This window comes from Mesocricetus auratus, unplaced genomic scaffold (genome assembly GCF_017639785.1).
Source record: "Mesocricetus auratus isolate SY011 unplaced genomic scaffold, BCM_Maur_2.0 Super-Scaffold_100676, whole genome shotgun sequence".
In the NCBI taxonomy this organism is placed as follows: domain Eukaryota; kingdom Metazoa; phylum Chordata; class Mammalia; order Rodentia; family Cricetidae; genus Mesocricetus; species Mesocricetus auratus.
The window spans coordinates 15,403,941-15,474,744 of record NW_024429266.1 but is presented as its reverse complement, the minus strand read 5'-3'; the positions used below and the strand labels follow the sequence as shown (position 1 = coordinate 15,474,744).

Here is a 70,804-nt window from a genome sequence, read left to right as displayed (position 1 = left end):
GGCAAGCCTGGGCTGCATTTTCTTAATTGATGGGGGAGGGCCTAGCCCACTGTGGGTGGTGCCATCCCTGGGCTGGTGGTCCTAGGTTCTATAAGAAAGCAGGCTGAGCAAGTCATGAAGAACAGGCCGGTAAGCAGCATCCCTCCGTGGTCTCTGCATCAGCTTCTGACTCCAGGATCCTGCCCTGTTTGAGTTCCTGCCCTGGCTTCCTTCAGTGATAGACTGTGATGCGGAAGTGTGAGCCTCCCCAAGTTGTTTGGTCACTGTGTTTCATCACAGCAATAGTAACGCTAACTAAGACATCATGTGACATTTTAATGTCCCCCAGAGGGTCATCATGCAGAAAGCACTTAGCCAGTATCAGGATCAGAGGTGAGTAGGATCATTCCGGAAGATGTGACTCCCCTCCCTCCCCCCTCTCTCTACCTTCTATGGGGAGAGGGCTGGGGACACAGCCAGGTGACAGAGGCTTACCTCGAATGCACAAGGCCCTAGGTTTGATCCTCAGCATTGCAAAAAGTTTTAATTTCAAATTACATGTGTATGATGATGGTGATGATGTAATGTGCTAGTGATTGCAGATACCCATGAGGTCCGAAAGAGGGCACCAGCTTCTCTGGCTGGAGTAACAGCAGGTTGTGAATCAGTGGGAACTGACCTCAGGTCCTCTGCAAGAGCAGTACCTGCTCTTAACCGCTGAGCCATTTCACAAGCCCGAAATGTTTTTAAGGTATTAATGAGAGTAAGTAAACCATCTTCAGCCTTCCATGGACATTCCATGCTTTCTTTCCTTGTCTCAAAAGAAGTAATCATTTCCCTGGGCTTTAGTTTCCCAGCAACCATGTTCCATTGAGTCTCCAGTGTTTTGACAATTCTTTGATGTGTGAGTCATATTAACAGTGTATTGCAAAAAAACTTCCTGTAGAGAAATGCAGCTTTGGAACGAATCTTGGTGTCTTGCTTAACTTTCTTTGGCAGTCTGGTGTTGTCTATGGTTCTATTTGTTTTTGGACAGGCTTGCCTGATAATTGCCAGGCTCCTGGGCTCAAGTGACCCTCCTGCTCCAGGCTCCTAAATAGCTGGACCGACAACTATGCATCACCACACCAGCTGTGGACCTCTGCTAGGAACAAAGCTTTTGTAGTTTTGGCTGTGAACCTGGTCTTTGAAGGGCTGAGCCATCTCTCCAGGACAGAGCAATGGCCTCTATATGCATTAAAAACAAATAAAACAAGGGGCTGGAGAGGTGACTCAGTGGTTAAGAACACTAGCTGCTCTCTCAGAGGTCCCGGGTTCAATCCCTAGCACCTACATGGCATCTCACAACTGTCTGTAACTCCAGTTCCAGGGGATCCAACACCATCACACAGACAGATCTGCAGGCAAAACACCAATATTTACAAAATAAAAATAAAAAATTATTAAAAATAAAATAAAATGCAGGGCTCTATAAGCAGCTCAGTGGTAGGCCACAGGAAACTCCAGTTCTGTCCCAGCACTGGGGGAAGAAATACCTAGCATCATAAAGGAAACAAGTCATATCAAATATCATGAATATTTTGTTCTATTTTATTATTTTGAAGATCTATTTTAAGCTGGGTGTAGTGGCACATGCCTTTAATCCCAGCACTCAGGAGGCAAGAGGCAGGCATATCTCTATAGGTTTGAGGCCAGCCTGGTCTATAGAATGAGTTCCAGGACAGCCAGAACTACATAGTGAGACCACGTCTTCAAAACAAAACAAAAACGATTTATTTTAAATTATATGTATATGTGTGCATCTCTGTGTGGGGTTGAGCATGTGTCTGCGGTGCCCGTGGAAGGCAGAGGCACAGAACAAGTGGTTGTGAGCCACTGGACTGGGTGCTGGGAACCAGCTGCTAAGCTCAAAGATATCTCTCTAGCCCATAGTTCTTAAATTATGCACATGCTGTGTGGTGTTAAGTGCACACGACTGCGATTGTTCTTGGAGGCCAGACAAGGCACTGGATCCCTGGAGCTGGAGTTACAGGTGGCTGTGAGTCACCTGTGTCCATGCTGGGAACTGAACTCAGGTCCTCTGCAAGAGCAATATGTCTTCTTGGCCACGGCATCACCCATCCAGGCCTCAAATATGTTTAGATATATGATTGATTCCCATTCAATAACAGGGAGTGATGGGGGAGCGTGAGGGACACAGAGATAGCTGTGGTGGGGCTGGTACCATAGCTCTATGAGCTGCCGTGCAAGCATGAGGACCTGGGTTCAAGACCCAAACATGCCATGGTGGTGCACTTTGTAGGCACAAAGCTGGGGAGACAGAGGAAAGTTAGGGGCTTGCTGGCCAACCAAGTAGCCTGCTTGTTGAACTCCAGGGTCAACAGTCCCTGTCTCAGCCGGGCGTTGGTGGCGCACGCCTTTAATCCCAGCACTTGGGAGGCAGAGGCAGGTGGATCTCTGTGAGTTCGAGACGGGCCTGGTCTATAAAGTGAGTTCGAGGCCAGAACTCCAAAGCCACAGAGAAACCCTGTCTTGAAAAACCAAAAAAAAAAAAAAAAAGAAAAGAAAAGAAAAGAAAATGGCCACCCATACCCTTGCACATGTGCAGATAGCTGACTGGCATCTCTTGATGACAAAAATCACAGGATCTAACCTTGCCACTGTGGTGTGTTGCCTGGCTTTACAGCCGAAAGATGCTCGGGTTTAGTTAGAGGTTTGTAAATTCCTATCAAAACTTGGTGGCGCACACTGGCAGGATTTGCTGAGCCAGGATAACACAGCAAGGTCATGTTCGTGGCGCCCCCCACAGTCTAAGCTGAAGGGGAGAACCGTGTAACCTCTTGGCCTCATTTCATCTACTTTTGAAAGAATTACTATTAGTGAGGCGCTGGTAAGGGTTGCAAGTTGTGCGTCATAGCTCATGGATCATACCAACACATCCAAAGGCTCGTGTGGGAGAAGCTGAGTTATCTTCCTTTTCTTGCCTGTGTGAGCCTGTGTGCATCCCGCCCGCGCGCACGCGCACGTGTGTGTGTGCTACAAAACACATGGGTTTGCCGCCGCAGTGAACTTTAGCACTTCAGTTTTGTTTATCTTTCTGGGAGTCTGGTGCAGGAAGGCTACCTGCTTTACGTCATTTAGGGTCTCCCATTGAGGACATAATTAATTCACTCTCCCCTTTCTGTTACCTCTGCAGTGCTGAAGCAGTGCTGTGCTTGAGAGCTTTCCAGTTTACGAAGATGCTTCGTAAACATCTTCTGTGACCGTTTTGGAAACTTGATAGAAATAATTCTTATTTCTACAGACCGGTGACCTAAACCCCAGAGAGGTGACCTCCCAGGAGCTAACATTTCTTTATACCAAGTAGGCTACTTTCGTCATCACTATAACAAAACACCTGAAGAAAACAGGGAGGAAGAGTTGACTTTGGTGGCAGTTTAAGGGTACAGTCCACCATAGCAGAGGGCTTTGGTGAGCACACTGCATTTACAGCAAGGCACTCAGCTTACCTGTCTCCTCTTTATTTTGTCTGGGACCCCAGACTGTGGGATGACACTACCTACTTTTCTGGTGGGGGGGTGAGACAGAGTTTCTCCGTGTAGCCCTGGCTGTCCTGGAACTCACTCTGTAAACCAGGCTGGCCTCAAACTCAGAGATCTGCCTGCCTCTGCCTCCCGAGTGCTGAGATTAAAGTCGTTCACCACCAACGCCCGGCCGCATGTGTGCATATTATAAGGCCAGCCTGGTCTACAGAACGAGTTCCAGGACAGCCTCTAAAACAATACAGAGAGACCCTGTCAAAAAAAAAACAAACAAAAATATGCACACATGTATGCACACATGCACGAACACACTGCCTGCCTTGGAACAAATTACCTGCCTCTCTTCTCCTACCTGCATGTTGTAGTACTAAACAAATTCCCAGGAAACCAAGTTTGGTCACCAGGCAGAGTCCTTCTGTAATCGCACTGCCAGCACTGGTGTGGATTCAAGATTGCACTTTTGCATCAAGGGTGCAGTATTCCCTCTGTAGACCCATCCTGGAGTAGGTCTCTGGTCTCTCCTGCATGTCCTCAATGCTGGTCTCTGGTCTCTCCTGCATGTCCTCAATGCTCCTGTGGACCACTGGGCCTGGATCCAACTAGAATGATGCTCACTGGAGGCCCCACAGAAATTAAGGGCTCAAATCAGCCTTCCAGGCTCTGCCAAGGCTGCTTGGCTTCCGTAGCTGGAGATCCTAAGGATGCTCCTTAAGCCCATGACATTCAGCATCCATCCCAGAGCCCAGAGCACGGCACTCACAGTCAAAACTCATTTGGCCCTTGACCCTAAATTGTCCTGTAGACCTGTTCACACAAGATTGCTTTTTAATCTCCACAGAAGACTAGCAGAACCTGTTTGCCCCTCTATCTCAGGACTCTCTTCTGAACTAAACTCACACTCTTTTTTTTTTTTTGGTTTTTATGAGACAGGGTTTCTCTGTATTGTTTTGGAGGCTATCGGTCCTGCCCGGCCTCAAACACACAGAGATCCGCCTGCCTCTGCCTCCCGAGTGCTGGAATTAAAGGTGTGCGACACCACCGCCCGGCTAAACCCACACTCTTTAGTAATTCACAGACATTGTCTAAGAGGGCTTAATTTTTGTTTGTTTGTTTGTTTGAGACAGTGTCTCACTGTGTAGTCCTGCCTGGCTTGGAACTCTATATGTAGTAGATCAACCTGACCTTAATTGAACTCATGGTGATCCTCCTGTCTCTTCCTTAGTCTTGGGATTAAAGGATTATGCCACTATACTTGGCCTTGAAATATCAAATCGATAACATTTGAAAATCACGATGGAGGCCGGGCGTTGTGGCACATGCCTTTAATCCAAGCACTTGGGAGGCAGAGGCAGGCGGATCTCTGTGAGTTCGAGGCCAGCCTAGTCTACAGAGCGAGTTCCAGGATAGCCTCCAAAACAATACAGAGAAACCTTGTCTCAAAAAACCAAAAAAAAAAAAAAAAAAAAAAAAAAAGAAAGAAAGAAAGAAAGAAAGAAAATCACGATGGAGCCTCTGGCAGAAGGATGGTGGTAGAGAAAACTGCACATCTTCCTGGTTCATTAAGTGGACCCCACACGGCAGCTGGCAGCGTCCCCGCCCTGGGTTCTTGTTTCATCGGTTTACCTAGGTCTCCCTTGTCACCTGGCTAATGGTTTTTATTTATCTTCCTTTTAATTTTCATTAGAGTCTCTGAGCTATTTTGGGGTGCATGGTATAACTAAATACCAGTTTTTTTATTTGTTTGCTTTTAAGAAACTAAATTTGTAGCATTTAGTAAATCAGAATTCACCAATGGAAGATGCATGGGTAAGTGTGCTGTGGCGACACCTGGTGGCGAAATAGTCAAAACTGCTGCACCTCCAGTAATAAGTGACTTCCAGGTCTTTTTTTTTAAACAGGAATGAAGTTTAAATAAAAGTTAAATAATATAAAGAGTAGAGGAGGGAATGGAGTGAGCAAATAAAATCTAAGGATGAATGAAAAGTTCTTGTGCACCTGGGAAGCAGAGGCAGGCAGGCAGATTTCTAGGAGTTTGAGGGCAGCCAGGGTTACATATCACACATATCAAAACAAAACATACATATCAAAACAAAAATAAAACAAGACCATAACAATGAACTCCAAGGGAAAGCCCTATGGAATCCTGCTACTTTGTAAACTGATTTAATTGGGTTGGGTGGTAGCTCGCGCCTTTAATCCCAGCACTCGGGAGCAGAGGCAGGTGGATCTCTGTGAGTTCGAGGTCAGCCTGGTCTACAAAGCTACACAGAGAAACCATGTCCCTGTCTGGAAAAACCAAAAAAAAAAAAAACTGCCACAAATGATATAGCAAAACAGTGCCACCTCCCCAAACATTGCCACCGACCAGGGACCAAGTGCTTATAGGTGTCTTGGGCTGTGGGAACACCAGACCTTGTTCAGAGACCCACTTCCCCATCAGCCTGGGAGTAGGCAGCTGTAAGACAATGTTTACTAAAACCAATACAAAGCGCGGGGCAATAAGTTCCTGAAAAGGGCGTGCCCACGGGAACCGCCCTGTCCTCGACCTTTTCCAAAGACTCACCCATCCCCACCTTTGGTGTCAGGGTATATAATAACCAGCCAGAGTAGGAATAAAGGAGAGCCTTCTTGAGGAGCCTTCGGGTCTATGTGTTGTCAATCCCCGACATCCTCCGCACAGGCTGCGCAGCGGGTGCAGCATTGGGCAAACCACCACACACTCAGAATCTTTAGCATGACCTTATCATTTAAGTTGAGGTGGACAAAGTTGGGGCATCTTCTGGGTAAGGCCGAGGCATCTGAATTCTGGCTATGCTTTCAGTGGCCACTGAGACCCAGCCGGGAGGTGGTCCTTAAGACATGTGGAGCAGTCGTGTGCAGGTGCTCTGCCAGGGGCACCACCGGTGAGGCTCAGCCCATCCAGTCCGAAGCAGCTGCTTCTCCGACCTTCAAGGCGAATCCAGGGTTAGCAGCATGACACTGCCACTCTGTGCCGGGTTACTGACAGAGGTATCTGAAAACTGCAGCTCCCCCAGGCTTTAGACACTTCTGCTACTTGGAAAACTAAGATAATGCCGTGAAGAGTTGGCACGTGTACAAGCCAGTTCCTTCCGGGCATGGAAAGACCTGAAAGGCTTAGCCAAGGCAAGCAGTCTTATCTGGGTGAGGTCTAAGGTCTGCCAGAGAGACTCATCAAACTCCCAGGCTCTCAGAAGCCTGGAGAGGACCAGGCAGGAGAAATACCCCAAGGAACAGCTCTTCCCAAAGTCCCCACAATACTCAAAAGTTCTCTCCATGGACCTTAACCCTGTGGGTGATCACCAAGTCTGTCATTCCCAGCCATTTCCTTGGTGTTTCTGGAGTTGGCCGAGTTTTGGCAGCAGTTTGTAAGGGATGTATGTTCTCACTACCCTCCTCCTCTTCCACACCCAAATCCCCAGGCCCTGTACCTGACAGCAGTTCAGAAGTCTTGCTAGAGTCCCACTGTCACAAAGCCATCTAGTCTTGAGTCTCTGGAAGGAGCTTACAGTACATGGTGTCCATTGGTTCAGGGGTTTGGAGAACATCTGTTAATGACATAGCTGCCTACCCGCGCTTGGATGGGGCACATGTCTTCCTAGAGGTTAGCAAATTGCATTTCTTGGCCCAGGTGGTAATTTTAAGGGTTTTTACTTCAGGAGGATCCATTAATATATATATTTGGTTTTGTGCAATTATCTGCACCTGTGTTTTAAAACAAAAGAAAAACATACTTGACAAAATTTTTGCAAGTCTGGGGTCAGTGGGCTATTTAAGTGGGTAAACAAACTGGCAGCCAAGCCTGACAACCTGAGTTCTATCCTTGGGATCCACGAGGAGGAAGGAGAGAAGTCTCTTAAATTTTCCTGATTGTGCTGGAGAGATGGCTCAAAGGTTAAGAGCACTCGCTGTTCTTCCAGAGGTAATGAGTTCGATTCCCAGCAACCACATAGTAGCTCACAACCATCTGTAATGAGATCCGGTGCCCTCTTCTGACCTACAGAAATACATGCAGGCAGAACATTGTATACATAATAAATAAATCCTTAAAAATTTTTTCTGACCTTCAGCTTAGCATCCTGGCACTCGAACATACACTCCCTCTCCCTCCCTCTCTCTCTCTCACACACACACACACTGTAAAAACACTTAATTGTAAAATCTTTTGGTAACAAAATACTCAGTGGAGTTTTTGTAACTGCCTTTGCATTTTTCCCAATTAACAGTGTAATAAAAGCATTGGCCACTGGGGTGCGTGTATGCCTACACTGTAAGTGCTCATAGCACTTGTGGATCCCTTCATGCTAATCAGAAAAGAGCAAAATTATGTATGACCCTTGGATAATAGTCTACAACGTCAGTGCAGATACTGGCAACTCTTCTCTGGAAAGAGGGACCCAATATGTAAACACAGCAAAGGAACGAAAATCCGGTCACTTTTCCTCCTCTAAGCTTCAGGGTCTGTGGTTGTAGCTGATAGCATGTGATCAGCCCTGGGTTTGATCCTCTGCATAAGATAAAATGGATTGTTATTTGTTTTTTGAGAAAGAGTGTCATGTAGTCCACTCTGGCTTTGAACTCACTATGTAGCTGAGGAGGATAACCTTGGATTTCTGAATCCCTGGTCTCCACTCTCAAGTGCTGGGATTTAGGGCAGGAGATGGAGATGGAACCAAAGAGAGAGAGAGAGAGAGAGAGAGAGGGAGGAGAGGAGAGAGGGGAGAGGGGAGAGAGAGGGGAGAGAGGGAGGAGAGGAGAGAGGGGAGAGGGGAGAGCGGAGAGGAGAAAGAGAGAGAGGAGGGGGGGAGAGAGGGGAGAGAGGAGAGGGGAGAGAGGAGAGGAGAGAGAAGCCCATGACATCTCTCTGGAGGAGCCCCACCAACCCGGTTAGACCTGATCGAGAGAGACGAGAGACGCCTCAGCAATGTGGCCTCTCAGGAGTAAGGGAGGTGGGGGTGCAACTTAGAGCCAGCCTGCCCCAACAGAGAGGAAATGGTACTGGAAAATTACCTGCTTGCCTCCCTCTTCAAATAAATGGTCAGTGGCAAATGGCAAGGGGAGTGACAAAATGTCCTCAAAGAGTGAGACCAAATGGTTAGAGCAAGTAATGGTTGGTTCAGAGGTCAATTAAGTGCAAATGCAAACTGGTCCGGCTGATAGTATTGGAATAATCAGTTGAAGCCACTTTTGTAATGCTTCTACTGTCTCACAAGAGCTGGGCATGGTGACCCACACATATAACCCCAGGACTTAGAAGGCTGAGGCAGGAGGATAGCTGTGAGTCTCAGGACAGTCTGGGCTATATACTGAGCTCCAAGCTAGCCTAAGCTACCGAGTGAGACCCTGTCTCAGTAACAAGAATAAAGAAAAATATTTTAGTAAAAACTAAATGGGGAACTGGGACGATGACTTGTTATACAACATAAGGACCCACATAACCCACACGAATGCCAGGTGGACGTGTGGTTGGTCCACCTGTAATTCCAGGACTCGGAAGGTAGAGATGGGATCCGCAGAGCGAGCTGCCTGGACAAGGAGCCAGCCCTATCAGCACGCTGTAGATTCAGTGAGTGTTGTGCGACACCATTCCCAGAGATGTGAGCAATGTCCAGTCACCCCAGAGAGGGAGCTGAAGACAGACGAGTGATGACCCCTCCAAGTTCAGTTTGGTGAACCAATGACTTTCCTGGAGGTATTACAGGAACACGGATGACCGCATCATTGAAAGCCCACCCCAACATGGGGACAACTCATGACATGGAACCCTGGAGTTTTGCATGCTGTACAGGCAGATTGACAGGTAGAGGCTTCCTCTGCTCAGGGCTCCTTACTGCTTATGTAACCCCAGGAAGGGAGGAGCCTTGTCAAATCAGGTTAGCTTAGGGGACTTCCAGACACTTGTGAGTCGGTTATTTCCCAAGTCTTAAGGCAGGTTCCAGAATGGGATGTCTTGATCCAGAGAAAACTGCTCCACAACTGCTCAGTGAGTAAGGTGGAGAGCCATCAATGAAGACCCCATGCAGACCTTAGGCCTCCATAAGTGCACATGTGAGACACACTGAGGTCTTCGTGCTCACAGATAAGCACCAGGGAAATCAGGAATGTTAAACACTCAGGGTTGTTCCTTCAAGGGAAGGATGCATAACCTGTTACCTGCCCAGAAGGCTGGGAGTGGGTGTCTTTAATGGCCTGGATGGCCTGGTGACCTCTGTGCTATCTGGGTGGCAGAGATCACACTGGCTCCTTCCCCAGACCCTTATTGGTTTTTGTTTTTGTTTTTTTTTTGATACAGGATTTCTCTGTGTAAAAGCCCTAGCAGGCCTGGAACTGGCCCTGTGAACCATGCTGGCCCCACCTCTCTGCCCCTGGAGTGCTGGGATTAAAGGCCTTCTCCAAACTCTTGTTTTTCCCAATCTGTGGAACCCATCTTTATGGAAGGTGTCACATGTACTTTACAAGTTCAAATGTACTCACATCCAATCTTTACTTGGCTTACTTTGGGCTTTATTGTGAGCACAGGATTGGGCTAATTATCAACAGCCGACTTTTCACCAAACTTTGTTCTGTTTAAATATACCTAAAATACTCAGGGTCAGCCCCAAGGTTGAACCAACAACTGACTGCTTAGTGTTGTTGAACCAAACTCCCTCAGATCCATACTCTGCTAGCCATGGTGGTCACAGACACCCTATACCCACACATCTTTTTCACATATACATGAGAGAAAGAAAAAAAGACAGATGTTGATGGACAAAATAAAATAGGCCCAAGGCTGATGGCTGCAGCTAGATGGAGGACAGCATTAGATTATTCTGTCAACTTGAAGCTTACATGACTTTTCTGAAAGACTTCAGAATTAAAATGTCATTCATTTCAGCTAGTGGAAATGGAGGCTAGTCTATCTTTTGGAATTGATCTACTTACTTATTTACTGCTTATTTACTTTATTCATCTGCTTATTTTATTTATTTATTTATTATTAAAATGTCATTCATTTCAGCTAGTGGAAATAGAGGCTAGTCTATCTTTTGGAATTGATCTACTTACTTATTTACTGCTTATTTACTTTATTCATCTGCTTATTTTGGTTCTGGAATCCAGTCCAGGGCATTACCTGTGTTACATCCTGCACTCTACCCCCAAGTCATACCCCTGTACACACACACACACACACACACACACACAGTTCCTGTTTCTAATTTTGGAATTATCTTATTTCATTCTAACAGACTATATTATTGTACTTTTGCACAGGTCTTGGATTAGGACATTTTTTAAATGATTTGCAAGTAAAATCCCTATTAGTAATATCCTGACTTTTGTTTGCTTGTGGCAGGATCATACTATGTAGCCCAAGCTGGTCTCAAATGCATGGTGACCTTCCTGCAGGCTGCTGAGTGCTGGGATTGCAGACATCAACTCCATGCCTGGCTTGCGTTCAGATCTTAAAGTAACACTGCTTTCATGGTCCCTCACAGCTAATGCTCCTCACAGCTAGTACTTTGTAGGTCCAGCAGTTACGAACAGCTACCAAGGAACTATAGTCTTTTCAGACACTAGCTCACCAGGCCATCTCAGGGAACCACGTATGAGACCACCATGGCATTAAGGGGTATGGGAAAGGAAAACAGCCCCTTATCCCAGAACCTAGTTTAAGTTGTGCCTGCAGAGAGCCAAGAATTTCTATATAGCTAACAAACGTTGCTATGAAGATGACTGCATAGACATTTTCTCAGCATTCCTTTCTGAGAGATATTTCAAATAAGAATAATGAAGGATGCTTAAGGTGGAGAGTATGGCCATCTGTCCCTCCCATCTGTGAGTGCTTTTCTGAGAATCTCACAAGCAAGATTACAAACCTTGTGACCCTGGACACAGTAGGACTCCTTTGACTCCCTTTGACAAGGTTTGATCTTGCCAACCTGTAAATCTATACAGTGCACACTTCATAAACAACTTAATGGTCTCATTTACTAAAGAAAAGTTTCTGAGATAAATTTAAGTGTACTAAAATATTTTGCTCAATCTGTTAAGTGATATGGACAATGTAACTTCAAAAGTCACCAGAATCACATACAGCTATTGTTAAGGTTGTTAAATATTATGTTCCCAAGCACTGTCTCTGCTCAAACCTATTTGAGTGTGTGTAACTACCGTTTTCCTAACAACCATGCCCCTCCAAACTTCCGCACTTAAATCTACATTAAAACCTTTTATTTCCATCATCTTCTCTTCTTTTGAAGACAAACTCCCTGTACAGCCCAGGTAGGCCTACACCTACCTCATCCTCAGCCCAGCGTCAATCTCAGTAACACTCCTGCCTCCATCTCCTGAGTGTTGGTATTACCTAAGCTACACAGACATATGCTAACACAGACATACACAGAACAGAACAGAGGATCCAGAAATAAACCCACACAGCTACAGTCCTCTGATTGTTACTTTTATTTAAGACATCTGACCTTTATTTTTATTTATGAGTTAGTGGAGACCAGAAGAGGGTGTCAGAGAACAACACAAGCTCTTAACTGCTGAGTCATCTCCCCGGCCCCGGTGACCTCATTTTTACATTGGAGGTAAGACAGCCTCTTCAACAAAAGGTACTGGGAACACAGGATGGTTCTGTGGTGGTATACACCTTTAAATCCATGGTCTCTATTAGCTCAAGGCCAGTCTGATCTACAAAACTACAGACTGAAAACTGTGTCCAAAAAAAACAGTAAGTAGGCAGTTGATCTGAACAGACAGTAAACACAGTGGGAAGCATCATCCATAGGCCCAACAAAGCAGAAAGAATATGAAAAGAACAAAACATTTTATCAACAGATAAAATATTGCATTCAATAGTCTGGGCTATGATCAAGAAAACAAACAAAAGCCCGGCAGTGGTGGAGCACACTTTCAACCCCAGCGTGTGTGAGGCGAAGGCAGGAGGGTCTCTGAGTCCCAGACACTGAGTTTGTGACACTGAAGATGAACCCAAGACTTCACTCATGTTAGCCACACGCTCTACCCTGAGCTGCAGCCAATTCTGTGAGTGCACAACAGCTTTGAAAAGTTGATTCTTGGGAGAGGAGTAGGTAGGAATTGGTAAGACAGTGAGGCAGCTTGTTGCCTCGCTTGAAGACCCGAGTTCCATTCCCACTACCCACATGGCAGAAGTGTAGGAGGCTACTGAACTACAGTTACGCCATCTCATCAGAAAATCCCTAAAATACTTTTTGTAGGCAGAGTTTCTTTGTAGCTTTGGAGGCTGTCCTGGAACTCGATCTGTAGACCAGGCTGATCTCTAATTAATAGAGATCCACCTGCCTCTGCCTTCTGAGTGCTGGGATTAAAGGTGTGCGCTACCAACGCCCGGCCTAAAAATACTTTTAAGTGCTAAAACTATACTGGGTAAACTGGTCTCTGGACCTGCCCCAAATTCCTGAACAATGACCCTGAGCTAAAAGTTAATTGCCTGACCATTTAGCTGTTCTCTCTCTGCTTCTGTAAACAGTTGCTTTCGGCATCCGGCACAATTGCATTCATTACATGAAAAACTTTCAGAATGACCGAAGGTAGACAGGGCAGACTCACAAAGACCATACAGAGATGAACATAAAGATGCATACACTAGACTGGAGGCTTTACTTTTTACCCTATATATTCTGGCTGGTTAGGGCGGGTTATAAAATGTATGTGTGTGTTAACAATCCTGGGTATAGGTCTAGTGGAGGTGCATATTTTTAATCCCACCATTTAGGAGGCAGAGGTAGTCAGATCTCTGTGAATTCCAGGTCACCCTGGCCTACAGAGCTAGTTCCAGGACAGCCAGGGCTGTTAGAAAGAAACTGTCTGGGAAAAAAAAAAAAAAAGCCCTAGGCATCAAACTCAAAACATGGCCTTCCTTGGGTATGCTCAGCAAATACTCACCCACTGAGCTATACTTTCAAAGCCTCCAGTGACTTACTTATCAATTTGTTTCTGAAGACAGTCTGGCTCTGTAGCTGGCAATGAAATCACAATCAGAAATCATTCTATCAACCTGAGTGATGGGATTACAGGTGAAAGCCAACATACCTGCATCCAATGTTATTTTAAAGAACTGAAAAGTTTAGCTGGGCGTAGGTGGCGCATGCCTTTAATCCCAGCACTCGGGAGGCAGAGGCAGGTGGATCTCTGTGAGTTCGAGACCAGCCTGGACTACCAAGTGAGTTCCAGGACAGCCTCCAAAGCCACAGAGAAACCCTGTCTCGAAAAACAAAAACAAAAACAAAAAAAAAAAAAGGAAAAGAATTTGGAAAAACACAACAAACTGCTCTTTTCCTGTAGTTCCCAAGGGACAAAAAGCTACACACCCACATTCACCTACCTCCCGAGTTAAAAATTCTACAAGGCCGATTGATTCAACTATGATAATAGACTGGAGTGTTGCAGCCTGGAGCCAAATTATCGTAGGTTACCCTTAGCCTCCTAATAGCCATTCATCCCCACTTCTGTGTTTAGCCTAACGTCTATCTTGTGACTATCCTTTCGGAATGTACAGACAGAACACCAGTTTCCACCAATTCCAAAGACTAAGAATGTCATCATATACAATCGAAAGCCTATAGCTAGATATCCATCAATGCATTTGAAAAATGTCGTATAAACTTCATAAAACTGTTACAATGTTGATTGTGGTTTGAATCCATGTTCTTGGGCCACAGACGCATATTTGGCTCCAGAATAAGTTCTATTCCCTCGGGAGGCAGAGGCAGGCGGATCTCTGTGAGTTCGAGACCAGCCTGGACTACCAAGCGAGTTCCAGGACAGCCTCCAAAGCCACAAAGAAACCCTGTCTCGAAAAAAAAAAAAAAAAGTTCTATTCCCTCTGAGGTGAAATTGTTTTTGTGGGTTTTTTTTTTTTTTTTTTGCACATCTTAGGAAGGAGAGGAATTACTGGCAGCTGAGCACGTTACTTTTCACTATCAATTGTTAAAGAAAACTGGAACTTAGGCCATTTTGATAAATTAAGAACCTTTAATATAGCGAATCCATAAACATTTTTAAAACACAAGATTACCCTAGCAACTTCTCAGTGACATATAAATGGCAGTGTTCCTCGGTACTTTTCCAGTTACGTCCTTTATACCGCAATTAGGAATTCAAAAGAATTCCTCTCTCCTTTATGGAATATTACTACCTTAAATATTTCCTTCCAGACAAGAATTCAAAGCCTGGCTAGCCAAGAATTTCAGTAGAGCATCCCAAACTGTCAATATAGCAGTTCCTTTTCTATTCCGTAGTAATAATAGAGCCTTTTACACTTTATAGCTGTTCCGTTTCTTTGAGAAAAACAAAACACAACGTCTACCACGCACTAACACAGAGCTGTAAACCACGTTTGCATCCCGGGGCTGTGGGAAGGCGGCTAACCAACACGGGAAAGGCAGTCAGTGCAGCCCGCCGGGCAGTGACGACGGCAGGGAGCCCAGCGGCACCGTCCGGGCTCACGCCGCGTTCAGGGAGGGCGACTGCACCGGGACGGGCTGGACATCGTCCGGGGAGGGCCGTTTGGGACGGAAGGGGCCATTCGGGAACTAGAGGTAAACAAAGAAAGGCTTAGGCTGGGGCCAAGACAGAACCCCAAAACGAGTCGCCGCCGCCCCCCCCCCCCCGTCCTCTCCTCGCCGGCGGGAGACGCGCGCCCGAGCTGGCGGCCGCCTCCATTTTGTCCTGGGTCTCCTCCAGGCGCGCGGCGCCGCTATTTTTAACCGTCCTCAGCTGAAGGCGGGAGGGGAGGGGCGTGAAGGCTCACGGAGGCCGCGCGAGGGGCTGAGGCCGGGGACGCGGGCGGCTGCCAAGGTCACCAAAGCCGGGACAAAGGACACGTAGGGGACGAGGCCTACGGAAACAGGGCTAGGCGACTTCCGGCAGTGCGCGGGCCTCACGGCCCGGACTCCCGCCCTCTCGGAGGACAAAGCGGCGCCGGACGGACGCGCGGCCCCGGCCCCGCCCTTGGCGCGCGCCCGGCGCCCCACACGGACACGCGCACAACGGTTGGAAATGGCGGTTAAGGCGGAGGAGGGGCCGGGGGGAAGCGAACTTTCTCGTTGCTCTGTCTCGAGACACCCGGCTTGCGAAACCGGAGCCGATGGCGCTTCTCTAGGTCGTCTCCTTTGTCTCGTTCCATCCCTGACGGCCAGTTACGGGGTCGAAAAAAGACTGTGGCCGGTCCCACGAAACAAAGGAGGGGCACGGCGGGCTCGGGCCAGCCACAGGAACGCTCCCTAAGATGGCCGCCGCACGGAAGGGTGGGCGGAGCCCTGCTGCTTCCGTCGCGGGCCTGGGCGGGGCGATGAGTGGCACCCATGGCGGCGGCGCGGGAGCCCCACGAGCCGGAGAAGAAGGTAAAGCACGCGGGGGAGGGCGCGCAGGGCGATCGGCTTTCTGGTCCTGTCCCCCAGACCACGAGCCATTCTAGCGGTCTACTCGCAGTTGATTCAAACTGGCAAGAGCAGACCCGCAGGATCGGAATAAAAACGGCGGCTGACCTAGCACTGCACCGTACTTAGTAGAGGGGTCGTGACTTTTATCCCGAGAGCTGGGCGAGGTGACACGTGCCAGTAATCTCAGCATTTAGGCTGCGGCAGGGGCAGCTTGAGATCTAGGCCAGCCTGGGCTAGCTATGTGTCAGTTTCTGCTTGCGTAACACACGAGCACACAGGTAATGTAATTTGCTAATTCTGAGTGTTGCATGTACTGGGCTCTATTACAAACGGACATCCTTTGCACTTTATGAGGCCTACATCCTACTTTGGCAATTAGAATGTGGAAGTTCGTTTACTAAGCCAGACCCGAGGAAACTGCCATGTTAGGCAGTGAACAGACAGACTTCATAGAATGGCTACGGGTAGGTAGGTGTGCAAGTGGAAAGTGGGATGCATTCAACAGTAAGTCTTGAGCCACAAGGAGCACAAGGAAGATAAGTCCATATGAAAGGGCAGACAGATCTGCGACTCATTGCTGAGATTTTTTTTTTGGTTTTTCGAGACAGGGTTTCTCTTGGTAGTCCAGGCTGGTCTCGAACTCACAGAGATCCACCTGCCTCTGCCTCCCGAGTGCTGGGATTAAAGGCGTGCGCCACCAACGCCCGGCGTTGAGATGAATTCTAACTGTATCTTTGGCCTGACAGTGTAACTACCCTGCCAAGCAGGGATTCAATAAAAGGAAAATCAGGTGGAGGGTTACCTAGGAGTCTTGCCATCTGACACCCCTTCAGGGGGGCAGGACTGATAAATGGAAAAGGGGGCTTAGAATACAGGTGGGGAACTTGCCTAGCAGCCACATGTGACCCTTTGTTGGTGACACCACGTGTTCTACATTAAAGGGCAAACCTCTAAAAAGGTTTCATCTGTGTTTTTGCGTGTATGCTGCACATACCCAACAGTGATAAGGCCACCATGCAGGTGCTAGGGGTGACCTGTAGCTAAAACAGTCAGTGTTCTTTGCACTGAGAACTTTGATGGTTTATTTTGTCTCAGCTGTCCAAGCTAAGAACACTGACCTGTAAATTAGTGTTTTATAACTATAGGAAGGAATCCAATTGAGGTGGTCTGGATTTGTTAAGGATAGGTGGTACATTTGTGGCCAACTTAGAGATCCCACTTATATAGCCTTGTAGTCCATTCTATCTGGATGCAAATGAGTGCTGTAACTGTCCCACTATCCGATCATTTTTCTGCTACAGCAAGCCATTTCCAGGGTGGCAGTGTGCAGTATTCCCCCACTAGACCATAGCTCTTTTTGATGTGAGCTGATGGTGATTGCAATTCCCAAGAAGCCTGCAGCCTGTGTTCATGAAGCAGCCCAAAAGTTCGGCATGATACAAGCAAAAAACTATAGAAAGCCAAATGAGAAAGCAAAACTTTACTTTTAATGAGAATCAAGTCACATTTTATCTTCAAGCAGATCCTTGAGCCAAAGGAGTAATAAGACACGGTGATGTACGTTCAGCTCTCCCCCATCTTTAAAGGGTCTGAATCGCCTTTACTTTGTTCTTTTCCCCACCCTCATCACTTCCATCTAGGTGCCACTTCTTATGCAATGTTCTAGCTGCATTGAATGGCACTGAAGACGACCTTCATTTTATCCAGACATGCTTTTGGGATCCAATACAGGGTAGCTTCTTTTCACACATGCTATAATTTTCACACAGGCTGCAATTTGCTTGAGTGTTTTAATCTTGGAGCTCAGACCAATTTTCAATTCACACCAGCCTTTTTACTGCAAGCTGCCTGGCTAAGTCTGATCCCAATCCCATAGCCAGTGTGAACAGATAGTTCCTTGGAAAATATAGAATATAAAACTAGTTTTATTTGACTAGAGGTCAAATACAAAAGTGCAACCTCAGAAATAATTTCTTCTTCCAAAGTAGCACTATGTTCAAACATATCAACTCTTTTTCATTTTCTTCCTAGCCCTTTAAGCTCCTAGGAATTTTAGATGTTGAGAACACTCCCTGTGCTCGAGAATCTATACTATATGGCTCATTAGGATCTGTTGTGGCTGGACTTGGACATTTCTTGGTGACCAGTGAGTACTTCTCCTGAATATTATTTGTGATGAAACATTGTCTACATAGAGCATGATCACTGACCACGCTTGTTCTTGACAGGTAGAATTAGAAGATCATGTGATGTTGGAGTAGGAGGATTTATCCTGGTGACTTTAGGATGCTGGTACGTTTGCTGTTTGTTCCAAGGTTTACTGTATCCATGCTCTCCTAGAACTAGGTTAGTCTTAAACTCAGATCTGCTCCCCACCCCAAATGCTAGGATTAAAGGTGTGCAGCATCACCGACACTTTGGGATGGGGTAATTTCCTCTGTGGTCCTGGCTGACCATCATTATGTAGACCAGGCTCCTCCCCCACTTAGTGTTGCTGGGATTAAAGGTGTGAGCCATTAAGGTTCAGCTAAGAAAAAATTTAAGATCAAAATATACCCTATGCTATGGCAATTCACAAACACCCACTATCTTCATGGAGCCCAACCCAGAGATATTCATGTCCCAACAGATAATTAATCTAAGGTGACAAAAAACTTAAAGCATTTATAGTCTGACAGGTAGCCATTTTGGAAATTTGTATGGGATTAATTAAAAATCCCTTAGGGTAGTCATGTAGAAACTAGAAATTAACTCATCTTCTTTCTTACAAGGTTCCACTGTAGGTATAATTTTGCTAAGCAAAGAATCCAGGAAAGAATTGCCAGAGAAGGAATTAAAAATAAGATTTTATATGAAAGCACCCACCTTGATCCTGAGAGAAAAATTGAGAGCAGTAACAGCAACTGAGCAACCTTGAACATAGAAAACCCAGAGAGAACTACTCCTTCGGATCAACTTCAAATGTATACTGTGTACAATAAAAAGGCTCTGAAGTGAGTTGTATTGTCACTTGCATGAACATCTTTTCTGGTCTGGGAAGCCAGCACAGTATGCCTTAGCTGTTGAATGCACCTGAACATCAATCCTTCAACATGAAGATTGTTTTTCTTTGTATCACCATGAAGGCCAGGGTGCATACTTGGGTAGCTACCAGCCAATGATGGCTTATACACATGTACTAAGTTTTCAGCTGGTAGCCACCTCAGAACTTACTTAGCCATTGATAAGTTTGCAATATGTTAATGGTTAAGTGGTCAATCTAGTACTCTAACAAGATTATGGACAGTGTTCTTTTATGCGCTCAGATTTAATTTACTAAGAGCTCCATCTTTATCATACCGCAATTATATCTTACCGTGAAGAGAAACCTCTCTTGGCTGGTAACATTTTCAGTGTCTTCTGCTACTTACAAAGTTCAGTTTCACAGGAGCACAACTGGATAAAAAGAGCCACAAAGTATTTAGTTTCCTTGACTTGCCTGAACATGAATTATACATACTTCCATGAGCACTGTTTTCAACCTTGTACTTTTACAATCTCACTGCAAGTATTGGTATTACAGGTATGAGTTACTATTGCAGCTTAATTCAACCTGTCACCCATCCAAACAATGACAGATGAGCCTCTTGCAAACCAGAATCTCCATGCTTGCCAGAAACCTTTGCAGACTTTATTTTCCTTAGAAGCTGGGTGTGCATCTGCTGTAGGGGATTTTAAAACACCACACTTAGGTTTCCCAAAAGGTCAGGCACAATTGAGCCTCATTGCTATTTATTCACTAGGTAAGTAAGGTCCATGTGTACATCCCACCCGAAACTTTTACATTGCCAATTTTAAAGTCAACCTACCTTCAATGCCCTCTGTGCACAGCTTCCTTCATTGTTCCGACAATCCCGGAATTTCATGCTAGGTGATATAGCAGTAGGTACCAGCTAAATAGCTGATTAAAATAGAATGTAGTGTTAGTAGTTTTGAAGTCTTTTGGTAGTTTATCTACCAATCCTAGGCTGTGTCCCTTTGCCCCCTCCCTCAACCCCAACCTCTGATTCCTTGCTTTTCCATCTTAGTAAAAGGACCTCAGGAGATTTAGCAGCTTTTTTCTGGACTTGTGACTTATTGACTGAATTTGGAAACAATAACTCTCAACTATGCTAAAACCAGTATTTGATTTGCAAGCATCTTTTGAGTCTACGTACCTCTAACTCCATCGGTGGTTTCCCTTTGCTTCGATTATATAATGCGGAGGTCTATATAATAAATTCAGGATTCCTGTTTATGCACTTTTCAGCAAAGAGCTAAGGATCAAATAGGGTTTGAATCCTTCTATTCCTAGATAAAAATCTGTGACAGGTGTCAAAGCACCCCTTTAAAAGTCATGTTAAATATGCACTATTCTTTGGGTACGCAGACCTTAGTAAATAGGAAATTAAACAGTTTCTATTAATTCTGACGGTCCTCTAGAATTTTGAAGCACCTTAATGGTCTAGTAATTGTATCAGATCAATAAAATAGCCAGTATCTACTACCACCCGAATACTGGTACTTTTATACATCTTAATTTTTAGATATTTTCGACTTTGAGAAAATGAAGCTGTTGCAACAAGAAAAAATTAGGAAATTCAAGTGTGATACAGTTAAAAGCACCACTAAACAGATAATTCTGTCTCAGTCTCCCCAACTACTGGCTAAGCACATGTGGCTTCAAGTGTGTGTTTCAACTGTTTCATCATAGTCTTCCAGTTGCTAATGAGGAAGATATTGGCAGACCTTAAGGCTAGTATCTGGTTAGGTGTTTCTACTGTTCACTTAAGTGAACAATGTTACTAGGTAACACTTGCTTGGGATGCAGCACTGGAAAACTAGTCTGCGTGCACTACCAGTGTCCCTAGCGAAGGCTTCTACACCATGTGGAAACATGCACTGCCAATAAAATCAAAGCCTATTTGCTTTTCTGCGCCTTTCCCCTCAGATGAGCAATGGTAGTAGCCTACTCATTCAAAGTCACGAAGTTGCCTTGAGGGTATGGCTATTTTTACTGCATAAAACCCCTATCAAAACTGAAACCAAATCCCCTCATTGATTTCACCCAGACATTACTGTAGTAAATGCCCCAGGGGAGACACAACCAAAGTTTATACCGAGTTTCCCACTAACTTTAGCGTCTTGTAATGTATCATCATCACTTCATTACTCCAAAAAGACCAGTCTATTTCCCCAAAATGTCTGAAGCTGGCATTAGTGCCAACATAGAATATGGTAAACAAGGGCAGAAAGTACCCTAAAGGTCATTGTTTTGCAACAAATAGGCCCCTGAAGGTAATGTGTTAGGACTTGGTTCAAGTCTTTTAAATGTATTCCTGTAAACCTACACAAAAATTATCATTGTCTGACATTCACTTCCGATATAAAAGGCAAAATTAGGAAAAGCTTAAGAGATGTGGCCTGTCCACTTGATTGCCAATAACTTTGTGTAAGGTGATCCTGGAAACCTAGCATAACTGATAAACATACAAGCAGCAATTAATTTGAATACCTATTAGAATCACTGGAACACATTTAGTTGGGCCCCTTTTACTCTTCACACAGCACAGTCACATGGACAGACTAAGAAAAAGGAAATGAAATTTAAATCAACACATTGCTTTTATTACTAAGCTTCAAGAAAATGCTGGAACCCTTGATTCTTTTATTTGTCCATGATTCTCCCACCCCATCTAGCTTAGGTACTTAAACTATTTTTATCTAGGTAAGTATGCTTTTAATACTTGATTTCACACGTTTTGGTCTATGACTTCAATTTTTGGTCACTATCAAACTTTTAGTTGTCTAAGTGTAGGATCTTTTTAGTGGGTGAACCATTTTCTGTCTCACCCAAGGGGATGATTATAGGAAAGTGTTCAGAACAAGAATTCAGTATTCAGCTGCTAGCTTACTCAAGCCCAAGTAAATCCCATGGAATTTGAACATGGCATCATTTCGCTACTATACAAGGTATCCAGTTGTTCAAGAAATGCCTGGAGCCTTTCTAGTTTTCCAGAATACAAAGTACTCTAAACTGCCATTAATGATGCTGAGTATAGCAAGCTCCCCCATATGCTGGTTCAGCTTTGTCCCGGTTTTGCTACAAGTATATAATTTTGGCATATAAAACTGTACTTAGGTAGATAGGTGACTAAACTAATTTCCTGGTAACAGAACATTGGCTTATCACTTATCCTTCTACACCTGTTAGCCTACTGGCATTGAGCTTGCAATTAAGATGTTAATCTTAACCTTCTGAATCCCACCTTACAAAGTATGTAAGATTCTATGGCATCTTAATATTCAACCACATGTCCTTTTAACTCAACAGGTAAAGATGAAAACTCATTCCCACCCAAGTTCTAGATTCCAATCTGATGTTTGTTATGAGTCTGATCCGTGTGTCTACAAATAAACTAGCATATACTTAGTGAGACACTTGAAGATCCCTGGTACTAAGTTCCTTGAATACCTGTCTCTAACAAGTATGTACACCCACAACAAGAAAAAATAATACCAGACTAAAAACTCAAAAAAACTGGCTAGGCTTTATATTTACTAGTTGAAGCAAAAGTTGCACCTACGTCTCTGCTCAAATCATATATGGAAAAGGTTCCCCAGGGAAAGCAATTGAGTTGTAGACAAGCCACAAAGCTAGATATTCCAAGATTTGTGACTTATACTAAGCCCTTTCAAGTGGCCATGGTCTAACTATACCCACCCTCAATGGGTAGGTGTCACTAAACACATAAGGTTAAGGTTTTGGCTTAATTACTATTAAACTTACAATTTAGTAGTTTCCAAACATTACTTCCAATACACAGGCACCACAATGTTTAGTATAGAAAAAAAATTATACTCAAATCATCTTACTAATTTTGCTCCCAAACAGTTTTTAGGTAAATTGCTTTTTTTGGTCACCTTTCTTGGGAAAACAACTGAATGAATACTTGAGTATAATCTGCTACAAATTGTTCACTTTAATAAAAATATATTACATTTTTGTAAAAAAGAATTTACGAGCTTTAAACTTTAAGAAAAAAATCAAATATATTCATTCATACTGATGTACATACAACTGCATACTACCTATATCAAAGTCTTTTTTGTGCAGTATAGTCAGTCCATCTAGACTTGATTTAATCAACAAGCTTATAGAAAAGCCATTGATTCTCATTAACAGGGAATCTTAAAGTCAAACTAAAATCTAACCACAAAGGCAAAAATACTGGGTTTTCTAGAATAAATCCAGAAATTGATTTATCTTCTTAGTCACAACCAAGATCTTCAGTATCTACTTTGTTGGGTCCTATCAGAAACTTGAGAGACTACCATTTGGCCTATATACTTCTATTCTTTGTTATTAACCTACAATATTTTCCTAAGTACCAGTGCTGACCAAAAGATGTTGCCCTTAAGCATTGTTAAGCAAGTACTCTATCAGTGATCTAAAACTGTGGCCCTGTTCCTCAGCAGGCATCGGGAGGACCTTTAAAGGGCCCCACTATGAAACACATGCAGCCCAGGTCTGTGGTGATTTCTCTGCCTCTGTGTAGACTACAGGTCTTTTGCACAACCTGACTAAAAGCATTCATGAACCAAAAGCATCCTGTCTTTTTTCTTCTTCTGGTCAACATGTTATTTCAGACCAATGTTTCAATTTTGCTTATCACTGGGCATGTTTTAAGTCAATTCTTTCCTTCGGGTCTGACTTCATCAGTATTTTAAAAAATAACAAGTCATTTCTCTCCCCTTTGTATGCATTCACTGTAAATTACTAAAGAGAATGTGCAAACATAGACGTAACTATTAGTGTAGTGTTTTCCACCATAAAAGCATTTTACTTTTATCAAGTCCTGCTTTTAGCTGATCCCTTTTCTCCTGTTTTTAAGTCTCTAGTGCTAGGTCTATACAAGATTTTTGAAAGGCACAAACTAAAATATCACAAACAACACTGATTAATCAAAATTAAGTTTGACCCGTCCCCCAGGCTAGGAATATAGTCTTAATGTATATGCAGCAGTCACTCATACCAGTGATTGCTAATAGTAAGCTTACTTTTAAGCCAAATGCCAAGACACTACCTTTTAGTGTTATTTCTATGTCAACCTGTTTTATCTAAAACTAGCTTGTAACAATTTCCAGGAGTATACTATAATAAACTCACATTAAAAAAAATTTGATCTAAAATTTCTCAACAAAATCCTACAGCAATCAATATAGGAAACCTGAACTTACCAGAAGCAGGCTAAAAACATTGGCACACTAGACTAAATGCTAATTTTAGTTCTACACTTTGACTCCTGATTCCTCACTTCACAGTGAGGCTCCTTTAGATTTAAGTGTTCTGTGCAAACCCAATAAAATTACAATTAGGGGATCCAATGTTATCACATAGCTAGTTAAGTTAGCAGCATTGTGTAGTAGTGAAATCAACGACTGGCTTGCATGATGGCTTCTAAAAGCATCTATTCCCAAAGTTTCATGTAATATATATGTATATAATCAGGTGAGGACAGCCATTCACATTTTGTAAGCATGATCAACTGAGCATTAACTTCTCCCAGCCAGTACCTTTGCCCCTCATGTTAAAAGCCGTCTGGGGGGGAGGGGAAGGGAAGAATTCAGCTTTATATTATAAATCTATATAAATCAATTGTGAATATACATTTAAGTTTTTAAAACCTAAATGTTCTAAGTACAGAGTAAAATAAGCTGTCCAGAAAGCACACACTTAAAATTTCTCCTCTTGGGAGATGTAGTATAAAGGGATTTGAACCTTGATGGCGAGAATCCCAAAACGAGAGTAAAATGAATTCTTTTTATTGCAAACAAACGTCTAAATTAATTTCTCCACCCACTTTTTTTTAGAAAGAAAAAGAAATCAGCAGGCTAAGGAGATACCCATTCAAGAACTGACATGATTAAAAGATATAAATGGGTGACTCACAATTTCATTAGCTTACAAAGATGGTGGAGTTAACTACTACAAGCACACTAGTTATACAGTATTTTGTGGGAGAAGGGCATACAGACATAGCTAACTTCATATAGATCCCATTAGACAACTGGATTTACAACAAGTTTTTTTTAATAAGAAATGGGCAAAGCCAGCTTTCTTTTCAGAATCAAAATGCAGAACAAATGGAAAAATGTATGGTATTTAACCTTCACAAGTTTGAGCCTCCACATATAATGCAACCACGTTTACATTTTTAACAGCCCTTCTACATACACTCCATCTTCTCAATCTTGGTTCTAAATTTTATCTTCATTCCCAATTGTTCCAATTCCATTGTTAAAACAGAAAAAAAATAGCCTTCCCGGTTTATCAGAAATTTCCCTTCCACTATTACCCACCAGTTTACAGAGAGGATGGAGTGTATTATGAGCAATACAGAATCTTAGGCAATTCATGAGGACCACTTAGTCCTTCCATGAATCTGGTTGCTAACATTGCTATTTTATTGTGACAATGACTCCCGACTGTTATTCTCTGTGAGAAACGGGGGAGTAAATGCTTAATAAAAGACACCAGGTACAAAGCAACATTTTACTTTTTGTTGTGATAAAAAAAAAGTCACATTTTACAGATAAAATGTAGAACCCTGAAATACTGACACATTCTCTTATCGTGCACAATGCTGAGGTTCTCTTACGATTCACTTTAAAACTGCAATTAAAAATGTACAAAAAAGAAAAGAAAAAAAATCAACCCACAAAGCTTCTAAAAAAGGAACCCGCAGGCACTTCCTCTTGTGGAATGTTTAAAAAGTTAGCCTACTAAAGAAAACAGTCGACTTCTTGTGAAGGTTTTGGAGAAATATGTATCAGTTCGTTTTATTTGGGTATTCAATAATATCCTTGGTGATAATGCTGACTCCATGGCTTCTGACCCCAGAATTGCTGTAAGAGAAAATTTTGTTTTTAAAGAAAAAAAAACATCAATAAGCCACTCAAATTGTTTTTAGGAAATGACAATGATCTAATTCAGAGTAAATGCTGGAAACAAATTTATACTTGTCAAAATTTCTACATCAGACCAGAGACTTAGTTTTAATTTATCAATTACCCATATTATTTACCAATACACATTACAAAAAGAAACACAAGACTTGGGTTAGTTTATGTAATTAAAACTATTAAAAGGAACCATAATAAAAACACCATATGTAGTAAATATTACTTCATCTAAAAATCTGTTAAAACTCCAGCCTATCCATGGTTATAATTTATAACACAGTATTAGACTATAATATACATTAAGCACCTCAATCCCTAGATAATAGCTTCCATCTGATTTTTGTAAACATAAAAACTACCATTTATGTAATCACTTAAGAAAACTACTTACACCCTGCTGCCACTGGTTGTAGCCCTGAGATTGATTTTTGTAGCCACGATTGTTTCCTCGTCCTCTGAAGTTCTATGAAAGGAAAAAGAAAACCTGTAAATAGAGTTCTCAAGCAAAGGTTGGACATTTTTAAGGGGCATGCCGAAACCCTCTATATCCCTGGTCATTGTTGTTGTTACTGTTAGTTTATCTGAAAAGCAAAGATCAATAAACTAAATTATTTCACAACTATCTATGTCAATGCCACCTACAACTTTCTAGGTCAAATTATAGATGTTAGCACCCCTTGGAGCCATTACCTGGTTATAGTTCCCTCTGTTGGGCATTCCACCTCTGTTGTAATTTCCTCTGTTTGAGTAACCACCTCGGCCAGGAAAAACAGGGCCACGGGGGTATGGATAGCCAATTCCACCACTTCCACCACCGCCACCTCTCTGTGGCATATTGCCTCTCCTATTATATCCACCACGATTACCAGGAGCTAAACACAAGAAAAGTTTATTTAGTCTTACCATACACAAAGAGTTCATTCACTCCAGTTACATTAGTGAAAAACAAGTAATGCTACATACGGTTTAACTACTACTATATACCTAGCATGAATTGTAAATTATATACTAATTAGACATGGCAGCATCGAAACAGCTAAGAAATTAACCTCTTTAGTTACTTGATACCTGAAACTGAAAGATCCTCAGCTCATTTTTAAACTTCAATTACGTAGAATATTAAAGTTCACTTGCCAGCTAGGCAGTGCTAGCGCACGCCTTTAACCCCAGCACTTGGGAGGCAGAGGCAGGGTTAGGCGGATCTCTGTGAGTTTGAGACCAGCCTGGTCTACCAGAGCTAGTTCAGGACAGCCTCCAAAGCCACAGAGAAACCCTGCCTCGAAAAGTGAAAAGTGTTAAAAATTCACTTGCCTCCGCCTCTGAAATTGCCACCTCGCATATTGAATCCTCCACGTCCTCTATGGCCACCACCTCTGTTGAACTGGTTCTTGCCACTCTTATTTTTATTGCTCTTCTTTGAGCCAGTGTTTTGCTTCTTTTCTGGTGGGAGTGCCTTTTTGCTTTCTTCCTTGTATTGCTCCAAAAGCTTTTGGGCTTCTTCCTTCTGAAGTTCAACATAGGTTATTTCATCAAAGCATTCAGCCACCTCTGGCAGGGTGAAGTTTCCTATTAAGAAATATAAAGTCAGAGTAAACTTATAAATAAAGCCATATAAATTCTGTAACTTTTAACTATCTTTGAGTTATTTTTAATTCTTTCAACCTATTAGAGTATCTGCATTTATAAACACATTTCTATTTGCCAAATTAATATAATCCCTAACAGTGCTGGTGGTTTTTTTATTATATCATTTTTATTTTAATTTTAATTAGCTTGTTTTACATGTCAATCCCAGTTCCCTCCCCCTCCCCTCCCCCCCCAGCCTCCCACCCTATTGCCAATTCCTTCCACATAGGGGATATCTAGAGTCTGTCATTTCACTCTGGGTAGGGTCCAGGCACTCCCCTAAGAGCCCAGGCTGAGAGAGCATCCCTCTTTGTGCTATGGGCACACGATGACTGTTTGTATTCCAGGGATAGACACTGATCCACTAGTGCTGGTGGTTTTAAGAATACACTTTGAGAGATAAACCACAGAAACAGACTTAAGACAATAATAGTATGTAAATTCCATGCCTTTCATTTTAAGGACAGCATGTTCTGGTAGGTCTTTCCCCTCTACTTCTGCTTTCTTCTGTGTCCTCTGCTTATAGTCTTCATCTTTTGGGCAAACTACAACAGCTTTTCGCTGGAAGCCTGCAAACAGGCACATTTTTCTCCTCTGGGCAGCAGCAGACACATTTGTCTTAAAGGGAAAAAAAGTGAAGAGTTACAGACATTAATATTACGCCCCATCGAGTAACTTTTTTTTAAAACTTCAAAGATATTGCCTACCTGATCTAGAATAAAATTCCGCTTCTTGCGGGCAGCAATCTCAATGAACTTTCCAAGACACTGTGGAGCTCTCTGCAACAGCGTGTTCAGTTTTCCAGTATCTGCCATTTGCTTCTTAAAACCTGCCACCTATCAAAATTGTTTCTTTTACTTTGTATATTTTAAAAGCTTTGAACTGCACATAAGACACCAGGTTCAATTTTTACAAATTCAATTGAATCCTTTCATTTCACTACTACAAAAAGAGTAGCTTTTATGACCTTGCTTTCTAAATTGCTGTTGAAGGTTAATTTATAGGGAAGCAACCATTAGTTTATTACAGATAGATAGATACCCCATTTTGTTTTAGCCAAGTTTTCTTTTCTCTAAGATATTAAAAGAAACACAAGCCTAGGTATGATAACTTCTGACCCCATTTTCTATAATGTTAAGATTAATGCCAGGGTACATATAGTGTGTACTAGGCAAGTAAATGCCCTTCCTCAGAGATATCTCCCACTATTCTAGACACTTTAATTTCAATTTTACTTACCATCATTTTGTCCATAATGGTGTTTGTTCCAAGAATGTTATATTTCCCAGGGTTTTCAGCTGCATGCTTAGTAACCCAGGTAGTTTTTCCAGCTCCTGGCAAGCCAATCATCATTACTACCTACAGTGGGGGATGGGAGATGGACTTATTATTCATCCAGCTATTAACAATAATCTATCCATAATTTAGCCTTGCTCAAAGTCTGTTATAAACAATCTACGAAGACCACACTAAAACAACTCACTTCACAATCCTTCTTTTCTTCAGGTCCCTTTGGTCCTCTAACTCGGTCCTCTAAGGGGACATTTTGGATAAAAGTATAGTCTTCAGGTATTGGAAAGTATGGCTTTTCCTTTTGACCAAAATTAAATTCAACTGCACAGTTATGGCAGAGAACGTGCGGGAACAGTGGCCGGTCAGCAAGAACTTCCTTACTGATCTTGAAGGCAACACCAAGATCTTGTCCATTCTTCGCATAGGAGAGTTCAACTTCATCAGTTTCAAAATTCTGTTAACAGAAGTTTTTAAAATCAGCTTGAAACTAGAGCTTTCTAAACTTGACAAGAAACAGGAGTACACTCACCATATAGTTAATGCGTTTAAGCTAAATGCTAACAAGTAATGGCTATTAACAAAACACGATTCATGACTTAAAGGATGTTTCCCAGGCCATTATTTTGTTTCTGTCAAAATATTTAAATGATCCTTGAAATGTGTCTTTCCCCCCATTTCAACTGCTTTTGTTTGTGTGGCCAGGGTTCCATGTAGGGTATATTCCTGTCACTAAAACTAGAGCCGGAGGCTTCAGCTATACTGGCTGTTTCTTTTCCACTCCCACCCAAACTCAAGTCTGCTCCTGTCTGATTTTACATGGGTGCAAGGTATCCAAACTTACCCAGCAGAACTTACCCACTGAGCCTCCTTCCCCAAGTCCCTCCTATCTTTAACCCAGAACTAGTACATAAATTTAATCATACCGGTAAAATTTCTTTATGCTGACATTTACAGTAAGTTTAACTTACAGCAAAACATGTAATCACATCATTTTCATCAAACTTCTCTCCATAATCTTCTGTCTCGCAGTTGCATGTTTTTATTCCTTTCAGAGAATACCCGTAAGAAAATTCTTCTTCACCTAAAGGGGAAAAAATTATTAGGGCTTAAGCAGTTCAAAGACCCACTAAAGCATTTAAAAACATGATTAAAAAATCCCTGGGAAGGGACTCGATCTTGCATCAACTCTGATATGCCAGGCTTAGTTTAGTTGACTCCAAGGGAGGAATCACCCTCTGAGGAATGGAATCGGGAATGGGGGACAGGACACATGACCACAAAGACATGGATAACTGTGGTTGGCATGTAAAATGAATAAAAAGTTTTAACAAGTCAGTGAGCAACAATCTGACAGATCTGCCTCTATCCCAAATGCTTAAGTGACTTACAGTCTGGTAGGATACACACATTAAATTAACAGTTTACATGTTAAAAGTAGTCTATTTCAACCATCTTTACAACTTGTCTATACATTCTAAAAAAGTAACACTAAATGGATAAAAATCTATTCTAATTCTACTGAAGTCAGACCCTAAACATTTATGCTTCCACATTACTCAAATGTAAACTTTACCAAGCAACATTCCACTTGTAGTTAGTGACCAGCCAATCCGAACTTCATGTATATCAATATCTTTTGTGTACAAATGCCTTACTGGGATCTTCTCTGTTACCTAAAAATCAAAATTACATTTAAGCTATGAAAAACAAAACAATCCCTTAAACCCTAACTTATTTTGTTTGAGCTATGGGTTCAATTTCTTCCCTGATACGAATATAGAGAAAAACATTCAATGCTTAGTCAATCACGTATCCCCAACCCCCAACTAACAAGTTGATGCACAGCACCAACAAAGGTCAGAATAGATTTAAAGAAATACTCTATTATAACTGAGCTAGCTCTCTTATATTCTGGTATCAAAAAATTCTAATGATAAACAAAGTCTCCTAAGGCCTTCTTCATAGAAAACTTAGCAGGTTCCTGTGACCAGTACCAATCAATAAAGTTCACAAGAAGCCACAAAATTCCATTTACCTTCATCTCAAAACAGACTTTGCCTTTTGACACACCGTAAGATGCTCTTCCTCCAGCCCAAAGAAAAGCAAAACTCTCCATAGTAAGGGAAGAAGCACTGAGGCGGTCTCTTGATATTTTAAAATGCAGATCACAGTTATCTGAAATTATATCAAATGCCAAATTATTCTTGACATCCAACGTATTACAGCCATGTAGAGATAATTTAGATGTTTTTATTGTATTAATTACTGCTGAGAATTATCTTTGTATCATGCGCTTGTTCCTACTTAACTCTCATTGAGCCCCCACTCCCACCAAGGTAGTCTTAATCAATGAATGGGAACGTCTCAGGTTATATTTAGGTATGTAAAATGATTAAGACAATGCAGTAAATACATACCTGCTCTGCTCTTTACCTTGATTTAGAGGCAAGCAGTAGAGGACAGCAGGAAACCAAAGTGAAGCATGCCAGAACCAGGTAGAATTTACCAGTGACAACTAAAGAAAGTCACCACCAAGTATTTTGAGAGCTGCCGATCCTGTACTTAGTAAACTAACACCAGGGTTCCAGAACCTCAACACACTTCTGAAAACTTGTAAGCCAGCTCAACCCACAAGCCTGACAGTCTCAAGTGTTAATGTGCAGCCTTTCAGGTCTGTTTTACCACCCTGGTAAGGTTATCACCAACTAGGAATTAACCACTGTCTGGATTATAAATATACGGTCTTTAACCTAGCTATCTTTGGGTCACTAGAGCTCATTATGCAGCCTCTCAGAATTCACTTGGCAAATAATATTAAATTAGAACACTGTTGGTTTTCATTGAATGCATCTGCAGTTTGGAATTTAAGCTCTATTGACTGCTGACAAAATTAAAATTTGTGTTAAAAAAATCCTGGCCAATTGGATCTAAAACTATTTTTCTTAAGTAGCACTGTTAACCAACCATTCTCTTCAATCATGGCTAAAACACCTAGTGATTTCCAAATATTTTTATACTTCAGTGAAAAAAAAAAACTAACAAGTCAGCTGTTTTATCCTTTCTCTTTCAAGACCTAACTGACTGTACAAGGTATGCAGTTAGAAAGCAGTCAAGGTTTATGCATTTAACTCAGGACTCTGAACAATTTGTATAAGCAAACACGGGGACCCAAGTTTTTTTTACCCCCCTCCACCATGTGAAACCCTTTAACTCTTTATTCAAGCACTTATTTTTTGTTCTGCTCATACCAAACATTATACATCCTTATCAAATACTAAACTAACAAACTTCTTGAAAGGATCAAAATACCAATCTGACAGCTAAAGCCCATTTCATGGTTTGCAATACTTCCTCATACTCAATTGCAACCCAACTGGGTAAAGTAGCATATTTACAGCGCTGCCAATGATACCATTCGCTGCTGAAGAAAGCTAGTGGCTCAGATAGCCCACTGCTGCTGCCCCAGGTCTTTGGAAGAAATCAACTTATGTTAAAGCAGCAGCTACTGAACTGGAATTGAGAACAAAAGAGCAGTTATTGAAAAGGTAATATTACAATCCTTAGAATAGGGAATGTACTTGTGTGCTAATGGGAAAACCATTAGTAAGTATTCAACTAGTCCAAACAGCTCACTTAATATAGCTCCACAGAAAAAAATTATTACCTATCTAAGGACAAGTTACAGGCAGATTTTTTAAAACAAGTTTCTGAAAGCTGAACAGAAATCAGTATTAGTTTTACATCCCTAAGTACTGGGAACTTCCGTGTCATAAAATTATCAATTAGTAGAGCTTGTAAAAAACAGCAATACAAATGAAGTGGTGCTAAATATAAAACTACTGTAACCTGAACATGAGCTATTATCTTCCTGATTTAAAAAATCTCTAACGGGTTTCTCCACTTTAAGATACACACTTTTCCTAACAGTTAAAACCAAAATAGCACTGCACTTAAATATTTGAGAAAGAGCGGGAAAGTTCGCTTCACTTACAAGTATCAAGGCAAACCACTGTGTCATCAAAGTGTTCGTCTTCTTCTTCAACAGGTGGCTGAGGAGACTTGGCTCTGAAAGACAGAATCGTCTCCTGATAAAGCTTTCCCAACCATGCATGGGGTGACAAATAAAACTAGGTTAGGATGCTCTACCTGCTGTACTTGTTTTCTTCAATGTACTCAAAATATCCTCGGCCATGATCTTCTCGAGGTCTTTTAACACCTCTCTTTTTATCTCCTCCTTTCTGTTCTGTTTTGCCGTCTCCTATAACGACACAGAACACTGCCTTAAGTCATCAGGCCACAAACTCAATCATGGAGAAAAGCAACCTTTTCTGTTCCGAGCCTCAAGTGCTGTTATTTTTTCCCCTATTCTGGTTCTGACTGTGTTTGTTAAAAGTTTATTTTCGAAACAGTTTTTGCGTAGCTTTGGAGCCTGTTCTGGAACTCGCTCTGCAGACCAGGCTGGCCTCGAACTCAGAGATCCGCCAGCCTCTGCCTCCCGAGTGTTGGGATTAAAGGCGTGCACCACCAACGCCCGGCTGGTTCTGTGACTTTTTAACCCTCGAAACGAATACGAATCTAGAAAATTATATACATCGGCCTGGAAATGGCCTGGAGACAGTGACGCAGTATAAAGACGCTACTAATTTTGCCAGCCTAAGGTAAGCCTCCAGAATGCACTTAAGGAATAAAGCCGCCTTCCGGGCCCACGTGCGCCGCGCGGTGCGCGGGGAAGGGGAGGTGTAGCGTGGAGCCCGCCTCCCCTCCCCCATCCGAGCCCGCGTGCCCCGCCGCCGCATTGTACTGAGCTTCCGCCCCACTCCCCGCGCCCGGCGCCTCCCGCCGGAAGTGACGTCACACCGAGCCCCTGCGCTCCTTGCACAATACCGCGGCGCTGAGCCGCCAAAGCCCGCCCGCCCCGGGACCTTCCCCCTCCCCCCCAGACATGTGCCCGAACCGCGCGCACGCAGCGCTCCAGCGGCCGGCGCTCCCGCCCGCCCGCCCCGGCTCCTCCCCCCCACCGCGGCAGCTGCAGCTCCCCCCGGCGCCCGACATACATAATGGAGGCGCCGCCGGCATGGCGAGCCGATCCTCTCGGCGGCCCCCGGTCCCCCCGCCTCCCCTCCCGCGGCGCTCGCCCCCGGGGGCCCCGGCAGGCCTGGGGCACGGTCCCCACGCGGGCCTAGAGCCGCGCGCACCCACAACGCAGCACTCACCCGCCGCCTTCCGCCTTCTTACCTCCCGCCTGTGGTTGGCCCTGCCTCGCCCCGGGCGGCGCCACCGTCACCGCGAAGAGCGAGGTGGGGCCGCTGCTCTTCCCCGCGGCCTCCTTGCCGGCCCCGCGCTGCTGGGCGGTCTGCTGGGCCGCCGCCGCCGGCGGTTGGGACTGCTGCTCCCCGTGGCCGTTCTCGTCGCCCGCGACCTCCTCCTCGTCGCCGAGCTCGTCCTCCCCCTCCTGGAAGCCCTGGTCGTCGCCGTTCTCGTCTTCCGACGCCGCCTCCTCCTCCTCCATGGCTCCCGCGTCAGCCGCCCCCGCCGCCCCGTTCTCCTCGCCCAGCTCCATCTGGTCGCCGTCCAGGGCGGCGATGCCCTCCTCCTCCTCGTCGTCTTCGGCGCCGGTCGCGGCCTCCTGCTCGAGGCCTGCTCCCGAGCGCCCGGCCGCATCGCCACCCAGGTCGAGGCTGCCGTTCCCGGGCTCCATGGCGGGGCGGCCGCCTGCTTCGTTGTCCAGCGCGGCCTGGAGTCGATCCATGAGATCGGCCTTGAGGCCCTTGTCGGAGAGGCGCCGCTTCTTGAGCTCCTCCTTCAGCTCCGACACCTTCAGCTTCTTGACATTAACAGGCGAAGAACTCATGGTGAGGGCCCCGGTTCACCGCAGACTGCTGGCTCCCTCGGCCTGTGGCGGCGGCTGCTGGTCGGCCCGGGCGGCGGCTGCGGCTGGAGATGGCTGAGTGCTGCAGAGCGGACCCGCCTGGTGTCGAACGGCGCCAATTCCTTTCACCGAGTTCGCGAGGCAAGACGCGGAGACTCGCCTGGCGCGAGCGAGCACGCAACGTCCTCTCGCAGGGGCGGCGCCGCGCACGTAATATAGGCGCCCCGCCCCCTGCCCAGGCGAGGCTCGCTAGGGCGGCTGCGCGCGCAGGCCCCGCCCTGCCCCGCCCCGCCCCCACGGTGCGACCTCGGCGCTGGGCCCAGGCGCGCAAATGGAGGCTCAGGAAGCCACCTTTCGGTTAAACCGACTGGCCGCAGTGGCCACCGGCCTTTCCGGCTTCTCGGTGGCCGCGCTCCACTGGCGCTCTGCCTCTGTGGCCCGGAGGAGGCTCTCCTCCACCCGCCTTCGGTCCTCACCTGGCATTTCCCCCTGGAGGACACCCTCCTTTCTTCCATCTTAGTTTGTCTTTTTTTGTCTGTCCCTCCGGCTCTTGCTTTAAAACTCCTTCAAGTTTCCGCTGCTGCTCTGTAGAGCACAAATAAGCGGTTGTTAGACAGGGGTAGTTTTCCGTGGTTTTTTTTCCTCTATTTAATTACGATTTAATTTTTACAAGTCCTGCGTTGTCAATCCGACTTTTAAGTTCCGCAAGGGCGAGGCCAGAGCGTTTCTTTTGTCTCTTCCATATCCAGTGGTGTAAGGGCTTGCTCTGCTGCTCGGTGCTGCACAGCATACAGAGTGGGCCTTGTGCATTTCTCGCTGTCTTTACTAGTGACCCCTTAGAATGGCGTGGAAGTTTCCCCTAGAGTTACAGGAAGGACTTGAGTCTGTCCCGCGTCAGATCTGGTCCTTTAACTTGGAGATCCCTTAGTTAACCATAAGAGCAACATCCAGCTAAGTTATGCACTTTGATTCTCTCTCTGCCTTTTCATACACACACTGAATTGTCTACACACTTGTAGTCCTACACTTGTTAGACTGAGGCAGAAGTATCAAGAGTTGAAAGCCAGCCAGGGCTACATAGTAAAGTCCAGGCCACTTTGGGCTTCATAGTCAAACAGACCCCATCTCAAAAAAAAGTTGCTATTTAGGTAGAAATAGAATTTATTTTCTACACAGGGGCCATCCTGTATAAATTGTGCCTAAACTGAGTCTGATGATACATCACAACACTTGGGAGATGCAGGCAAGATGATCAAGAATTCAATCAGTCGGGGTGGTGGTGGCACACGCCTTTAATCCCAGCACTCAGGAGGCAGAGGCAGGCAGATCTCTGAGTTCAAAACCAGCCTGGTCTACTAGAGCTAGCTCCAGGACAGCCTTCAAAGCCACAGAGAAACCCTGTCTGGAAAAACCAAAAGGGGGGGGGGTGAATTTAGGCAGTGGTAGCCCATGCCTTTAATCCTAGCACTCAGGAGGCAGAGGCAAGCAGATCTCTGAGTTCCAGACCAGCCTGGTGTACGGAGCTATTTCCAGGACAGTCAAGGCTAAATAAAGATACTGTGTCTCAAAAAAAACCAAAAAGGAAAAAGTGTGTGTGTGTGTGTCATCTTTGGCTACATAGAGTTCAAAGCCAATCTGGGCTACCTGAGACCCTGTCTCTACAAAACCAAGGACATGGTTCAGTGCTCTGGCAGTAAAGCTATGGTTGGCTCTGTCTTCTTTTTGTGCATCTGAAACTTGGAGGTATAGAAATGAAGTTTATCCTATTTAGCTAATATAATTTAACCTGTTAATAAAATGATTTATTTGGTTGATTGTTTTTGTTTGTTTTGTTTTTTGAGACAGAGTCTCTAATTAACCCTGGCTATCCTGGAGCTCAATTTATAGTCCAGGCTAGCTGAGATCCTCCTGCCTCTTCCTCCTGAGTACTGGGATTAAAGGCATTCACCACCACACTCTGATGAAATCATTTTTAAAAAGCATTTTGTCTTACTCTGGAGTCATGAGTAAGTAGGAAGTATCAGAATCTGTGAAATGATTTGAGTTGAAATCAATGAACTAGTACAGTCTGGTAGTTCTCAAGTTAGATGAGGTGGTGGGGCAGCCCTCAAAATTAAGGTTTCTTAAGCTTATAAATAAACACAAACTAGAATTTTAAACTCTTGTTCAAAAATGGAAGATAACTATAGAGAGTACAAGTTCATAAACTGAATTATTAGTCCCTTAATTAGACAGTATACAATTTTATTAATGTGGTTTTATGTGCTCTCAGATATTTGCTTTTTTTTTCTTTAAGACAGGGTTTCTCTGTGGCTTTGGAGCCTGCCCTGGCACTCTGTAGACCAGGCTGGCCTTGAACTCACAGAGATCCATCTGCCTCTGCTTCCCGAGTGCTGGGATCAAAGGCATGAGCCATCACCACCAGGCAGATATTTACATTTTTTAAATATCAATGACATGTAAAGGATCTCCATCTAACTCGTGAAAAATTAAACTGCAGCTGGATGTGGTCTTGGACACATTTAATCCCAGTACTCAGGAGGCAGAGGCCAACAGATCTCAGTAAGTTTGAAGCCATCCAGGGTCACATTGCTATAAAACCCTGCTAAACTAAGAAAGTTTCTATAGCCAATAGGACCACATTTATTTATTATTAACAACCATTCTTAGAATAGTGTTGATTTCAGTAATGAGTGTGAAATATAATTTTAGATGTGCAGCAGAAGGATCCACAGATTCATATGCAAGGGGTTTGCAGACGTGTAGTGTTCAGTGGGGCAGTGGACCCTCTCCACCCGTTCCCCGTGGTCCAGGAAGCTGAGGTCTTCATAGCCTCAGCAGCACTGCTCTCGTCCTTTGTGCTGCCCTGGAAAGGGAAACAGTTTTTCTCAGTGCTCAGAGAACTGTTCATCTTTTAAACATAGCTGCCACTCCACATTTTATTTTACCTCCTGAAAACTCTAAATAGTGACTGTTTTACTGGACTTGTGTGTATGTAGTTACACACATGAGTAACTTATATACACATGTTTAAATTGATGTGTAGAAGTGAGAGAGCAAACCTAGGGCCTCACACCTTTCCCCTGAACTGTATCCTTATATATGTGTGTGTATTCATATATATGTTTTCTTGTTTGCTTGCTTTTCAGACAGGATCTCAATGTAGCTGGTCCAGAACTAGCTATGTAGACCAGTTTGGTCTCAGACTCATATTCACCTGTCTCTGGCTCCCAAGTACTAAATAAAGAACTTAGAAAGTGGGTGCTGAAGGGTTAGCTTGGTGAAGATAGCTCATTGGTTAAAAGCAATTATTGTTCTTCCAAAAGGACCCAAGTTCAATTCCCAGTACCCACATTGGGCAGCTCACAGCTGCTTATAACTCCAAAGGATCTGAAATCCTCTACAGGCACACCTCACATACATGGTATACACTCACATACATGCACATAAATGAAAATAAATCTTTCAAGAAGGTTTATCCTTTCAAAAGGTGATTTAAGACTACCAGGGAAGCCTTGCAACTATAAACAGCATTAGAAAGGATTGTCTGTCATCTACTAGATGATTGTGGTATAGAAAAGCACAAAAGATGGCCAACATGAGAGACTATAGAACCATCTAGAATTCCAGCCCTTGGAGGGGGAGGGGTAGAAACAGGAGGAGCAAAACTTCAAGGCAGCCTCAGACACATAGTGAGTTTAAGCTAGTGTGACCTACAAGAGATCTTCTCTCACCATTCCTCTGCAAGAGACTGTAAGCTAGAGTTGGCCAATACAATAGCCACTAGTCACTTGTGGCTATTTAAATCAATTAATTTTTAAAAAATCTAAAATTCATTCTGCAGTCACTCAGCCCTTTTCAGTGTCCTCCATAGCCAGTGGCCTTGTACTGCATAATACAGAATAGAATATTTCCATCCTAGACTGCCTTGGGACAGCAGTTAGACCAAGGATCCAGCAAAACGGCTGAGCAGCAATTAGATGTGACTCAATTGACAGGCTACTTGGAAAACTGGCCCCAAGAATGGGGAGAAAAGTGAGTCACATACACAGACAAATACACATCTGAAGAGCAGCATATGTCTCCACAGTTTCCAATTTATCTATGTAACAAATATTTACTGAATATTTGCTGTGTCCAATTCTGTACGGTATGCAGTCAAACAGATGTGAGCAACGCAGTGCCAGCTTGTAGTTTGGAGAGAGGCATGCTGTAACCAAGATGTCATGAGACCTGAGGCCAGCCGCACAGGAGCCAGGCATCTGCATGGTTCCATGGTGTAGGTTCGTACACACGCTTGTCCCACACCAATGTCCCCACACTCAAAACCAAAACCCAATCAAATCTGACACACACCGCAGGAAGCCAGCTGTATGCAGTAATTAGCCAAGATCATATCGTATATTCATTATATGTGGAGTTCTGCTAGCTGGTCATTAAGTAAGAGCCTCATCAAAAGCTGGGGGAGAAGGACTAGTGGTGTTGCTCAGTGGGCGAGTGTGCTGAGTTCAGTCACACACAGAAAAGCTGCCTGGGGTCTAGGGGTAAAATTGAACTCTGTCCTAATTTCCAAGACGCTGTGTACGCTCCATCGAGGCACACCAACCAAATTCTATATAAATGATTTTAAGTGCTTTGCCCTAGTTAATTTGTGATTATTACCTGGTAAAATTGAGTACCTGCTGTGTACCAGCCCACCGTGCCAGGAATCTTATACAACATAGCTCTGATTTGCATGGCAATCTCTCAAGGTAGGAAATATTAACCTCAATCTACATAAATGGAAACAAGGGTGTTTAAAATACTGGCCCAAGGTTATTAAGTGATAAAGCTAAGATTACCTAACTCTTCTCCTCAAATTCTATTTCCTATATCAAAAAGTTCAACTTGGGGGTTCTGGAGAGATGGGTCAGAAATTAAGAGCACTGACTGCTCTTCCAGAAGACCCAGGTTCAATTCCCAGCACCCACATGGCAGCTAAAAACTAACTCCAAGATTTGACACCCTCACTCAGACATACATGCAGACAAAACACCAATGTATACAAAAATAAGAATAAATAAATTTTAAAAAGAAAGAAAGCCAGGCAGTGGTGACACATGCCTTTAAAAAAAGAAAGAAAGAAAGAAAAACAAAAAGCCCAACTCATGGACTGGAGTTGTAGCTCAATTGGTACAGTGCTTTGGCTCAAACGCCTGAAGACTTAAATTTAATCCCAGCACCCAATAAACTGGGCATGATGGTAAGCACCTGTAGTCCCAGCCCTTGACCACCCAGCCCAACAGTTTAATCTTAATATAGGTTAAGGAGTTATGAAGAAAAAATTACGATGGGCAGGGGTGGCACACGCCTTTGATCCCAGCCTGGTCTCCAGAGTTAGTTCCAGGACAGCCAAGGCTACACAAAGAAACCCTGTCTCAAACCCCTCCCCCCAAATTACTTATGATTCCAGAGGTTTTTGAGAACCTCAGGGGTGAACTCTGACAAGACCACCTACTCTCAGGAAGCACACATACTCTCAGGATCAGTCTTCTGGCTGGGCCAGGCAGTGGTGGCACAGGCCTCTAGTCCCAGCACTCAGGAGGTAGAGGCAGCCTGAGTGCAAACTACAAAGTGAGTTCCAGAACAGCCAGAACTGTTACACAGAGAAACCTTTCCTCCCTACATTGTTTTCAGTCATGGTGACTTACCATAGCAATAGAAGCCCTAAGGAAGACACTAGCTGAATTGTCTACTAAATTCTTAGAATAGATATGAACAGTATCCCACTATCTCAACTTCTGAGCAGTTCTGAAGCTAGGTCTCTTAGTGCGGTCCCTTCCTCCAGAAAGATTCTCCCCGCCCCCGTGTCCACGCCACCCCACTGCGTCCAGTAGGCCTTCTCTGAGAATCTCCATAGTTTTGCAATGATTTGTGTCTGTGTCTGTCCTCCTCTCTGACTGGTCTTCTCACAGTGGGTAGCTGCTAGAAGGAATGGTTCCGGCCCCCAGATGTGGGGAATGAATGAGCCCATGAGATGGCAGGTCGTTTCAGCCAGCACCCTCCACTGCACCTGCCAGGTGACCTCGGCAAACCAGCTTCCTTCCGGTGTCTAAGTCTTTATTCGTTTGTTTCTTAATTCTTTGTTTTTATGTTTGTTGTTTGAAACAGGGTATTTCTATATAGCTCTGGCTTAGCTGTCCTGGAACTTACTCTATAGACCAGGGTGACCTCGAACTCAGAGATCCACCTGCCACTGCCTCCTGAGTGCTAAGATTAAAGTCATGGGCCACAAATGCACAGCTAATTCTATCTTTTCAATGAGGGCCTGTGAGATGTTAGCTCAGTGAATAAGGACACTTGCCACCACAAGCCCTCTGACCTGAGTTTGATTCCTAAAACCTATGTGGTGGACAGAAAAACCAACTTAAGAAAAGTGTCCTCCAGCTGTGGTACACACATACAATGCCCCCATGCCCTTCAACAACAGCAACAAAAAAGAAATAATTGTAAAAGAAATGAGTATGTTAATTGTTATGTAAGGACATTACTATGTAAGGACATTGTACACTGAGTCCAACTCCTCTAAACACCCGTCTTTACCTCCTCCCCCTCCCTTTTAATTAATCCCTTTTAACCTTCCAAATGACAACCACTTTGGTCCTAACTACTCCAGAGTGTTAAAAGTCACAAACAGGAAAATGGTACTGAAATGAATGCTACTCATCTAATTACCATCTATTTACCAATCCTAGAGTTTGGGAGTGAAAGGAGATGGAAAACTTTTATTTATCTATCCTGAGATTGACTGGTAGCATAGCAACTATTAAAAGGCTCTACAGTGCCAGGCGTTGGTGGCGCACGCCTTTAGTCCCAGCACTCGGGAGGCAGAGGCAGACGGATCTCTGTGAGTTCGAGGCCAGCCTGGTCTACAGAGTGAGTTCCGGGACAGGCTCTAAAACAATACAGAGAAACCCTGTCTCAAAAAATAAAAAAAATAAAAAGGCTTTACAACTTCATTTCCATAGCTCTAGGAGGAAGACATCAATAAACAACACTTCTTTTGATTGAAAGGCAACACCAAGCTCCATTCATCTGTGTTCTGGAGATAGTGTATCTCAGTGTAGCCCTGGCTGTCCCTTGCCCTGTATTCTAAGCTAGCCTTGAACTCAGAGTTCTGCCTGTCTCTACCTTCTGAGTGTCTGGATTAAAGGCTTGTGCCACTGAGCCCAGCTAGAAGTTCTTAACTCCTGGGGTGCTTATCTTTTGCATAGGATCCAAGCACTGTTTTTTTCTAGAGAAAGCAGATAGCCAGGTGCCTTATTCATGTTACTTGTGCAGAAGCACTGTAACTATCGTAGCTAACCACAAATTAAAACTGAGGCCAGCAAGATGTCTCAGTGGGTAAAGGTGGTTGCCACCAAGCCCAACAACCTGAGTTCAATCCCCAGGACATACTACATAGAAGGAAAGAAGTAACTACTGAGAGCTGTTTTCTGGCTTCTACATATATGCAGTGGCACATGCATGTCACCATACACAGAAACATATACACCAAGACACGTAATAACTTTTACTTTTAAATATAAGGGAGGGGATCAGGTGTGGTGGCCCACACCTTCAACTCCAGCACTTGGGAGGCAGAGACAGGAGGGTCTCTGTAACAGGACAGCCTGATCCATTTAGTGAGTTTCAGGATAGGACTATACAGAGAGACTCTGTTTCAAAAATAAGTAAATAAGAGCTGGGCAGTGGTGGCACACACCTTTAATCCTAGCACCCCGGGGACAGAGGCAGGAGGATCTTTGTGAGTTTGAGGCCAGCCAAGTCTACAGAGTAAGTGCAAAGACAGGCTCCAAAGCTACAGAGAAACCCTGTCTCAAAAAAATAATAATAAGCAAATAAGTTTTTTTTTTTTGGTTTTTCGAGACAGGGTTTCTCTGTGGCTTTGGAGGCTGTCCTGGAACTAGCTCTTGTAGTCCAGGCTGGTCTCGAACTCACAGAGATCCACCTGCCTCTGCCTCCCGAGTGCTGGGATTAAAGGCGTGCGCCACCAACGCCCGGCTAATAAGGTATTTTTAAAAGACTGATTATTTTCATCTGTGTGTTTGTGTGCATATAAATGCAGATGCCTATGGAGAACAGAGGTCTCAAATTCCCCTGGAGCTGGAGTTAAGGCAGTTGTGAATTATCCAAGGTGGGTGCTGAGTCCTATAGAAGAGAAGTAGTCTCTTAACCACTGAGACAGCTCTCCTAGCATTAGTGTAATGCTTTAAAGTATGAAGATAACATCACCAGCTGTCCATCAAATAAGACAGTTTCTTCCTGGTAAAGGAGATGAATTGGCAATGATTGTCCACCCCTGACTGGATGGAGAAATGGCCAACAGAAAGGCACTATGTGTGGCAAGTATTAGGACGCAGACTACAGTTTCACCTTGGAAGAGTTTAGTTGATCTATTCTTTTCTATCATAAACTGAACTCTGAACTTGGCTGTATTACATAACAAGGGTAGACCAGTAGTCCTTCAGCGGATGAGTTTGAAGCTAATTCGCTCAAATTAAGATGAGTAATATCACCAGCTAATTAAGTACTTTGTAAACAGAATCTTCATTCCTGCCTGCCTGGGAAGAGCAGAGGGAATTTATCTTCTTGCCTCCAGGGAGGACAAGAAGTAACAAGTTGAGAGATGGAGGCCAGTTAAGTTTTAACCATAGACTTGAGTCTATCAGAGACCAGCTGTAATTTCTTCCTTTCCTGGGAGAGATTTGATGGGCAGTAAAATGGGACTCATTGCTCATTTTTTCCCTTTTTCGTGTCTTCAGCATCTGGTTATATTATTTTCTTTCTTTTTTTTTTTCTGAGACAGGGTTTCTCTGCAGCTTTGGAGGCTGTCCTGGAACTAGCTCTTGTAGACCAGGCTGGTCTCAAACTCACAGAGATCCACCTGCCTCTGCCTCCCGAGTGCTAGGATTAAAGGCGTGCGCCACCAACGCCCGGCTATACTGTTTTCTTAAAGGAATAAGACTGGGCATGGTGACATGAACCTAAGATGCTAGGAGAGGTAGAGGCAAAAGCATCAAGGATTCAAAATCAGCCCCAGTACACAAAGAGTTCAAGCGTATCCTTGAACTCTGTACGTGACACAGTTTCAAAAACACGAGAGAGACAGAGTCAGAGAGACAAAGAGAAACAAAATGGAGAAAGAAGTGTGGATTCCTGGAACTGATTTCTGTCTGTCTGTCTGTCTGTCTGTCTGTCTGTCTATCTTTTGAGACATCACACACCTTTAATCCCAGCACTCAGGAGGCAGAGGGTTTCTCTGTGTAGCCCTGGCTGTCCTGGAACTCACTCTATAGACCAGATTGGCCTTGAACACAGAGATCTGCTTGCCTCTGCCTCTTGAATGCTGGCATTAAAGGTGTGTGCCACCATGTCCAACCCAACCTGAATTTCAAATATAAAAGCTGAAGTACACTTAAGGTCCAAATTAGCAGTGATCCCCATCACCATGGTAATAAAGGGGTATTGAAAAAGGATAATTAGTGATTTTCTTTTTCAAGACAGGGTTTTTCTCTGCAGCCTTGGCTGTCCTGGAACTCACTCTGTAGGTCACACCAGCCTCAAACTCACAGAGATCTGCCTGCCTCTGCCTTCCAGGTGCTGGGATTAAAGGTGTGAGCAGCTAGTGATTAAAAAAACAACAACAACAAAAAAATCATTTTGTTTTTGAGACAAGATCTCTTGGAGCCTAGGCTAGCCTCCAACTCCCTCCATAGCAAAGGGTAACCTTAAATTCCTGACTCGCCGGGCGTTGGTGGCGCACGCCTTTAATCCCAGCACTCGGGAGGCAGAAGCAGGCGGGTCTCTGTGAGTTCGAGGCCAGCCTGGTCTACAGAGTGAGTTCCAGGACAGCCTCCAAAACAATACAGAGAAACCCTGTCTCGAAAAACCAAAAAAAAAAAAAAAAAATCCTGACTCTCCTGTCTTTATTTCCCAAGTACAAAGATTATAGGCCCGTGTCACCCACCACACCCTGCTCTTACTCAGCTGTGGTTTTGGTCATTGGTAGAACATTTGCTTTGTCTATCTGTGTGTCTATGTGTCTGCTGGGGTATGTGCATGAGTGCAGTTGCCCAGGGAGACCAGCAGGGTGTGTCAGATCCCTTGTGTGTGTGTGCTGAGAGTAGTACACACTCTTTTTTTTTTTTTTTTTTGGTTTTTCGAGACAGGGTTTCCCTGTGACTTTGGAGGCTGTCCTGGTACTCGCTTGGTAGACCAGGCTGGCTTCGAACTCACAGTGATCCGCCTGCCTCTGCCTCCCGAGTGCTGGGATTAAAGGCGTGCGCCACCAACGCCCGGCCAGTACGCACTCTTAACTGCTGAGCCATCTCTCCAGCCCCAGAACCCTGGTTTCCAGTGGTAGGCAAGGAGGAAAGAGACAGAGGGGACAATCTCTGGATAAGAAACTGATGTCCTTTGGCTTCCATGGGCCCTGTACAGAGGTCTCAAACAGTGGTTAAGAGCACTTACTGGATTTGTAAACCGAGGCAAGTTTCCCAACCTAAAAAACAAACAAAACACTGGGTATGGTCATGTACACTTATAATCCTAGCTCTCCAGAGGTTGAGGTAGAAGGATTGCTGTGAGTTTAAGACCAGCCTAGATTAAGCGGGGCAAGGGTGGCTCATGCCTTTAATCCCAGCACTCGGGAGGCAGATCTCTGTGAGTTTGAAGCCACCCTGGTCTCCAGAGCGAGTTCCAGGACAGACTCCAAAGCCACAGAGAAACCCTGTCTTAAAAAACATAGCAAAAAGACCGGCCTAGATTATGTAATAAGACCCTCCCAAATAATGTTGCCTCACACAAATGTTTCCCTACCCTTATGTACCTCTGTTTCCTCATCTCACAAGATGCGAGTAAGATATTCACATAGAGTCTTTACACTAAGTAAATGCTTGCAAAGCCGTGTACACAGCTAGGAAGGATCATATTACTAATTAGCAAATACCACTGATTCATGTATTTTTTTTTCTAGACAGGGTTTCTCTGTGGTTTTGCAGTCTGTTCTGGAACTCACTCTGTAGACCAGTCTGGCCTCGAACTCACAGAGATACACCTGCCTCTGCCTCTCAAGCACTAGGATTAAAGGCGTGCACCACCAGAGTCTGGCTCTTTATAAAATATTTTAAGTTGATGGCTTTGGGAAAAGGTTGGTCAGAAATACTATTTATTTAGGCAACCTGGCATCAAGGTTTCCTTTTCCCTTTTACTTCTTCTGGCACTGCTGGGACTTGAACCTGGGGCCTCACACATGCTAGCTGTATGATCCACTGAGCTAGAGCCCCAGCCCTTTGGTCAGAAGGAAAATGATCAGTTCATATGATTTCAGTTATGGCTATGCCTTCTTTGATAACATCATTCTAACTGTCACTTCCATGACTAAAAGCACAGTGGGTGGTTGCTTGTTTCTTTTAGATTTATCTTTATGTGTGCAGGTTCTTTTGGTTGCATGTGCATCTGCATATGTGCTGTGCTTGAGGAGACCAGAAGATGGTGTCAGAATTCTTACAACTGGAGTTACAGATTGGTGTAAACTAACACATGTGTGCTGAGAATTGAACCCAGATTCTCTGCAAGAGCAGATTTATCCCATAGAGTCCATGGATCATTCCAGACAGACACAGTCCTGGGGCTGAAGATGTAGCTCAGGGGTAGAGCGTTACCTAGCTACCTAGTGTGTTGATAATCTCCGGCTCTGCAAAGATCACAAACAAACAAGAACCTGCAAACTAGGCCGTGGAGGCACACATAGAGGCAGGCAGATCTACAGAGTGAGTTCCAGGACAGACAGAGTTGAAAGGAAGCCAAAACCAAACCAAAACACCCCCCTCCAAATAACAACAACAACAAAAACTCCATGCACAATAGCTTGGATATAACCCAGGAAGTGGTATCACATTTCTGACCCCTGGAGCTGTCAGTTAACAAATGTGTGCCAATATACTACATTGTGGTAATTTGTTAGAGCAGCATTAGAAAGCCAAATTTTCCTAATAATAAAAATGAATGTGTCCCTATACTAGAAACCTTGACTCCCTGTTAACACTTCCCTGTCCCCTCACCTCCAATTAGTCACCTAGTTCTTCTGTTCTTACTTCTGAGCATCTCTGGAAAGATTCAAGTTTTCTGGGTTCCACAGCTCCTGTCCTCACTACAGTGCTGGCTGACCAAAACTTACTGTGTTGCCAAAGATGACCTTGCATTTCTGATCATCCTCCCTACATTGTCCAAGGGTTGAGATTACAGAGGCGCGGCAGCGCTTTCTGATTAACGCAGGGCTGTCGGGTGCTCCAGGCCTTCATACATGCTAGGTTGCTCTCAACTCCACCAGCCCCACATTCTACTTCTTCTTCTTTTTTTTTTTTTTTTGGTTTTTACGAGACAGGGTTTCTCTGTATTGTTTTGGAGGCTGTCGGTCCAGCCCAGCCTCGAACTCACAGAGATCTGCCTGCCTCTGTCTCCCGAGTGCTGGAATTAAAGGCGTGCGCCACCAACGCCCGGCTTCTAATGTTCTTGAGAACCCCACTGTTCAGCTGATTCCAGAACTTGTACACTTGGTCCCCTGCTCTCTTGGGTTCGTCAGCAGGTTCAATAAACAGTGTGTGTTCTAAATTCATAAGACTCTTTTTGGGTCACTATTCCCTAAGAAGTGCAGTATAGATAACACTTGTTGATAGAGCATGCATTACAAGAAGTCTAGGCATAAAGTATACGGAAAGGGTGTAGGTATTATTCCATTCCATTTGATTCAATGGATTCGACTTTATGGCTTTTGGTATACTCAGAGGTCCCAGAACCAACTCCATTGACACCAAAGAATGGCTATGTACATGGGACCTTAGGCTCCCTTCAAAGAACTTTGATAATGTTTCTCTTTACCTCTACTGTTCTGAACCTTTTGGGATACAGCTTAGACAAATATGTTTATGCGTTTCCCCACACAGGTCCCTGGAATCTGGAACTCTGGTCTCGCATCCCAGGGACTTTCCCCGTTATTTCTTTGAGACTTTTCTCCTCCTGGTATTTTGCTTCTTAAATTCTACTGGTTGTCTATGAGACTGCCAGAGTTAAGCCTTCATTTTTAAAAACTTTTCTGTTACCCATTTTTCTCTGTTGTGGGAAACTTTGTCATGAAAATGTTTTGCTGTTACTTGGCCTTTTTAAGGAGACTGTCCAGTCTCATCTATTGCTGAAGCATTGTCCATCTCCTGCGATGGCTTTGTCATCTCCCCTGCTCCCCGCACTTGTTTAGTTTCTGCCTTTCGAGTGGGAGGCCTCCTTACATGGTCACTCACACTGAACCGTGGTGACTCACAGCACTGCTGAAGGAAACTTAGTAATGTCAGCTTCAAGTTAGGATGACAGGGCCACTGTGCCCTAGCCAGTTATTCAGAATTTCAATGGAACAATTCCCTCAAGGAAGGCTCATTCTTCTGTTGGAGAACAGATGGGACAGTTCAGTACTTAGTGTCAGTACTTTGGGAGCTTATTATCAGCCTTCCGGAATGTCACCCATCTCTAAGTCTTATCATCAACATCACCATCATCATTGTGCATGCGTGTGTGTGTGTGTGTGTGTGTGTGTGTGTGTGTGACACTGGGTGTCTTGCTTTCCACATTTTTAAAAACATTATTTTATGTGTATGAGTGCATTGCCTGCATGCACATCTGGGTACCACATGCATGTCTGGTGCCTGAGGAGGCCAGAAGAGGATATTGGACCAGACCCCTTGGAACAGGACTTAAATATGGTTTTGAGCTACTGTGTGAGCTCTGGGATTTGAACCCAGGGTCTCTAGAAGAACAGCCCCTTATTATTTTTTTTTGAAAGACGGTCCCCCCTGAGCCCAAAGCTCAAAAAATCAGCTAGAATGACCAGCCAGCAAGCACCAGGGATTCTCCTGTCTCAGCCGCTGCCCCTCCCTCCCCTTGACTGGGAGCAAAAGCATGTGCCGCCTCGTCTCACTCGGCTTTTTACAGGAGCCCTAGGGATTGGAAGCCGGGTTTCCTGCTCACATAGGAAGTCACCTCCCCAGCACATCTGTCTGAGTCTTGACCTATTCAGTCACTCGTTCCAGAAATCAACTTCTGGACTCTTGGGGCGACGAGAGCTGGGGCAGGCATTTTCTTCTGGCTATGTGAGCAAGAGAAAAAGGTAATTCTAATGCATGCTTCAAACCAGCTCCCCATTTCCTCCCACGCTCAGCAGAAGCTGAAGTTGGTCCCTCCCAGGTCTGAGCGTTTCCAAGGAACACACTGGTAGCCTCTTCTGCCCTGGTGCCACTAACGCGCTCTCCCACAAGCCTCCTTCATCCGATTCCACAGCCACAAATCTCATAGTCTTATTCTTACTGTTTTATTCTTTTTGAAGGGTTTTTTCTGTAGTATTTTTATTAATTCTTTGGGAACTTCACACATGCATACAACGCATTTTGATATATTCACCCTTCCCATTATTCCCCATAACTCCTCAGACCCACCCCTGCCCCCACTCTCAAAATCAAGTCCTTTTAAAACGTACTATTTTCACCCTCGAGCTCCTTTTGCTTTCTTGGAACCTGCACCTTTTTTTTTTTTGTATATAAATTTATTTGGGTGAAATAGTTTTAAAAAATTGTTTTTTGAATAATCATTTCTCTGTATAACACTGGGAGTTCTGCAAAACGCTTTGTAGAATCAGTTGCCTAAAATACCAAAGGTCTTTTTACCATTGCAATGGTCCTGCTGCTAATGATGGCTTATGCCATCCTGCCCTGCTCAGAATTTTTTTTATAATTTTTTATTTTAATTTTAAATAGCTTGTTTTACATGTCAATCCCAGTTCCCTCTCCCTCCCCTCCTCCCGCACTCCTCTTCCCCCCCCACCCTCCCACCCTATTGCCAAATCCTTCCACATAGGGGATATCTAGAGTCTGTCATTTTACTCTGGGTAGGGTCTAGGCACTCTCCTAAGAGTCCAGGCTGAGAGAGCATCCCTCTTTGTGCTATAGGCACACGAAGACAGTTTGTATACCAGGGATAGACACTGATCCACAGCTCAGGGCCCCATAGGTTGCCCAGGCCTTCTCGCTGACACTCACATTTGGGGGGGTCCAGATCAGTCCCATGCTGGCCTCCCCACTGTCAGTCTGGGGTCCAAGAGCTCTCCCCTGTTCAGATCAGCTGTCTCTGCTGGTTTTGCCAGCGCATTCTTTGCCAATTTGCTCATCACTCCTCTCTCTGTCACTGGGTTCCTTGGGTTCAGTTCAGTGATTAATTGTGTGTTTGCCTCTGCTTCCATCAGTCACTGGATGAAGGCTCCTGGATGGTTATAGACATCAAGTTCATTATCAGGAATGGGCATTCGAGGTGGTCTCTCCACTATTGCTTAGCTTGCCAATTGGTGTTATCCCTTTAGATCACTCGAGGTCGCTCTGGTGCCTGATCTGTATTCGATCCTATGATTCCCTCTTCCCCCTATTCTACCTCCACCCCCTCAACGTCCTGTTCCCCCATGACCAACTCTCTTCCTCTTCACCCCCTCTCTTCTTCCCAGGTCCCACTCCCCCCCCACCCCTCGCCGTGTTCCCTATCCATTCAGGGGATCTTGTCTCCATCCTCTTCTCTTGGGTACTATGCATATATGCATATCTTTTAGGTTCTTTCCTGTTTCCCAGACTATCAGTGGAAGTGCAGACTGACACTATCCTGATCCATGTCTAAAATCCATATATGAGGGAGTACATACCATGTTTGTCTTTTTGCGACTGGGTTACCTCACTCAGGATGGTTTCTTCCAGTGCTATCCATTTCCCTGCGAATTTCAAGATTCCATTGTTTTTTTCTGCTGAGTAATACTCCATTGTGTAAATGTACCACATTTTCTCTATCCACTCTTCAGTTGAGGGGCATCTAGGTTGTTTCCAGGTTCTGGCTATTACAAATAAGGCTGCTATGAACATAGTGGAGCAGATGCCCTTGTTGTATGAACTTGCCTCATTTGGATATATGCCTAAGAGTGGAATTGCTGGGTCTAGTGGTATATTAATTCCCATTTTCCTGAGGAATCTCCATACTGATTTCCAAAGAGGCTGTATGAGTCGGCACTCCCACCAGCAGTGGAGGAGTGTTCCTCTCTCTCCACATCCTCTCCAGCATAAATTGTCTTCGGTGTTTTTGATTTTAGCCATGCTGACAGGAGTAAGATGTTATCTCAGAGTTGTTTTGATTTGCATTTCCCTGATGGCTAAGGATGTTGAGCACTTTCTTAAGTGTCTCTTGGACATTTTAGCCTCCTCTATTGAGAATTCTCTATTTAGCTCTGTACCCCACCTTTTAATTGGATCTTTTGGTGTTTTGGAGACTTGTTTCTTGAGTTCTTTGTAAATTTTGGAGATTAGCCCTCTGTCAGATGTAGGGTTAGTGAATATCTTTTCCCATTCTGTGGCCTGCCTTTTTGTCTTTTTGACTGTGTCCTTTGCCTTACAGAAGCTTTTTAGTTTCAGAAGGTCCCATTTGTTAATTGTCGATCTCAGTGCCTGTGCCACTGGTGTTATGTTTAGGAAGTGGTCTCCTGTACCAACTCGTTGACGAGTATCTCCCACTTTCTCTTCTAAAAGTTTCAGTGTCACTGAATTTATGTTGAGATCTTTGATCCATTTGGACTTAAGTTTTGTACAAGGCGATAAACATGGATCTATCTGCAGTCTTCTGCATACCAGTACCCAGTTATGCCAGCACCATTTGTTGAAGATACTTTCTTTTTTCCATTGTACAGTTTTAGCTTCTTTGTCAAAAATCAAGTGTTCATAGGTGTGTGGGTTAAAATTAGAGCTTTCAATTCGGTTCCATTGGTCTACCTGCCTATTTTTGTGCCAATACCAAGCTGTTTCCAGGACTATAGCTCTATAATAGAGCTTGAAGTCAGGTATGGTGATGCCTCCTGAAGTTCCTTTACTGTATAGGGATGTTTTAGCTATCCTGGGCATTTTGTTTTTCCATATAAAGTTGATTAATGTTCTTTCCAGGTCCTTGAAGAATTGTGATGGAATTTTGATAGGGATTGCATTGAATCTGTAGACTGCTTTTGGCAAGATTGCCATTTTTATTATGTTGATCCTACCAATCCAAGAGCATGGGAGATCTTTCCATTTTCTGGTATCTTCTTTGATTTCTTTCTTTAAAGACACAAAGTTCTTGATATACAGGTCTTTAATTTCCTTGGTTAACATTATCCCCAGATATATGATGTTGTTTTTGGCTATTGTAAAGGGTGATGTTTCTCTGATTTCTTTCTCAGTCACTTCATTATCTGTATATAATAGGGCCACTGATTTTTTTGAGTTTACCTTGTATCCTGCCACATTGCTGAAGGTGTTTATCAGTAACCTTGCAGAGTTTTTTGGGTCACTTATGTAAACTATCATATCATCTGCAAATAGTGAAAGTTTGACTTCTTCTTTTCCTATTTGTATCCCCTTTATCTCCTTTTGTTGTCTTATTGCTGTAGCTAGAACTTCAAGTACAATATTGAAGAGATATGGAGAGAGTGGACAGCCTTGTCTTGTTCCTGATTTTAGAGGAATTGCTTTGAGTTTCTCTCCATTTAGTTTGATGTTAGCTGTTGGTTTACTGTATATTGCTTTTATTATATTCAGGTACATTCCTGTTATCCCTGATCTCTCTAGGACCTTTATCATGAAGGGGTGCTGGATTTTGTCAAAGGCTTTACAGCATCTAGTGAGATGATCATGTGGTTTTTTCTTTCGCAGATTGTTAATATGGTGGATTACATTGATAGATTTTCTAATGTTGAACCATCCCTGCATTCCTGGGATGAAGCCTACTTGATCATGGTGGATGATTTTTCTGATGTGTTCTTGAATCCGGTTTACGAGTATTTTATTGAGTATTTTTGCATCAATGTTCATGAGGGAAATTGGTCTATAGTTCTCTTTCTTAGTTGTGTCTTTGTGTGGCTTGGGTATCAAGGTAATTGTAGCCTCGTAGAAAGAGTTTGGCAGTGAGCCTCCTGCTTCTATTGTGTGGAATACTTTGAGGAGTATTGGAATTAGCTCTTCTTTGAATTTCTGGTAGAATTCTGCACTGAAGCCATCTGGGCCTGGGATTTTTTTGTTTGGGAGACTTTTGATGACTGCTTCTATTTCATTAGGGGTTATAGGTCTGTTTAGATTGTTTATCTGTTCTTGATTTAGTTTTGGCAAGTGATATCTATCCAGGAAATTGTCCATTTCCTTTAAATTTTCAAATTTTGTGGAGTACAGATTTTCAAAGTATGCCCTGATGATTCTCTGGATTTCCTCAGAGTCTGTTGTTATGTCCCCCTTTTCATCCCTGATTTTGTTAATTAGCATGCTCTCCCTCTGTCTTTTGGTTAGTTTGGACAGAGATTTATCTATTTTGTTGATTTTTCTCAAAGAACCAACTCTTTGTTTCATTGATTCTTCTCAGTGTTTTTCTGGTTTCTACTTGATTGATTTCAGCCCTCAATTTGATTATTTCCTGGCGTCTGCTCCTCCTGGGGGAGTTTGCTTCTTTTTGTTCTAGAACATTCAGCTGTGCTATTAATTCTCTAGTATGACTGTTCTCCAGTTTTTTCATGTGGGCACTTAGTGCTATAAACTTTCCTCTCAGCACTGCTTTCAAAGTGTCCCATAAGTTTGTGTATGTTGTGTCTTCATTCTCATTGAAATAGAGGAAGTCTTTAATTTCTTTTTTTATTTGTTCCTTTACCCAGGGATGGTGCAATTGTGCATTGTTCAATCTCCATGAGTTTGTAGGGTTTCTGCGATTTGTGTTATTGTTGAATTCTAATGTTAATGCATGGTGGTCTGATAAGATGCAGGGGGCTATTCCAATTTTATTGTATCTGTGGAGATTTGCTATGTTTCCTATTATGTGGTCAATTTTAGAGAAGGTTCCATGTGGTGCCGAGAAGAAGGTATATCCCTTTGTATTTGGGTGGAATGTTCTATAGATGTCTGTTAAACCCAGTTGGGTCATAACTTCTATTAGTTCTTTTGTTTCTTTGTTAAGTTTCTATCTGGAGGTCCTGTCTAGCGGTGAGAGCGGAGTGTTGAAGTCTCCTACTATTAGTGTGTGAGATTTTATGTGCATTTTGAGCTTTAGTAATGTTTCTTTCACGAATGTAGGTGCCTTTGTATTTGGGGCATAGATGTTTAAAATTGAGACTTCGTCTTGATGCATTTTTCCTTTGATGAATATGAAGTGTCCTTCTTCATCTCTTTTGATTGATTTTAATTTGAAGTCTAGTTTGTTAGATATTAGGATTGCTACACCCGCTTGTTTCTTGGGACCGTTTGATTGGAAGATCTTTTCCCAACCCTTTACTCTGAGATAACGTCTGTATTTGATGTTGAGATGTGTTTCTTGTATGCAGCAGAAGGAAGGGTTCTGTCTTCATATCCATTCTGCTAGTCTGTGTCTTTTTATAGGCAAGTTGAGGCCGTTGACATTGAGGGATATTAATGACCATTGATTGGTGATCCTTGTTTGTGCTTGATTTATTGTTAGTGAAGTTATTTTGTGTAGTTTCTCCTCCCTTTTTCTTTTGGTGTTTTGTAAAGTGTGATTATATATTGCCTGTGTCTTTGTGAATGTAGTTATCTTCCTTGGCTCTAGGTTTTCCTTCTAGCATTTTCTGTAGAGCTGGATTCATGGGTACGTATTGTTTACATCTGGCTTTGTCATGGAATATTTTGTTTTCTCCATCTATGGTAATTGAGAGCTTTGCTGGATATAGTAGTCTGTGCTGGCATCCTTGTTCCCTTAGCGTTTGTAGGACATCTGTCCAGGATCTTCTGGCTTTCATCGTTTCCATTGAGAAGTCAGGTGTAATTCGGATAAGTCTGCCTTTGTATGTTACTTGGCCTTTTTCTTTAGCTGCTCTTAATATTTTCTCTTTACTCTGTAGGTTTGATGTTTTGATTATTATATGGCGAGGTGACTTCTTTTTCTGGTCGAGCCTATTTGGTGTTCTGTAAGATTCTTGTACTTTCATAGGCATATCTTTCATTAGGTTAGGGAAGTTTTCTTCTATGATTTTGTTGACTATGTTTTCTGTACCTTTAAGTTGAATTTCTTCACCTTCTTCTATACCTATTATTCTCAGGTTTGGCTTCTTCACGGTGTCCCATATTTCCTGGATATTTTGTGTTAAGGATTTGTTGGTTTTGAGATTTTCTTTGGTTGATGACTCTATATTCTCTAATGAGTCTTCAACACCTGAGATTCTCTCTTCTATCTCTTGTATTCTTTTTTTTTTTTTTTTTTTTTTTTTGGTTTTTCGAGACAGGGTTTCTCTGTGGCTTTGGAGGCTGTCCTGGAACTTGCTCTGTAGACCAGGCTGGCCTCTAACTCACAGAGATCCGCCTGCCTCTGCCTCCCGAGTGCTGGGATTAAAGGCGTGCGCCACCAACGCCCGGCTCTTCTATCTCTTGTATTCTATTGGTGATACTTGCATCTGTAGTTCCTGATCGTTTACCCAGCTTTTCTATTTCCAGCATCCCTTCATTCTGTGTTTTCTTTATCGTTTCTATTTCAGCTTTCAATCCTTCAACTGTTTGAGTTGTTTCCTTAATTTTTTTGGTTGTTCTTTCTTGGTGCTCTTTAGATTCTTTGAGAGATTTATTTATTTCTTGAATTTTCCCCCCATTTCATGGATTTTTTTGTTTGTTTTTTCTTCTATTTCTTTAAGGGATTTCCTCGTTTCTTCTTTGAGGGTCTCCATCATCTTCATGAAATATTTTTTAAGGTCTGTCTCCTCTTCTTCGTCTATGTAGTGCTTTTCGGGTCTTGCTGGTGTTGGATCCCTGGGTTCTGGTGGGGTCATGTTGGTGTTTCTATTGCTGAGTGATCTCTTATTCTGTCTTCTTCCCATCTCTTCTTTCAGTGGGTGCTGGTGGGGTCTTTCCGTCTCCACTGGTCTTCTTCCTTCCTGCAGCTGAAGCTGGGGATGCTGACACGGAGTTTGGGTCCTGGTAGGGCTGATGTCTTTCATGAAGCTGGTCTCACTGGGGTTGGGGTCTTGGAATTGTTGACTTCTTTGCTGTGTGGGCAGGTCTCCTGAAGCTGTACTCGCTGGGGTTGGGGTCTTGGAAGGGCTGATGTCTTTCCTGTGTGGGCGGGTCTTCTGGATGCCAGGAGCGGCCCGGAAGATCAAGGGGGATGGGGGATGGGCGGGCGGTCCCCGCCGGAGACCCAATCTCACCTGAAGCTGGACTCGCTGGGGTTGGGGTCTTGGAGGGGCTGATGTCTTTCCTGTGTGGGCGGGTCTTCTCAGAACCTGCACCTTTAAATCCGCTTCTTTTGTCACTTGGGCGGAATTTCAGGAGGCCACTGAGAGAAACACATGTTTGACTTTGACTCTGCCATGTCAAAGTCACAGCGCCCCATGTAGTAGCTCAAGATGGCTTCAAACGCTCTAAGTACCTGAGGATGAGACCCTGAGCTTCTGATCCTCCTCTTCCTGGATGCTGGGATTATAGAACTGCCACCCTGGCCAGTGTATACAGTCCTAGGGATGGCAACCTGGTTTTTGTGAGTGCTAGACAAGTGCTCTCCCAAATGAGCTACAGCCTTAGCCATCTGTCTGTTTGTCTGTCTTTCATCCTCCTCCTTTTTCTTTCTCCTCCTCTTTGTTGAGACAGGATTTCTCTATGTAGTCCTGGCTATGAATTTCACTATGTAGACCAGGCTGGACTCCAACTTACGGTGATCTGCCTGCTTCTACCTCCAAGTTCTGGGATTAAAGGCCTCGTGCTTCTCAAACGGGCCTCAAACTTGCTAAGTAGCAGAGACTGACCTTGAACTCCTGATCTCATGCCTTTACTTTCCAAGTCACAGAAATACTTGTTCTCCAACCCCCTCTATTGGTGCTGGAGATGGAACCTTTGTTGTCTGTGTACTAAGCAAGCACTCTATTACTGAGATATACTTCCAGCCCACTTGGTTTTTAGGAGACAGGGTTTGTCTGTATTGTTTCGGAGGCTATCGGTCCAGCCCGGCCTCGAATTTACAGAGATCCGCCTGCCTCTGCCTCCCGAGTGCTGGGATTAAAGGCATGCGCCACCACTGCCCGGCGTTAAAAAAAGATTTTAAAGTGTATTGTGTATATGTACACATATATGTGTATATGTCATGGCACAAGTGTGGAGGTCAGAGGACAACTTGCAGAGGTTCATTCTGTCCCCACACCATGTGGACCCTGTAATGGCTGTTTTGATTGTTAACGTGTCGACATCTGGAATGAATTAAAACCCCCAAATGGCTTAATTGCTTAGTCAAATCATTGAAGTGGGAAGACCCACCTCTAGACTCTGCCACTCCTTCTGCTGACAGCCTGTGTAAAAGGAGCTTTTGGTTTTTTTCCTGCTTAGTCTTGCCCTCGCTAGCAAGTCCATTCTTTCCCTGGCTTCACTGACATTAGAGCCAACTTCTTCAGGATTCCGGTGTATACTGAAGACCAGCTGAGACATCCAGTTTCATGGACTGAACAACTGGATTCTTAGACCTTCTGTTCATAGACAGTCATTGTTGGACAAGTTGATCCATAGCCTGTAAGCCATTCTAATAAACCCTCTCTCTCTCTCTCTCTCTCTCTCTCTCTCTCTCTCTCTCTCTCTCTCTCTCTCTCCCTCCCTCTCTCTTTGTGCATGCGTGCGTGCGTGTGCATGTGTGTGTGTGTGTGTGTGTGTGTGTGTGTGTGTGTGTGTGTTCATCCTATAAATTTGGTTATACTAATGAACCCTGACTAATACACTGGAGTTAAACTCTGGTCATCAGGCTTGGTGGCAAGTATCTTTATTTACTGAACCATCTCACAGGCCATCTTCCTACTTTCTTTATGAGGTTATTTCCATTACCAAATAATGTATGCTGATAAAGTGCTCTGCTTACTGAAGGATGGGAAAGTGCCGTCTAATTACTTGGTTCCTAAGATACCTGTATAGAGTTTTCTGTTGTGACTCTACTTTTCTTCTCTTCTCTTCTCTTCTCCTTTCTTTTCTTTTGTTTTTATGATGGTCTCAATATGGTGCCTGGATTGGTTTCAAAGTCCTGGGCTCGAGCTAGTCTCCTTCCTCAGCCTCCGCAGAGTCTGGGACCAGAGGCATGTGTCCCTCTGCCTGACTCTTTAAATACGAAGACAACAAAGACTGGGGAGTCTTTCTCCTTCGTAAAGTCCAAGGGGAAAGCTGCATGTCTTTCTGACAGATTCGGCATCTTCTTTCTCAAAATGAGTGATTTGGCCTGTGTGTATACGAGGTGAGCACGAAGGTCAGAGGACAACTTGCAGGACTCAGTTTCCCTTCCACCACGTGGGTTCTAAGGCTCACACTCAACGCCAGCGGGCTTGGTGGCAAGAACCTTTACCTTCCTCACCATCTTGCCAGCCCCAAGAGTCTTCATCTTTTCATGTGGCGAGAAAAGAAGGCTCAAGAAATATGACACCAGCCCAGGCAGCACCAGACAGCCCAGACACAAGTGCTAAATACAAAGGCGAGAGAGCGGGATCCTGGCAGCTCTAGTGCCCCATGAACAACACCTGCTCTGTTGGCAGCCGGGAGAGAGACCCAGAATAGCACAGACCCACCCACTCACAAAAACATAGGAACTCCCTTGACTGTAAGGCAAGGGCAGGAATGTCAGGAGACAGGCTTAGTGAAGCTTGCTTAGAAAATGTACCCAACACCATTGAAAAGGTCTTGTGTTTGCTCTACAATAGGAAGAAAACAAAAGCCAATTCCTGTCTTTGCAAGGATGGCAAGGCTTGCTCAGAGCTTTGGAAGTGGCTATGCACACTTCCAGTCACTTCGTTCACATGGAAGTGACTGACAGGCCAATGACACTGAAGGGCAGAGGGACGCTCTCTCAGGCACCAGTGTTGGAATTGTCAAGTGTCAAGGCACACTCCACAGTCAGTATAGCACTCAGAATTCCAGGTCAACAGGCAACCCTGAAGACCACAGCATTGAAAGCAGAAACTGCAACACTATAAACAAGCAGACAGGGAGTCCTGTGATTAAGGAAGCCAGGGACAGAGGCGAAACCCAAGCTGTGAAGACCATGTCTTCAGTGACCTTGAATGACTCTACTGAGCCCTCTCCAAGAGTGTGTCCAAAATAGTCGCTTCAGCCTTGACTGGCCTGGAACGTGCTATGTAGACCAGGCTGGCCTTAAAGCCAAAGAGATCGTCTGCTTTTGCTTCCTGAGTGCTGGGAATAAAGGTGTGTCCCCTTGCCTGGGCTTCTTTGAATGTTCTTAAGAAAAAGCACCAATCAATCAACGTGGAATGGCAGTGCATGCCCATAACTCCAGCACCTGGGAGGTAGAGGCAGAAAGATCAGAGTTCAAAGTCAGCCTCTGCCACATAGTGAGGTTAAGGCTATCTTAGTCTCTATCAAACCTGGTCAAAAGGAAGGAAGGGGGGAAGGAAGGAGGGGGGAGGGAGGGAAGCAAGAAGTTACCTATACCTATGGTCATAGAAGTTTGGGAACGTTAACTCCAGTTAACCTTCTTGGCAATGAACTTGAGCCTCTGAAAAGCCCTAGGGAACTTTTCCAGAAAGAAGAAATGGAAAAGGAAAGAAAGAAAGGGAGAGAGAGAGAGAGAGAGAGAGAGAGAGAGAGAGAGAGAGAGAGAGAGAGAGAGAAAGCAGAAGAATTGTCCCAAGGATTAGTGCTCCCTGGAGCAAGTCTACCTGGGCCTCTATCTTGACTCTGGCCTTGAGTCATGACAGACTCCAGAATTTTGTCATGAAAGATTTGGTTTCAGTTATAAAGATTTGGTTATAAACATTGCAGGTGATTTATTTATGGTTTTTGAGACCAGGACTCACTATGTAATCCTGACTGATTTAGAGATCCTCCTGCCTCTGCCTCCCAAGTGCCGGGATTAAAGGTGTGCGCCACACCCAGCAGATGTGAATGTCTTTAAATGGGGCTAGAGATGGGACTTGGGCCCATGAGCAGCCAGGCAGCTGCTTGCTAGTGCTCCTAACCTCCACTCACTGTGGAAACCATCTTCAGAAGCAGCTCAGAGCTACCAAGCGTCTGTCAAGTGCAAAAAGCTTTGGCCTGAAAGAAGGGACACCCAAATTTCAGAGAGTCTCAAACTGCTCCTGTGTAGTTATTTACTTTGGACAAGCATTTGATCGACTAGAATTTTAGTGTTTTTATGTGAAAAATTCATTGTTAGCTGTGGTGGCACACACTGGCACTTAGGAGGTGCGGTCAGGGGGATGGAGAGTTTGAGGCCAGCCAGGTGGTGGTGGTGCACACCTTTAATTCCAGCACTTGGGAGGTAGGGGCAGGTGCATCTTCGAGTTTGAGGCCAACCTGGTCTATAGAGTGAGTTCCAGGACAACCAAAGCTACACAAAGCAAATAATCAAAAACACCCAAAAAAAGAGTTTGAGGCCAGCCTAAGTCATATGAGACCCTGTTTCAAACAACAACAACAACAAACAACAACAACAAACCCCTAAAACCAAACTAATAAGCAAGCAAAACCCATGCAAAAAAGAAAGAAAAAGAAAAGAAAACCCAAACCAAAAATCAATAACAACAATAAACACACACACACACACACACACAAAAATAATAGCCATTGTTTGGCTGAGGATGAGGCTCAGCCAGGATTACATGTCTAGATCTTGTCTCAAAAAAGACAGAGAGTCCCAGCACTCGGAAGGCAGAGGCAGGCAGATCTCTGTGAGTTCGAGACCAGCGTGATCTACAGAGCAAGTTCCAGGACAGCCTCCAAAGCCACAGACAAACCCTGTCTCGAAAAACCAAAAAAAAAAAAAAAAAAAAAAAAAAAAAGGAGAAGAGGGTCTCAACATCATTAGTTAAGGAAATGTAAAAGCACCATGAGACACCCACTGCATACCACTAGGATGGCTAGAGGCAAAGGGGATAGCGTAAAAATGAGGAGCAGCATTCTCAAGAATGTGGGACAGTCAAAACCCTTGTGCTGTGGGAATGCAGAATGGCGCAGCTGCCGAGGAAACAGCTCTTCAGCAGCTAAGCTAAAGTTGCCGTGAGATGCAGGGAGTCAACCAGGAGGAGGCCTTGAGAAGAGTCAAATGTGTACACAAACCTCCCGCACAAATGTTCACAGCCTTCGGATTCAAAGAAAGCTTTGTTTTCTTGTCCTAGGTTGACAGACTACCTGACAGAAGCCACTAAGGGAGGAAGATTTTATTTCCTCCACGGGATAGGCAGGGCGTAGTTGATGGCCGTCAGAGCATGTGGGACATGCTCCCCACACCCTGTCGGATCAGGAACCAGAGAAGCCATTCCAGCATCAGACCCATGAGAGGTGTGTATAGCTCTCAAGGCCCAGCCTCAGTGGCTCAGCTTTGCAAGGCAGATGCTCTGGGTTAGCAACAGGGGGAAGGGTTTATTTGGGTTACAACTCCAAGTCACACCCCATCATTTAAGGGCAGTCAAGAGCAAAGGGAGAATGAGTACATGAATCCTTGCTTGCTTTATTTTTACATTGTGCTATCTATCCTTCTCTATTCTTAAACAGTCCAGGGCCCCAAAGCAGGGAATGGTGCCACCCACAGAGGACAGAAACCCCTTACGTTAGCTAACGATCATGAGAATGCAGTTGGAAGTTTCTGTCCCACAAATCCCTCCCAAGTAATCCCACAGAGACGTATTATAAATGTAATCCCACAGAGACGTATTATAAATGTTTCGCCAACAGCGCAGGCTTGGCACTAGCTAACTCTTACATTTAAATTAACCCATATTTCTTATCTATGTTTTGCTACATGGCTTGGTACCTTTTCTCAGTACAGCATGCCCATCTTGCTTCTCTCTGTGTCTATTTGAGGCTCCCCAGACTCCACCCTCCTCCCAGCATTCTCATTTTGGCCCTCCTGTCTAACCTTATCTTGTCCAGCCATTGACCAGTTATTGACCAGTCAGCTTCTTTATTAAGCCAATCACAACAACATATACTTATGCAGTGTAAAGGAATATTTCACACGACAACCTCCCACAGGTCAACCTGATCTATATGGTTCTTCAATTGAGACTTCCTCCTCAGCTAACTTCAGGCTGTGGCAGGTTGATATTTAAAACTAACCATCACAGTAGGCCACATGTTTGTTCCAAAGGCTTCACCTCCCAAACAGCATCAAAGCTGACGGCCAACTGTTCAAACACATGAGCCAGCGGAGGACACTCCAAACAAAAACCACGACGGCCAGTCAACACCGATCTAAGGTTATGCCTGAATTAGGAGCTGTCCTTGAAGAATAGGACTGCTTATGCGATGACATAGGATACACTCACATAGCATCTTTTTGAAACGTGGAGAAATGCCTAGGTTGATGGTTGGCGTCTTAGTTAGGGTTTCTATTGCTGAGATTAAACACTGTGACCAAAAAGCAAGTTGGGGAGGAAAAAGTTTATTTGGTTTACACTTCAGCATTGCCATTCATTACCGAGGGAAGTCAGGACAGAAACTCAAACAGGGCAGGGACTTGGAAGCAGGAGTTGATATGGAGGCCATGGAGCGGGGCTGCTGCTTACTGACTTTCTTCCCAAAGCTTGTGGTGGAATATTTGTTTAACTAGGCAAAGCTATGTTGCATTTGTCTAACTATGTAAAGATGTGTTGCATTTGCATTAATTAAATAAAATTAATAGGGGTTAGAGAGGCGGGGTTAGGAACTAGTTGACAGGAAGTAGCAGGGAGGAGCAGAGCGTGGGTGTTTTAGTTGGAGCAGTGTGGAAGGAGAGGGCCTTCCAGGGCACCAGCAAAGAAAGAAAGTTAGCCAGTCGCGACTCTAACTCTCTGAGCTCCAAAGGTTTTCATGCTAGCCTTTGACTTTCAAGTTTTATTAGAATAATAGAGATTTAGAGCCGGGCGTTGGTGGCGCATGCCTTTAATCCCAGCACTCGGGAGGCAGAGGCAGGCGGATCTCTGTGAGTTCGAGACCAGCCTGGACTACCAATCGAGTTCCAGGACAGCCTCCAAAGCCACAGAGAAACCCTGTCTCGAAAAACCAAAAAAAAAAAAAAAAAAAAAAAAAGCAAAGCCACTGTGACAAGTTAAAACAGCAATGGCTTGCTTAACCTGCTTTCTTATAAAACTCAGGACCACCAGCCCAGAGATGGCACTACCCATCATGGTCTGCACCCTCCCCCATTGACCACTAAATGAGAAAATGCCTTACAATTGGATCTCATGGAGGTATTTCCTCAACTGAGGCTCCTTCCTCTGATGACTCTAGCTTGTGTACAGCTGGATAGAAGAATCTTGGTAGTAGCATCTGTGTGACAACCAAGAACGTGCCCAGGTAGGAAGACTTTCAAAGTCGACTGTGTGTGCCTTGGGTATGGCTCAGTGGTGGAGCTACCTGCCCGGCAGGTGCTGGCCTGCATTTCATGCCTAGCACATGAAAGAGAAGAACAGAAGGAAAGGAAAGAGCTGGAGATGGAAGGGAAGAAGTAGAGAGGAGGAGGAGGAGGAGGAGGAGGAGTTGGCACCAGCCTCTAGACTACTGGGTTCTCAGCTTCTTCAGCATGAAGATGGATGTTGTTGGGTTATGTAGGCTGTATGTGTGATCCTATGAATAACCTCCACTTTTAAGATACATTTTTCTGTTGGGTCTTTCCACTAGAGAACCACAACTAACATAGAAGGTGACCTCTGCCCCACATAATGCATAGATGTATATTTCTTTTTTTAAAATTTTTTGTATATTTCTTTTTTAAGATATATATATATATATATGTACTTTATTTGCATGTATGCCTGCATGACAAAAGTGGGCATCAGACAGAAGAGGGTATGTTTCCATTCTTGACGGCTGTGAGCCACCAGGTGGTGGCTGGGAATTGAACTCAGGACCCCTGGAAGACCAAGCAGTGCTCTTAGCGCTGATCCATCTCTTCCTCCCCTAGATACATATTTCAGATGGAGTGCAATACTGTGGGCAAGCAACCAGTCTGAAGACACTTGCTGCTGTCAGCATGCAGAGCGCTACCACCAACTGCTCCAGCAGTAACCCGCATGCCAAGAGAAAGGCACAGCCCTGCTCCATCACTTAGCAACTGCTTTACTCTGGTAGTTCCTGGGATTTGCTTGCTCACCATTGCAAGCAGGTTGCTTTTGTCTCCTGTATTTGTAGCATGAGTAGTCATATTGTCAAATATGACTGAGGAATAGAATTGCTGATGTTATCTAGGTCATGTTCATAAAGTATTAGGAGAACAATGCCTGGTACATGAACAGTTGACAAACTATCTTCTGTTATTCTTATCATTAATGCACACTCAAACTGACAATTCGAATCTTTCAAGAACATTTAGTGCTTTCAGTAACATACTGTTTTAATGCCTGAATGCTCTTTGGTGGGGATTGAACCCAACATCCCATGAGCACATGCTAGGCAAACATCACACCACTGAGCTGCATCCTAGCTTCAGTAGTACAATGTTATTTTTGGAATTATCATGTAATGACACATCATTGTTCCTGATCATTGCCAAACTCTTTGGAGAGGAAGAGTTAGAGTTTTGTACTCAGAGGATAAGGCAAGAGGATTGCAAGTTCTAGGACACCTGGGAAACATAATGTCTTCGTTGTTTTTGTGTTGTTGTGATAAAGACAACCTAAGGATGTGTGGTAGTTTGAATGTAATTGACCCCCATAGTCCCATAATCTCATAGGAAGTGGCACTATTAGGAGATGTGGCTTTGTTGGAGAGGGTATGACTTTGTTGAAGGAAGTGTGCCACTGTAGGGGCAGGCTTTGAGGTTTCCTATGTTCAGTACACCGCCCAATGTATCAGTCGACTTCCTGTTGCCTGCAAGATTTCTATTTCTTCAGCAACATGCCTGTCTGCATACTGCCACGTTCTCTGCCATGATGGACTGGACCTCTGAAACTGTAAGTGAGCCCCCTCAATTAAATGCTTCCTTTAGAAGACTTGCCGTGGTCATGGTGTCTCCTCACAGCAATAGCAAACCCTCACTAAGACAGGAGGGAAGGGTTTCATCTGGATTACAGTTCAAGATGTAGCCCATCCTGGTGGGGATGCGGAGGCAGTGGGAGCTCGAAGCAGCTGGTCACAGGGAATGTGGGTCTTCTATCAGCTCAATCAAGAGAATTCACTGCAGGTATTCCCAGAGTCCCAAGTGATCCGGCAGGGGGAGGGGGAGAGACTTCAGAACCTCAATCAGGTCTGATGGGACCTGTCTGTTATCCCAAAAATAGAGAGTCTAAGGCCTAAGAATCCCTAGTTCACGATCAGCCTGGACCACATCATGAATTAAAAGCCCACTAGTGTGGGCTTCATAACAAGACTGTCTCAAAAAAGGAAAAGGAAAGGAGGTGAGAGGAAGAGAAACCCTCTGCTGCATGGTTTCCCTTATAAAATATAACATTTCTACAAAATAAGGGTATGCCCTACCTGTTTGTTACCACTATTAACTAGAAATCTCTAAAGCTTATATTTGAAAAATTTTAGACAAGGAAAAACAAGCAAAACAGCCAGATTATAGAATTAATTAGTAATTAATATAAGCTTTGACCCCAATGAAAGGAGGCCTAGCAAATGAGATCCATGACTAAGGGAATTGTTGGGGTTTTGGGCGGGAACCCTGTTTATTTGGGAACATCATGTTGGGGTACTCTGGGTCTCCATTCTTTTCTTGGTAAATTGAGGGTGTTGATTTCTTCTGACTTCTTCCAGCTTTAAAAGTTGGCATTTTTGCATGTGAAAGAACCTAGCATGGATGTGCACTAGTGCTCAGGGCAGCATGGATGTGTGCTAGTGCTCAGGGCAGTATTATTATCGGAGATTATTAGAGATGGTAGGATTATGTAGCCCTAGCTGTCCTGGGACTCACTCTGTAGACCAGGTTAGCCTCGAACTCAGGATCCACATGGGTGCTGTGACTAAAGGCATGCAACATCAAGTTGCTTCATCCTCCTGCTTCAGTTTCCCTGGTGCTGAAATTATAGATGCAAACCAACATGCCTGGCAGAAACAAATTATTTTAAGGGAAATAAATCAAAATTATTATAGATAGATCCCTTTTCGTTCTTCCCTTCCTTCCTTCCTTCCTTCCTTCCTTCCTTCCTTCCTTCCTTCCTTCTTTCTTTCTTTCTTTCTTTCTTTCTTTCTTTCTTTTTTGTGATTCCAGGGATCAAACACACAACTTCAAACATGTCAGGCTAACACTCTATCACTAGGTTATGTCTCCAACCCTGGTTATGCTTTTTAATTTAAGACAAGATCTAAACTGCCTAGCCTGGCCTTGAAACCTCCCATCCTGTTGCTTCAATCTCCCAAGTAGTTGATTATAGGCCTGTACCACCAGGTGCAGCCTGTTTTGCATGTGTGTGTGTGTGTGTGTGTGTGTGTGTGTGTGTGTGTGTGTGTGTGTAGACAGGGCAGGTGTCACTGAGGATGACCTTGAACTACTGATCCTCCTGCCCCCACGCCCTTCAGCTAGGGATCGAAAGCATGCAGGACTATAGAGGCTTTGTTTTTGAACTTGAGAATGATAAATTAGCTCCCTGCACTGGGGAATACAGCCCAAAGATGGAGTTTACCAACTGCGCACGAGGCTGTGAGATCCACAGGGGTGGCAGGCCGGGATGGGGAAAGGAAAAGAAGATGGAAGGAAAGGTACCTGGCTCATCGTGAGTAAGGATGAGACATGTGTTTAGTGAAGCCCAGTATGTCTCCATCTTAGGCATTAGTTCTCCGTTATTTGTTTTGCGGACAACGTCTCATGCATTCAGGCTGACTAGAAACTCACTAGGTAGCTAAAGCTGACCTTGAACCTTTGACCCTCCTGCCTCTGCCACCCAAGGACAGGGTTTACAGACTTACATCCCATGCCTATCTTACCACTGCTTTTTAAGGAAGTAGGGCAACTTTTCTTTTTCTTAGCAGGCCCCTCCTCCCACCTCCACCACAGAGCTGGGATCTTAACGCTGTTTTCCTAGTGTTGCTCTGTAATTTCTCACCTTGCTGTTTGTGTCTAACGAGAAACGGATGAAGTTGACTCATAAGACACTGGTCCGCTCAGCAAACCCTTCTTGTAACTGTAACAGTGTATCAGGACACTGGAGCCAGAAGAAGGAGTGACCATGACCTTGACAAGCTCTCAGCCCCCACAGCACACCAGAGAAAGTGAAGTGGGCGTGGTATCCAACACACTGTCCAGATAGGGACAGTATTTAATGGATAATGATTCTGATGACTTCACTTCAGTTGTTTTAAGTGTAGGAGTGTATGTGTGGGGTTGTGCTCGTCTGTGTGTGTGCTTGTAGAGGTTAGGTGTCTTCCTCTGGCTTCTCTACCTTTCTTTCTTTGAACAGGTTCTCATGTGTAGTTCTGACTGGCTTGGAACTCACTATGTAGACCAGGCTGGTCTTGAACCAGAGATCTGCCTCTGCCCCTGCCTCCTGAGTGCTGGGATTAAAGGTGAGCAAAAGCACATGCAGCTCCACTGGTAGCTAGGCTGGCTGGCTGGGCAGCCCCAAGGAGCCTACTCCCTAGCATGGCTACAGACACATACCGCCAGGCCTTGCTTTACCACGAGTACTGGAGAGCTGAACTCAGTACCCAGGCTTGTACAGCTCACCATGGCTCCAACCCTATACTTTTGGGGGGGGGTTGTTAGGAACAGCTACTTGTAAAATAAAATGTGAAATTTCAAGAATCATTGTATTGGTTTGAACCAGAGCCTGAGTAATATCCCCCTATGGCTATCAAAACAAGCTTTCTTTCTTTGCTTGTTTGTTTGGAGACAGAGTTTCTCTGTGCAGCCTTGACTGTCCTGGAACATGCTCTGTAGACCAGGCTGGCCTCGAACTCATAGATATCCACTTGCCTCTGTCTCCCGAGTGCTGGGATTAAAGGAATGTGCAACCACCCTCCTGTGTCAAAACAATTTTTAAAAAACAAGTTAATGGGCATTTTAAGTAATTAATAATATCTTGGTTATAAGCACCACTAACAGAGCAGCAAGCACAGGTTATCTTCTAAAAGAGAGCTGTAGGGGTAAGACAGTTGGGGAGAGAAACAATTGCCAATGCAATATAACAAGGAATTCTGTCTTTTCACTTCATCCAGTCTGTTCCATCCTTAGAGATTGCAACATAGAAACCATTCTCAGGAGGTTAGGTTCCACAGGCTTGGGGAAAGTAATGTAAGGACCATTGTTCATGGCTAGACTCTTGTATTTGAATGTCCCGTGCCCTGGTGAGCTCATGCTTACTGGATACAGATGGTTCTCTTTGCTTTGCTGGTCTGGGAGTCTGTCACCCCCCCCCCATACCCTTGAGCACCCCTATGTTCAAAAGATTTATTGATTCAACATTGGGGTCGTTTATTTATCCATACTTCCTAACTCCGCCCCTCACTTGGGACTTAAAATTAGACAGTGCTGTTTGTGCTTTGTCGGTGAAGCTCTCACTTGCAGTATCAGTGACCACTGGTCGGTATTAGATGTCAGGTCTCGAATAATTATTCTCCTCCAAGCTGAAGGTAAAGCGGGAGACTGATCTGTCACCTTTCATTCTGCACAACCAAGAGCCCCTTTGGATTTATCTCATATTGCTGAGAAACCTGAGACTGCTCCCAGGGTCTCCCACTCCGCCTCCCTAAAAAAGAAAACAGAAAAGAGCTAATCCAGGGGACACTGTGGCCATCTGACCACTCAGAGGGAACAGTGATTTCTATATTTCCATAAGAATGGCAGAGGCCAGAATACCGCTACATGTATCTTTTCCTAGCAATTTGTCAGACTGTGTTAGAAATTGTTTTTTTTTCCTCCAAAATCATTTTTTTTTTTTTTTTTGGTTTTTCGAGACAGGGTTTCTCTGTGGCTTTGGAGGCTGTCCTGGAACTCACTCTGTAGACCAGGCTGGCCTCGAACTCACAGAGATCCGCCTGCCTCTGCCTCCCGAGTGCTGAGATTAAAGGCGTGCGCCACCAACGCCCGGCCCTCCAAAATCATTTTTAAAGCACCATTTGGTTACTCTCCTCGTGCATTGGAAAACAAAACAAGAAAATGAAAGAATCCACCATACTTTGACATTTTCTCCGGGCTGGTGAGGTGGCTAATAGGGCAAAGCATGCTTGTGGCCAAGCCTGATGACCTGGGTTCAATCCTTGAGACCTACATAGTAGGAGAGAATAAACTTAAAATGTTTTTCTCTGACCTCTATACTGGTGCTGTGGCATACACACTCCTCCTTCCCCTGTGCGTGTGTGTGTGTGTGTGTATGTGTGTGCGCGCGCGCGCATGTGCATTAATGTTCTTAAGTGGAGCATCAATACTGAGTGACTCCAAAATATTCAGTATGTTAGGTCCTTTGGATCGGTGTGCAATCTCTGAGATGGGCATTTAGGAGTGCATGCAATATCTGTTAAAGTGCTGTGCGTATCTGTGTGGCCTTTTATGGGGACACGGAACTGGATCCTGAGGGAAGACAGGAGCAAGCCTAGGAGGCCTAGGCGTCCAGGGATAGGACTATAAATATGCATGGGCCCCAGGGAATCGTGAGGCTGGGGTGCGCGCCTTGCACTTCCTGGGAACGGCAAGCCCAGGGCGGCAGGCGGGGCCAGGCACCAGCCCACTTGACAACTGTGTCGGGCCCAGCGTGCTGCTGCTCCGGGCGGGCGCGCGTCCACACAGTGTCACGTGCGTGCGGGGGCCTGGCACAGCCTCCTCCACCCTGCTTGCCTCACGGAAGGGACTCGTGACGCCTGCTTCCGGGACAGATGCTTGCCGCCTTGGAAAGCCAGGTCATGTGCGGAAGACAGGTTCACCTTCCAGATGAGGATAGAAAAAGAGCTACACCCATCCGGGGCTGAGGCATCCCCAGCAGCAAGGTGGATGGATGAACGAAGGAAAAGAAAAATATCAGGAACTGTGAGCGAGGCAAAAGAACACTTAAGACAGGGTTGGTGGGGTGTGCGTGTGTGGCTAATGATGGAGCTTGTCTAAGCATGCTATACCTGGGGCTCAGTGCCCTGTACCCGGAAGGACAGGATGGAAAGGTCCAGAGGGGGAGATAACACAGGCATGTCCCAAGGTCCACAACCCACTCTGCGCTGCTGCAGTCGCTGCTGCTTCCACACAGAGAGCTTCTCACCCCTCCTCCACTACTTAGCACAGTGAGAGTGAAGGCTTGCTTTTACTTAAAGGGATTGAGTGCTATCCCCACCATTAAGAAGTGCCTGGTTTGACAAATGCCCACTGGTTTTTAAGGGCCTTTTATTTAATCATCTTAGGGAGAAGTACAAACTACTTTGAAGCTGGTACTTATACATGGAAACTTAGATTCTGAGTTTAGATTTAAAGTTTTGTTTTTTGTTTTGTTTTGGTTTTTGGTTTTTCGAGACAGGGTTTCTCTGTATTGTTTTGGAGCCTGTCCTGGAATTTGCTCTATAGACCAGGCTGTTCTCAAACTCACAGAGATCCACCTGCCTCTGCCTCCCGAGTGCTGGCATTAAAGGCGTGCGCCACCAATGCCAGACTAGATTTAAAGTTTTTGTTACGTTTTCTTATGGGGTTCGGATGCACGTGTGGAAGTCAGAGCACGACATGCAGACCCCTGTTCACGCCTTCCATCACTTGGGTCTCAGGAATTGAACTCAGGTCCGTCTCACTTGGTGGCAGGCGTCTTTCCCGGCTGAGCCATCTCACGGCTTCAGATTCTGATTTAGTGGTTCAGTCACTTCACAGGCTGCAGACTACCTATCGCAGAAAAGGAAGTGGTGTTATGGTTCCTCCCATGATGCCAAGATGATCAGTGGGTTCGGGTGCTGTCCACCTGTATAGTTAGCTATGAGGCTGTCTGTCTGCTTCTCGGCAGTCATTGACAATCATGTTAGGGATTTTATTTTGTTAGACGTTGAATGGCAACACTAGTTTTATCAGTTCCTCGTCTTTAATGAGCAGGATCTTTCCTGATTGGTTATTTGGTTACCCTGAGTTACAGGGCATCCAGGACACACTGAATAGATACTCGG

The 70,804-nt window shown here is 44.3% G+C and overlaps 2 protein-coding genes and 2 long non-coding RNA genes across 6 annotated transcripts in view; 2 read left to right on the top strand and 2 right to left on the bottom strand.

Moving 5' to 3' along the window:
• The first annotated feature begins 15,464 nt into the window (after nt 1-15,464).
• On the top strand, nt 15,465-18,949 carry LOC101838869 (cytochrome c oxidase assembly protein COX20, mitochondrial). 2 transcript variants are annotated; one of them, XM_005078156.4, is made up of 4 exons: nt 15,527-15,913; nt 17,984-18,098; nt 18,181-18,244; nt 18,724-18,949. In XM_005078156.4, the coding sequence occupies exons 1-4, from the start codon at nt 15,875-15,877 to the stop codon at nt 18,857-18,859; spliced, it is 354 nt and encodes a 117-aa protein (XP_005078213.1). In that variant the 5' UTR covers nt 15,527-15,874; the 3' UTR covers nt 18,860-18,949. The 2 variants fall into 2 exon arrangements, with proteins under 2 accessions (XP_012974628.1, XP_005078213.1); XM_013119174.3 differs by lacking the exon at nt 18,724-18,949 and having other exon boundaries at nt 15,465-15,913; nt 18,181-18,677.
• Nucleotides 17,418-38,798, bottom strand: LOC121136742. Of its 2 annotated transcripts, XR_005873846.1 has the most exons (3): nt 38,787-38,798; nt 19,801-19,884; nt 17,418-19,387 (listed from the first exon to the last, which is right to left on the bottom strand). It is a non-coding gene; the product is annotated as an uncharacterized LOC121136742 (long non-coding RNA). The 2 variants fall into 2 exon arrangements; XR_005873845.1 differs by having other exon boundaries at nt 17,418-19,884.
• Hnrnpu (heterogeneous nuclear ribonucleoprotein U) lies at nt 24,781-34,908 on the bottom strand. Its single transcript, XM_005078155.4, has 14 exons — nt 34,091-34,908; nt 33,002-33,113; nt 32,847-32,920; nt 30,891-31,030; nt 30,429-30,528; nt 29,824-29,936; nt 29,046-29,309; nt 28,802-28,921; nt 28,270-28,398; nt 28,012-28,180; nt 27,248-27,502; nt 26,627-26,808; nt 26,328-26,399; nt 24,781-25,879 (listed from the first exon to the last, which is right to left on the bottom strand). The coding sequence occupies exons 1-14, from the start codon at nt 34,704-34,706 to the stop codon at nt 25,826-25,828; spliced, it is 2,400 nt and encodes a 799-aa protein (XP_005078212.1). The 5' UTR covers nt 34,707-34,908; the 3' UTR covers nt 24,781-25,825.
• A 30,633-nt stretch (nt 38,799-69,431) lies between the features above and the next one.
• Nucleotides 69,432-70,804, top strand: part of LOC121137198 — a 7,899-nt gene continuing 6,526 nt past the window's right edge. Inside the window, exon 1 of the long non-coding RNA XR_005874432.1 lies at nt 69,432-69,701. This is a non-coding gene — a long non-coding RNA (uncharacterized LOC121137198). The remainder of the gene's footprint in view (nt 69,702-70,804) is intronic.

Coding starts and splice junctions, on each gene's coding strand:
- Hnrnpu (XM_005078155.4), bottom strand. CDS start 34,706: ATGAGTTCTTCGCCTGTTAATGTCAAGAAGCTGAAGGTGTCGGAGCTG. Junction 28,399..28,801: donor CCATTATGGACAAAATGATG/GTAAGTAAAATT, acceptor CAATTTTGATAG/GTGGCAGGTTTTAAGAAGCA. Junction 26,809..27,247: donor TGGCAATTTCAGAGGCGGAG/GCAAGTGAATTT, acceptor TCTTGTGTTTAG/CTCCTGGTAATCGTGGTGGA.
- LOC101838869 (XM_013119174.3), top strand. CDS start 15,875: ATGGCGGCGGCGCGGGAGCCCCACGAGCCGGAGAAGAAG. Junction 15,914..17,983: donor CCCACGAGCCGGAGAAGAAG/GTAAAGCACGCG, acceptor TTTTCTTCCTAG/CCCTTTAAGCTCCTAGGAAT. Junction 18,099..18,180: donor TGGACATTTCTTGGTGACCA/GTGAGTACTTCT, acceptor TGTTCTTGACAG/GTAGAATTAGAAGATCATGT.